The 71,724-nt window shown below is 43.6% G+C and overlaps 2 protein-coding genes and 1 non-coding gene across 4 annotated transcripts; 2 read left to right on the top strand and 1 right to left on the bottom strand.

Annotated features, from left to right (window-relative positions):
- Positions 1-3,123: 3,123 nt before the first annotated feature.
- Positions 3,124-21,605, top strand: Was (WASP actin nucleation promoting factor). Its single transcript, XM_004672809.2, has 13 exons — positions 3,124-3,160; positions 12,918-13,083; positions 13,418-13,558; positions 14,483-14,569; positions 14,672-14,774; positions 14,881-14,922; positions 15,267-15,320; positions 16,636-16,810; positions 17,914-17,956; positions 18,154-18,307; positions 18,508-18,917; positions 19,164-19,278; positions 21,369-21,605. Exons 2-13 carry the CDS (start codon positions 12,952-12,954, stop codon positions 21,422-21,424), a joined length of 1,512 nt encoding a protein of 503 aa, XP_004672866.1. The 5' UTR covers positions 3,124-3,160; positions 12,918-12,951; the 3' UTR covers positions 21,425-21,605.
- On the bottom strand, positions 20,523-20,627 carry LOC123456888. The gene has a single exon (XR_006634759.1). It is a non-coding gene; the product is annotated as a U6 spliceosomal RNA (small nuclear RNA).
- An 11,446-nt stretch (positions 21,606-33,051) lies between the features above and the next one.
- On the top strand, positions 33,052-48,022 carry Suv39h1 (SUV39H1 histone lysine methyltransferase). Of its 2 annotated transcripts, none has more exons than XM_004672808.3 (6): positions 33,052-33,104; positions 35,193-35,338; positions 37,236-37,898; positions 45,151-45,297; positions 45,382-45,511; positions 46,383-48,022. In XM_004672808.3, exons 1-6 carry the CDS (start codon positions 33,086-33,088, stop codon positions 46,514-46,516), a joined length of 1,239 nt encoding a protein of 412 aa, XP_004672865.1. In that variant the 5' UTR covers positions 33,052-33,085; the 3' UTR covers positions 46,517-48,022. The 2 variants fall into 2 exon arrangements, with proteins under 2 accessions (XP_004672865.1, XP_044996979.1); XM_045141044.1 differs by lacking the exon at positions 33,052-33,104 and adding an exon at positions 33,396-33,587.
- Positions 48,023-71,724: the final 23,702 nt, after the last annotated feature.

The raw sequence follows: 71,724 nt of genomic DNA on the forward strand, positions 1-71,724 counted from the left end.
GGTCAAGCCACTGCTTTTTAGAGAGGGTTTCATATGAGGGGGATTTATGTAAACACTACATAGCTTCCTGACTGCAGATGCAATGTGTCCTGCTGCGTCACACTGCTGTCACCATACCTTCCTTTCCAAGATGGCTTGTATCCCTCACATTGTGAGCCAAAATGAATCGAAATCTTTTCTCCCTTAAGTGGCGTTTTGTCTCACAACAATGAGATTGGGACTGGAAAGATGTTTCAGTTGTTAAAGGAGCTTTCTTGTAAAGCCTGACAAGTAGGGTCCCAGTTCCCACATGAAGTCCAGAAGCACAAAGTGGTGTATATGTCTAGAGTTCATTTACAAGAGGCACTGGCGTATCCACAGTGTCTCTCTCTCTCTTTTTCTCTGCTTACAAATAATAAATTATATATATATATACATATATATATCTTTTGAACTTTTTCATTTATTTACTTTTTTATTTATTTATTTGAAAGAGGCAGATAGAGATCAAAAAAGAGAAAGAGAAAGAATAGGCGTACCAAGGCCTCCAACTGGAGTTTGCAAACAAACTCCAGATGCATGTCACCTTGTGCATCTGCATCTGGCTTATGTGGGTCCTGGGGAATCATACCTGGGTCCTTTGGCTTTCAAGGAAGTGCCTTAACTGCTAAGCCATCTCTCCAGCCCATATACCTTTATTAATTATTTTTTTTTATTTTTGGAGGTAGTGTCAGTCTAGCTCAGGCTGACCTGGAATTCACTATGTAGTCTCAGGGTGGCCTCAAACTCACGGCAATCCTCCTACCTCTGTCTCCCAGAGTGCTAGGATTAAAGGTGTGCGCCACCACGCCCGGCTCATATACCTCTTTTTTTTTTTTTTTTTTAGACGGGACCTCCCTGTGCAACACAATGTGTTATTGTTCTCAAGAACCTCTTACCTTTGCCACTGGAGCCTCTGTGTCAAGCTACAACACACATTTGTTTATCTCATGCTTCCTGTGATTTTAGATCCTGACCCCTGGTTGCATAAGTTTGCCACCCATGGTGCCAGCTGGGGTTGTGGCCTCCTCTGAACATTCAACTGGTAAAGAATCCAGTTGTGAGCTGGCCCAGGTTGATCTGGAATTCACTAAGTAGTCTCAGGATGATCTCAAACTCACAGTGATCCTCCTACCTCAGCCTCCCAAGTGAGTGCTGGGATTAAACGCGTGCGCCACCACGCCTAGCAAATTTAGACATTTTTATTCGAGGTAGGGTCTTGCTTTAACCCAGGCTGACCTGGAATTCACAGTATGGTCTCAGGCTGGCCTAAACTCATGGTGATCCTCCTATCTTGGCCTCCTGAGTGCTGGGATTAAAGGTGTATGCCACCACACTCAACAACAACAACAACAACAACAAAAAAAAAAATATATATATATATGTATATATATATATATATATATATGTATGTATGTATATGTATGTATGTGTATGTATGTATGTATATGTATATGCATATGCATATGTATATGTATATGTATGTATATATATATATGGAGAGAGAGTTCTATTTTAATTTACAAAAAATGTAAAAATTGTAAACAATATAGGCAACAGCTACATCATTCACTATGTGTAGTAGTACATGTCAATCACAGCAATCCTGTCCCATCTGACCAAGCCTTATGCTCCAAAACTATTATGTTCTGAAAAGTTTGGAATTGTTTATTTTTCCAAAGGCATTCTGTAAAACATAGACAGGGTCTCATTCCTGTAACTAACTCTGTAGCTCAGTCTAGCCTCAAACTCAGAGATCCCCTTACTCCAACCGTTCAAATGCTGGGATTGAAGGTGTGCTGTGTAAACTCAGGAGGTTTGCCTTTAATCCCCTGGCCTAATATTGACAGAGACTACAGAACGAAGGAATTTAATAACAGGTGGATGATGGGCCTGGTGGCCAGGTATGTAATCCCAGCTATGGTGAAGGCTGAGGCAAGAGGATTCTAACTTCAAGGTTAGTCTGTGCATCTTTTTTTAAATTTTTATTTATTTATTTGTAAGCAGAGAGAGAAAAGAGAGACAGAGAGAATGCATGCTCTAGGGCCTCTAGCTGCTGCAAATGAACTCCAGATGCATGCACTACTTTGTGCATCTGGCTTTATGTAGGTACTGGGAAATCCAACCCAGATTGTTCAGCCCTTAGCCTGGGCATCTTAATAAGAACCTCAAAAATAAAAAGAGGGATGGTTGGGGCTGGAGAGATGGCTAAGCAGTTTAAAGGCACTTGCTTGCAAAGCCTGATGGCATGGGGTTTAATTTACCAGTACCTACATAAAGCCAGATGCACATAGTGGAGCATGTGCCTGAAGTTCATCTGCAGTGGCAGGAGGTGCTGTAGTGTCCCTCCCTCCCTCCCTCGCTTCCTCCCTTCCTCCCTCCCTTCCTTCCTTCCTTTCTCTCTCTATCTCTCTTTCTCTCGCTCTTCCTCTTTCCTTCCCTCCCTCCCTCTGATAAAGGAGGGAGAATGGGGGTTGGAGGGATGGCTTAGTGGTTAAGGCGTTTGCCTGTGAAGCCAAAGGACCCAGGTTCGGTTCCCCAGGACCCATTTGAGCCAGACACACAAGAAGGCGCACTCATCTGGAGTTCGTTTGCAGTGGCTGGAGGCTCTGGCGCGCCCATTCTCTGTCTCTCCCCCTCTTTCTCTGTCAAATAAAATAAATAAAATATATTTTTTAAAAGGAGGGAGAAAAGGAGGGAGGGAGAGATGTTGCTCAGTGGTATTATTTGCCTACTATGTGTGATGTGAAGGTTCAATCCCCAGCACCACCAAATAATATAAATAGACAAACAATAGCTGGGAGCAGGCAGAAACGCTACCGGATTGGGATTGGAGAGATGATTTAGCGATTAAAGCACTTGCCTGCAAATCCTGAGGACCCAGGTTCGATTCCCCAGGACCCACATAAAACCCAGATGCACAGGGAGAAGCATGTGTCTGGAGTTCCGTTTGCAATCGCTAGAGGTCATGCATGCAAGGCTGACGCGCCTATTCTCTCTCTCTGTCTGTCTCAAAATAATGACAAGAATCTGATCATTGACCAATCAGAGCCCACCGGGGCCTGCTCGTGAGCCAATTGTGCGCTAGAGTGCCTAAGAGCTGGTTCAAATTTGAGCGATTAGAGGGGCAGAGTGAAAACAGGTACCTTGGTGGGTGGGAGAGCCGCCGGAATGCGCTGGGGGCGCGTGGGAATAGGAAGGATCCCGCGGGGTCTTGAGAGAGCAGGTGGTCCCTTTTCTGGAACATCTCATCACCGTTCTCCGCACCTCTCCCTCCCGCAGGATAAAAATGGTTCGCTCCTAGATGGCCGCCTTTGGTCCGGAAGCGGCTGTGCGCGCTTTTCCGGGCTTTCCCACATCCGTGTGCCTTCTTTTCCGGGCTGTAGCGTTCTGCAGCTGCAGAGGCGGAGAGTGATCACTCTCGGGTCGTACACACAGGGCTTGGGACCCTGCGTGCGCCCCATGCTTGAGTGCGGACGCTGCTGTGAGCACACATTCTGAGGGGTGGGTAGTCCTGTGGCTACGGAGATTGAGGGACAGCGAGAATTGGCGGTGGGACTTGAGGGCTTCTTTGACACTAGTCTCACTCAGTATCCTTAGCTGACCTGGAACTCATCATGGCCCAGGCTGGTCTTGAACTCACAGCGATCCTCCTGCCGCAGCGCCTGAATTCTGGAATTACAGGTGTCAGCCATTACGCCCACCAAGCAAAGGGATCTGATAGTCTGATGGAATTGAGTGGGAAGAGGCTTAGAGAGAGAATACTGAACAGAAGTGTAATACTATACTGTTCAGATTTTTCATAGACACAGTAAATAATTATAACCCATTCAGACGCAGTGTTACACATATGCCTGGCAATTTCAGCACTTGGGAGGTGGAGCAGGAGGATCAAAAGTTCAAGGTCATCCTCAGCTATATAGAGAATTTGGGGTCAGTATGGATTATGTTGAAACCCTTTCTCAAAACAAAACTACTAATAAAATAGTTATAACCTGCCAAGCTTAGTCCTAATCACTTTACACAGTTGGCCTCAGTCATCTCAACGACATTAATAATTATCATTATCTTCCCTGTAAACGAAGGCGCTAAGGCACTAGAAGCCTGCCAGAAGAGACAGCTCTTCTTGACAGCGATTGGCAACTGGCTCTATCACTGAGCAACACCTCTAGCCCATCACCAAGCAATTCTTATCTGAACAGAAGTCCCTGCTTTTCTGTACTTATCCAGTCCTCACCCTCCCCGCCACAGGACTCCGGGCTCTTAACAACACCCATTTGCCTGTGGCCTTGGGGGAAGACTTCAGTAGACAATTCTATTGGAGGGGGTTGGCACTTTCCTGGGATGAAGAGTTCATCCCCTTCCCCCAGGTAGGGGAGTGAATAGAAGGCAGGAAACCTTTGTGAGAAGAGGACATTGATATCTGGAAGGACAGACATATTATTGATTTGCATGCTGGGTCTTACTAGGCAATGAGAATACTTCAGCGAACAAAACAAAGGTCCAGTCAGGCATGGTGGCACACACTTTTAATCCCAGCACTCCAGGGGCAGAGGTAGGAGGATTGCCTTGAGTTCAAGGCCACCCTGAGACTACACAGTGAATTCCAGGTCAGCCTGGGCTAGAGCAAGACATTATCTCCAATATACCCCCCCAAAAGGGGGGGATCCTGTTCCTGTCTGCTCTAGTTGGTGTTTGGGGGCTCCCTGTAGACAGATTTTGATGCTTCTGTATTGAATGAACGGCATCTGAAGCTGATGCTGGAGAGCAGCGTGATCACCTTGTGACTTCCATGAACATCACTTCAGGATGGGAAAAAGATCTCACAAAATGTTGCGTTTTAAAAGTATTTATGGGCTGGAAACATGGCTTAGCAGTTAAGGCGCTTGCCTGCAAATCCCAAGGACCCAGGTTGAATTCCCCAGTACTCACATAAGCCCGATGCCCAAGGTGACACATACATCTGGAGTTCGTTTGCAGTAGCTAGAGGCCTTGGTACAGCCATTCTCTCTCTATCTCAAAATAAGTAAGTAAATAAATAAAAGTATGAGGAACCAGGTGTGGTGGTGGTGCACGCCTTTAATCCCAGCATTTGGAAGACAGAGGTAGGAGGATCACCATGAGTTCAAGGCTATCCTGAGACTATATAGTGAATTCCAGGTCAGCCTGAGCTAAACTGAAACCCTACCTCGGGAAAAAACAAAAAAGTATGGGGAGAAAGAGAATGGGTACATTAGGGCTCCTCACCACTGCAAACTCAAACTCCTGATGCATGCTCCACTTTGTGCATCTGGACGGTACTGGAGAATTGAACCCAAGCTGCCAGGCTTTGCAGCCAAGCGCCTTTAACTGCTTAACCATCTCTCTCGCCCTTTGCTATATTTTATTTATCTTTCACATATTTTTAAATCCTTGATTGGTTGAATTGATAGGTCTAGAAAGCAAAATAAACAGGAAGCAAGCTAGGCATGGTGGCATACATTTGTAATCCCATCATTCAGAGGTCAAGACAGGAAAGTTACCATGAGTTTGAAGCCAGCCTGAGCTGTATAGCAAGTCTCTCTCTCTCTCTCTCTCTCTCTCTCTCTCTCTCTCTCTCTCTCTCTCTCTGTCTCTGTCTGTCTGTCTGTCTCTCTCTCTCCATCTATCTATCTATCTATCTATCTATCTATCTATCTATCTATCTATCTATATATTTAGCACCTGGGAAGATGGGTCAGTGGTTAAAGGCACTTGCTTATAAGGCCTACTGATCTGGATTTGATTCCCCAGTACCCACATAAAACCAGATGCACAAAGTGGCACATATGTCTGCAGTTCATATTGCAGTACCAAGAGACCCTGCCAAGGCCTCTTGCTGCAAAAAAAGAAAAAGAAAAAGAAAAAAAAAAAAACAACTTCCAAATACATAGATCGCTTTGTACATCTGGCTTTATGTGGGTACTGGGGAATAAATCTGGGCTGCAGGCTGTGTAAATGAGGGCTTTTAGCTACTGAATCATCTCTCCCACTCCCCAAACAGTAGATAATTCTTTTTCTGGTGACCCCGAGAGCTGGGAGAGGTAGGTGATAAGGGAGCACTGTGTTTTAAATTATTGGTATATCTTGTTCTTGAGGGTTCTCAGTGTTCACAGTATTACTAAGAAGCAAATTGGAAATTCTTCTCTCTTAGACTAATTGGCATTACACCAGCTGTCCGGCTGAAAACAGCTAGAAAAGCTAAATTCAGTTTTCAGTTATTTTCCTCATCAAAGTGCTGAGAAGTGACATTGGCGTGTTCAGCACTAAATGAGACATCTCTATCACACCCTCCAAGGCTCAGGAATCATTGCTGAAGAGGTGGTGGAAAGAATGTAATGGTCAGCTGAGCATGGTGGCACACACTTTTAATCCCAGCACTCGGGAGGCAGAGGTAGGAGGATTGCTGTGAGTTTGAGGCCACCCTGAGACTACATAATGAATTCCAGGTCAACCTGGACCAGAATGAGGAGACCCTACCTCAAAAACAAACAAACAAACAAAAAGAATGTAATGGTCAAAGGATATGGAAGAGTACTTTGGAATGCTGTCTTCTGGATATAACTTGGTTGTTGCATTCATGATCTCATAGCATTGTTGTTACCTGCACAAGCCTTCACGATATTGGGCCCATCAACATATCATCATGGATGATGAAGGAGGACAAAAAAAAAGACATCAAAGTCTGGTTGGAAAGGAGAAGGGATTCAGTGAAAGGAAGATGGGGAAGGTAGACAAAAGAAAGTAATGGGAAGGTTGGAGAGATGGCTTAGCGGTTAAGGCACTTGCCTGCGGAACCAAAGTACCTACGTTCAATTCCCCAGGACCCACGTAAGCCAGATGCACAAGGTGGCACATGCGTCTGGAGTTCGTTTGCTGTGGCTGCAGGCCCTGCCGTACTCATTCTTTCTATCTGTCTCTGCCTGTTTCTCTCTCTCAAATAAATAAATAAATAAAGATATTTAAAAATAAATTAAGAAAGGAAAGTAATGGGAGGGGATTATCATCAAAATGCATGTGTATGAAAATTATCAACAAAAAAGTTTATTTAGCAAAGAGCCACATGTAAAATTGCAAGTTAAGAATGCTAAAATATAATGTGAAGAAATGCTACTAAAGTGACCAGATTTTCTTTTTTCTTCTTTTGGTTTTTGTAAAGTAGGGTCTCACTCTATCCCAGACTGACCTGGAATGCACTCTGTAGTCTCAGGCTGGCCTGGAACTCACAACGATCCTCCTACCTCTGCCTCTCGAATGCTGGAATTAAAGGTGTGTGCCACCATGCCCAGCTAATTTTCATATTTTAACTCATCCAAAAAAATAAAGAAAGAAAGAAAAAAGGTGCTGGAGCTTAGTGGTTAAGGCACTTGCCTGTGAAGCCTAAGGACCCAGGTTTGATTACCCAGAACCCATGTAAGCCAGATGCACATGGTATGCATGTGTCTGGAGTTCATTTGCAATGGCTAGAGACCATGATGTGGTCATTCTCGCTCTTTCTTTCCCACTTTAATAATAAATAAATAAATAGATTTAAAAAAGATTTCTGTTGTTTTTTTTTAATATGTTTTTTTTTGTTCATTTATTTATTTGAGAGCAACAGACACAGAGAGAAAGACAGATAGAGGGAGAGAGAGAGAATGGGCGCGCCAGGGACTCCAGCCACTGCAAACAAACTCCAGACGCGTGCACCCCCTTGTGCATCTGGCTAACGTGGGTCCTGGGGAATCGAGCCTCGAACTGGGGTCCTTAGGCTTCACAGGCAAGCGCTTAACCGCTAAGCCATCTCTCCAGCCCAGATTTCTGTTGTTTTGAAGTCCAAAGGCCAAAAGAGCAACTTGACTTTGAGGCCATCTCCTTATTGAGTTCTAACAGCCAGTGTAGAAGCGCAAGGACTGGTAGGGACCAGAGATTAAAATAAACCAGCTCCAAAGTATTGATTCAGGTCAAAATAGGAACATAACAATACAGACAGTAGGATGAATGATATGAAAGTGATCAATAAATCACTATGTTCCAGAATGGGAAAAACATTCAATTGGGAACTGAAAATAAACATATACTGCAGGGGTTCTTTTTATTCAGAGAAAGTATACACATTTTAAGTCTGTTTTTTACTTAGAAATAAAAAGAGGAGAGACAATCTTTCAGTTAAAAAAGTAGCCAGCAAATGTGGCAGAAGTTTAACCTTCCATGATATAAAGGGGCAGAGAAAGAAGGAATAAGATGAAGAACAAAATTCAGAAAAGAAGCAGGAGAATTTTATCTTGGTTTGTGTGTTTGCCTATGAATATCAAATAGGTTAATACACTTAGAGTTCTTAGATAAAAATATCAGAAAACACTAAATAAATTAAACCTTAATTCTCCACAGATCCCTTCAAAACACACACACACAACTTGGTTTTTCAAAGTTGGGTCTCACCCTAGCCTAGGCTGACCTCAAATTTACCATATAGACTTAGAGTGGCCTCAAACTCAATGATCCTCCTACTTCTGTCTCCCAAATGCTGGGATTAGAGGCATGCGCCACCATGCCTGGCTACATTTTCTTTTTTAATTTTCTTTATTTCATCTTTTTTTGACTACAGATTTAAAAAAAAATACTTTTTATCTATTTACTGGAGAGAAGGAGGGAGAGAGAGAAATGGGTGTGCCAGGCCCTCTAGCCACTGTAAACAAACTTGCCATCATGTGCATCTGGTTTACGTAGGTATTGGGGAATTCAACCTGGGTCCTTAAGCTTCACAGGAAAGGGCCTTAATTACTAAGCCATCTCTCTAGCACCACACACTTTTTTGTTTGTTTGTTTTTCAAGGTAGGGTCTCGCTCTAGCCCAGGCTGCCCTGGAATTCACTATGCAGTCTCAGGGTGGCCTTGAATGTTTTTGTTTTCTTTTTAAAAATTTATTTATTTATGTATTTAATTTATTTATTTGAGAGAAATGATAGATTAGATAGATGATAGGTAGATAAGATAGATAGATAGAGATAGATAGAGAGAGAGAGAGAGAGAAAGAGAGAGAATGGGTATGCCAGGGCCTTCAGCCACTGGCAAAATATAAGGCTTACAGTGTCCACTGTTGAGTATCTTCACTGGTGATTTCTTTTTCTCCCATTGAACTGCATGCAGATGGCTTCTTTCAGCTTTCTGTCAGCTGGTCTACATGGAGGAGGTGATCAGCTCAGTTCCAGCAGGATTTCTCAGTGGCCTTGCAGCCCAAGTATGTGGGGTCTTCAGTAATAGGGTCTTACCATCTATTCCTGGTGGGAAACCAAGGGCCTTGGCAATGGTCTACAATGTTTTGGGGGCATCAGGGACCTCCCTAGCCAACAACTCACTGGAAGTTATACCATCCCTAGCACTGCAAATTTTCCAGCAACAATCTATGACTCCTGAGTGTTCCATTGTCCAAAAAAGGTAGGTTTCCATATGATTTATTTATATCTTCTTAGATTTTTTTTAAAAAATATTTTTTCATTTTTTATTTATTTATTTGAGAGCGACAGACACAGAGAGAAACACAGATAGAGGGAGAGGGAGAGAATGGGTGCGCCAGGGCTTCCAGCCACTGCAAACGAACTCCAGACACGTGCGCCCCCTTGTACATCTGGCTAATGTGGGACCTGGACCGAGCCTCGAACCGGGGTCCTTAGGCTTCACAGGCAAGCGCTTAACCGCTAAGCCATCTCTCCAGCCCTCCTCTTAGATTTTGATTAGTACTCCCTCCACCTTTCCTTTACTCAATGTCTTCCCTTGTCCTCACATGGGCCTTTTCACCACCATTAATCCTTCTATAGACAGGTATACAATACCATCCTATTAAGTACCCCCTCCCTTCCTTTCTCTTCCCTTTATATCTCTTTTCTAGCTTACTGGGCTTTGCTACTGAGTTTCCTTCTTACTCACACAGAAGCCCAATCATCTGTAGCTAGGATCCACATATGAGAGAGAACATGTGATGCTTGGCTTTCGGGGCCTAGGTTACTTCACTTAGTATAATCCTTTCTTTTCCTGCAAATTTCATAACTTCATTTTTCTTTACCAGTGAGTAGAACTCCATTCCAACATTATATATATATTTTTTCAAGGTAGGGTCTTACTCTGGTCCAGGCTGACCTGGAATTCACTAGGTAGTCTCAGGGTAGCCTCGAACTCATGGTGATCCTCCTACCTCTGCCTCCCAAGTGCTAGGATTAAAGGTGCGCCACCACCCAACAATTATATTTTTTGAGACAAATGTCAAGGAGCTCAGGGTGACTTTAAACTGGCTAAGTAGTTGAGGACGACCTTGAACTCCTCATCTTCCTGCCTGTACCTCCCAAGTGCTGAGATTCCACATGAATGCCACTACACCTAGAAAACCCATTTCTTGAGTATCTAATTTGGCTAGATACTGGAAATATACTTACTAGAGAGGAGATGCTTAATGAGTAGGATTAAAGTGGAAGAGTTTAATATCTATGTATATATGCATATATTATATATATATTTATAAACATATGCATGCAGTACTGGGAGTGGAACCTGGAGCTAAAGCATACAGGGCATGTACTCTACCCTCCACCACACTCCCCAGCCTGCAATGGATTTTTAGGGCCAGGTAAGGGCTTGCCCTCATGAACAAGTTGGAAAGACCAGGCATGGTGATGCATGCTTATAATCCTAGCAACTGGGAGGTACAAAAGGATCAGAAGCACAAAGTCATCCTTGCCTACATAGTGAGTTTGAGGCTATCCTACTTTACAGGGACCTAATCCTCTGCCTTTAACACCCCCCCCCCCAAAAAAAGGAAAAGGAAGGCAGGAGAAAGAAGAGAAAGGAAGGAAATGAGAAAGAGGGGAGGGAGGGAAGAAGGAAGGAAGGAAAAGGAAGAAAGACTAGGGGCTAGGGAGATGGCTCAGGTGGTAAAGTGTTTGCCAAGCAAGGATGAGGACCTGAGTTTAGATTCCCAGCACCTACTAGAAAGCCTGACATGATAGTGCATGCCTGTACTTCCAGGACTAGGAAGTGGAGACCGGAGGATCACTGAGGCTGGCTGGCTAGCTAGTCTAGCTGAGTACATGTGCTCCAGGTTCAGCAGGAGACAGTGCCTCAGAAAAGGTGGAGAGTAATTGAAGAAGACACCTAATGTTGAAATGTTGACTGCTGGCCTCTACATGCATTAGAATGCACACACCAAAAAAGAAAGAAAGCAGACTGGAAAGTTCTCTGAGCCAGATGTGTTGAGGCTACCATAAACTGATTTGAGAATAGGGGAGAGAATAGGAAGATGTTGGAGTTGCCACCCCAAAGGCACCTGGAGACTAGGCTCAGGAGAAAGGCCTCGAACCTGCCAGCATGGGGAGCCAACAGATTTTCAGGAACTTGTGAGGGTCAACCCCCCCCACACTTTCAGATGTCTAAGAACCTTGGCCACAACTGACATCTGTTCAGTTTCCTAAAATCCTGTCCCTATGCCTAGACTTTCATATCCCCAAGTGGCCCAATGCATGGGTGGGGAAACTGAGTCCTGGGGAGGTGAGGACTGAGCTAGCATTCACTTGGGTAAGCAATCTGACATTATCTGGAAAAGTTAAAGATAGGCAAACCCAACAATCCAAACGATGACTGTGGGCAAGTTACCTAAGCTTCTCCAGGCCTTAACCTACAGTTGGCCTCAATCCACCGGTTACTCTCCTGAGAGCATTTGTGCCTGTGTGTGGACTAGGAGATGTGCTCAGGAGCCAAAACTGCAGCACTGTTCCCATCAACAGGAATGGAAACAGCCCCCAATCTATTAGCAGGAGACTGTGGATAAACCAATTGCACATCCATACCCACAGAATACCCACAGCAGTGATTGATGAACTGCTGCTGTGGGGCAATGAAGATCGTGGACAGGAGAGAAGTCACGTGGCCGAGGGATGAAAGTATGCACTTCACAGCCCACCTCCCAGACTTGCAACCAGACTCTCCACTTGCTTTCTGGATGCTACTGAGAACATCGTTTAGCCACGCCGAGCCTCATACAAAGTGGACAGACTGTTAGGAAGATTTCAAGGAGTTTCAATGTACAAGGAACAGAACAGAGTCTGGCATACCATACGTGTTAAGTATTGCATTAATGCGGAGCTAGAATTAGAGGGCATGGGGTTTGGCTCAGTGGAACAGCGTGTGCTTGGTATGCACAAGGCCCTGGATTCAAACCCCAGAACCAAAAATGGGGGGGGGGGGATAAAAGTAGAATGTCAAATGGGGAAAAAAGTCTCTAAAGATCACTTTCAAAAAGTTCAAGAATAATGAAAAGGAATTATGATGCTGCTTTAGTATTTATGCTATGAAGTGCCTTCCTTCTAGAAGGGGGATGATTAAGGAGCTACAGGGAGACAAGGGTAGGGGACAGGAAAGTAAGTCACGAACTTATTATGCATTATTGGCAAAGTCCAGGATCTCAGGGATGGGATAGGGATGGGATCAGTGGGGCAAACTATATCATTAAAAGGAAAAGTTGTCCTGTGGTGACCATTCAAATTTAGGGGTCTTGGACTTCGACCACAGTCTAATTTGGTACTTTGGGGAGGAAGGAGGCTGCCCAGCCCCATTTCTACTCCTTGGCCCAGCCAGCCTGGAGAGGTGCTGAAGATGGGCTCAGTTCTAGCTATCAGTTGTAGGAAGGCAGGTCTGAGAAAGAGAGGTGGATCCCAAAGAGTAAGAAAGAAAGGATGAAGACCTGAGCTGGTCACAGAGATGGATCTAGTCAGCCAAATGGAGAAGGGCCCAAGCTGGTCCTGTGGAGGAGGACATGCCCACTGGGGGCCCCTGGAGGGCTTGTTTCCCTTGTGGTTTTTGCACTTCCTGTTCCCTTGCTCACTGCGGAAGTTCCTCTTCTTACCCTGCACCCAGAGCCTGGTTGGAGAGGACAAGGGCAGAAGGCACCATGAGTGGGGGACCTATGGGAGGCAGGCCTGCGGGAAGAGGAGAACCAGCTGTTCAGCAGAACATTCCTTCCACCCTCCTCCAAGACCATGAGAACCAGCGACTATTTGAGATGCTTGGCCGAAAATGCTGGGTGAGCTGGGGACCTCCTGGTCCTCCCAGTCTCCCTCCCTTCCCTCCTCTTTTTCTTTACCTCCTCACCCTGCCTGTCTCCTCCTCTTCCCCACACTGTCCTGCGCCTCCTTTCTACCCACTCTTCCCATCTTCCCCCCCCCACCCCATCTTTCAGGATCCACTCACCATGTTTCACCCATCCCAGGAAGCTCTTGCTATCTACTTACCTTTCCTCTGGTTATATCACTTCCTCCAAGCCCATCACCGCCTTGGGCAAGGAAGGATCAGGCCTGGTTCCATAGCTTTCTGGCTACTCCAAACAGACCCCACTGACCCCTGCTTTCTCTTCCCAGACCCTGGCCACCGCAGTTGTTCAGCTGTACCTGGCGCTTCCCCCTAGAGCCGAGAACTGGACCATGAAACACCGTGGAGCTGTGTGCTTTGTGAAGGATAACCCTCAGAAGTCTTACTTCATCCGCCTTTATAGCCTTCAGGTAATCCTATGCCCCACTGAACACACAAGCCAATTCTCACACTGCAAAACTAGTTTTGTCCATAGCCCTGAGCCCTTGGCCACATCAGCGAACTCATGAGCTCCAGAATCAAAAATTCATACAGATCCCAAACTGGTTTGCCTTTCTGAATCTGAGATGACTGACCTTAGAATCAAGATCTCTAAGTCCCCAAATATTATATGCACCCTTAAGCCTAATCTGTTTCACAAATTCCAAAAAAAGAGCACTATATTTATAGTGGAATTTCAGTTGTTTTTATTGACAACTTCCATAATTGTAAACAAAATCCCATAGTAATTCCTTCCCTCCCCTCACTTTCCACTTTGATACTCCACCCTCCATCATATACCCCTCAATCACTTTCTCTTTTATTTTGATGCCATGATCTTTTGAATTTCAGTTTTGTTTTCAATTCAACATGTTAATGTTTCTAGGAATAGAATTTAAAAAAATTTTTGGAGTTTTTTGAATTAGAGACAGAAAGAGAGGGAGAGAGAGACAGAGAGAATAGGTGTGCCAGGGCCTCCAGCCATTGCAGATGAACTCCAGACACATGCAACATCATGTGCATTTGGCTTACATGGGACCTGAAGAATCGAACCTGGGTCCTTAGGCTTCTCAGTCATGCGCCTTAACCACCAAGCCATCTCTCCAGCCCTAAGAATAGAATTTTAAATTCACAAAGCTGAATCTTCACATCCCACATCTCAATCTTTCACAGCAGGTCTGATTCTTGGATTGTATCTCAATTCTCCACATCTAAACTCTGAGGCTGAGCTGAACATCTCTAAATTATATTCTGTGTCCCTAAATCTATATGCTTTGCTCTCTGGCCAAATAAAAAAAGGGCCTGCCGCCCAGGGTGCCTCAGTGCGCATGTGTCTCCATCCTGTCCCTCTCCAGGCTGGTCAGCTGCTCTGGGAACAGGAGCTGTACTCACAGCTGGTCTACTTCACTCCAACCCCTTTCTTCCACACCTTTGCTGGAGATGTAAGTGGCCAGCTTATGCTTGGACCTCAGCTGGGATGTGGGGAAGAAATGGGAAAAGTTGGGGGAGGTTCTTGAAGCCTGCTAACCCTGAGGCATGCGTAGGACTGCCAAGTAGGATTGAACTTTGCAGACGAGGGTGAGGCCCAGGCCTTCCGGGCCCTGGTACAGGAGAAGATACAAAAAAGGAATCAGAGGCAAAGTGGAGGTAAGAAGGCCTTGGGGATGGGGATGGGCAGAGATTAGTGCTTGTGTGTGGGGCTAGAAAAGCTCCTCTCTTGGTTCTGACTCTCAATCTGCCTATTTAACCACAGATAGACACAAGCTACCACCACCACCAGCACCAGCCAATGATGGTGAGTCATCTAGTTCAAAAAGTGGGTGGGGGTTCCTGGAGAGATTGCTTAGTGGTTAAGACACTTACCTGTGAAGCCTTGGAACCCAGGTTTGATTCCCCAGTATCCACATAAGCCAGATGCACAAGGTGGCCCATGTGTCTGGAGTTCATTTGAACTTGCTAGAAGCCCTGGCGCACCAGTTCTCACTCTCTCCCTCTATGTATATATATATATTTTTTTCCTCTCTCTCAAATAAATAAATAAATAAATAATTTTTTTTAAAGGAAGGAATAGTAAGGAGGGGATAATCTAGAAACCTGTGGGAGGATTGTGACAGCATTCAATCTATTCCATTTTCTCAGAGAGAAGAGGAGGGCTTCCACCTTTGCCTCCACAACCAGGTGTAGACCAAGAGGGTAAGCAGTGATTCCTGTCTTTCTAAATGGATGGGTAGGTGGGAAAACGGATGAGGAGTTGATTAGACACATAAATAGTGGAGAGATGGGCATATGGATGGTGGCAGATAGATGGCTAAGTAGGGTGATGAACTGATGGAAATTTAAAAGTGTAAATAGGTATAGATATGGGCTATAGAAAAGTGAATGGGGGGCTGGAGGGATGGCTTAGTGGTTAAAGTTTTTGTCTGTAAAGCCAAAGGATTCAGGTTTGATTCCCCAGGACCCATGTAAGCCAGATGCACAAGGTGGCACATGTATCTGGAGTGCGCCCATTCTCTCTCTCTGTCTCTCTCTCTCTTTGTCCTCTTTTATTCTCTCTCAAATGAATAAATAAGTAAAAATATAAAAACTAATTGAAAAAAAGAAAAGCGAATGAGTATGTAGATTACTAGGCTGGTTGATTCAATTAATGACTGGGTGAGTGAATGAATGAACAGTGAGTAAAGGAATAAGAACATAATATTCTACACAGTGAAGAAAGCAATGATTGAATTATTAATCTTTTATTTTATTTTATTTATTATTTATTTATTTGAGAAAGAGGGGGGAAGGGAGGGAGGGAGAAAGAGAGAGCGAGCAAGAGAGCGAGCATGCCAGGGCATCTAACCACTGCAAACAAACTCCAGGTGCATGCACCACCTTGTGTATCTGGCTCACGTGGGTCCTGGGGAATCAAACCTGGGTCTTTTGGCTTTGTAGGCAAGCACTTTAGCTACTAAGCTGTTTCTCCAGCCCTAATTTTTTATTTTATTATTTTAAAGAGGCAGAGAGAAAAGAGACAGAAATGATTATTTTTAAAAGTAGTTTCACATGTACACCTGTGTGTGTGTGCATGTAGGCATGTGCATGCATGTATGGGTATGCCAGGATCTCCAAATACTGCAAATTAATGCCTTTCTGGCTTTTTGTGAGTGGCTGTGTAATTGAGCTTGGGTTGCCAGGCTTTGCAAGGAAGCAACTTTAACTGCTGTGCCATCTTCCCAGTCCCTAAATGATTAAGTGAATAGTTTAACAAACCAATGAGCCAACCAGCCAGAGAATGAACGAGTCAATACCTGAGTGATAAGCACACATGAATGTATGTGTAAATTGGTATGAATGTTTTGGGGGGATCTACCCACCTCTGCATAGATCTTGCTTGGACTCTCTCATCCACTTCCTCTATGGCCATCAAACATATGCATGGACTTTCCCCAAATCTTCCCATTTCTTGTTCCTGTGCTTTGGTTGGTAGATAAATAGGTCAAGGTCCACTCACACTATTTTCCCACAGGCCCACCAGCTGGTCCACTGTCCCTAGGGCTGGTGACAGTGGACATTCAGAACCCTGACATCACAAGCTCACGATACCGTGGGTTGCCAGCACCTGGCCCTGGTCCAGTGGATAAGAAACGTTCAGGGAAGAAGAAGATCAGCAAGGCTGATATTGGCGCACCCAGTGGATTCAAGTGAGCATTTCTCCTCTGTGATCCCACAGATCCCTGGGCAAGGAAGTGTAGGAACAGATGGACAGCTGAAGAAATAGAAGGATAGGTGGGTGGGTAAATGGGCAGGTGAATTTATGAATTAATTAATGGGTAGGTGATTGAATGGATGGGCAGATGATCCAGTGGAAAGTGGGTAGGTAGGTAGATAGATGAATGGATAAGTATGTAGACAGATTGATATGTAGACTGATTAGTTCACAGACAAGGTGAATGGGAATGGACACGTAGATAAATATGTAGGTGAATGGACAGGTTGATGGATAAGTGAACAGAAGTGGATGGATGATTATATAGAAAAATGAGTAGATTGCTGGCCATAGTAGAGCATGCCTGCAATCTCAGCACTTGGGAGGTGGGTGAGGAATTCATGGCCAGCCTCAGGTACATAGAAAATCCAAGGCCAGCTTGGGCTACATGAGACCCTGTCTCAAACACACAAAACACAAACAAGGAAGGAAGGAAGGTAGAAAGGAAGGAAGGGAGGAAGTGAAAGGGAAAGAAAGGAAGGAAGAAGAAAAGCAGATGAATAAAAAGGTGAGCACATGGGTAGGTGGATAGGTTGTTGGACACATATCAGCAAGGAGAGATTGCTAGACAAATGAGTAAACAGGTATGTGTAAGCAGTGGGTGGAGGGACAGATATTTTGGGCAGATCAATAAGTCAACAAATGAATGTGAATAAATAGGTGGGCAGACACATAAAGGGGTGGATGGATGGTGGAAAGAGGAACAAAGTCAAATTGGTACCACAAACTGTGGACCCTTTCTATTTCATAACTCTGTTTTTTCTTTTTCTTTTTGAGGCAGGGTCTCACTCTCACTCTAGCCCAGGCTGACCTGGAATTCACTCTGCATTCTTAGGGTGGCTTCGAACTCCTACCTCTGCCTCCCAAGTGCTAGGATTAAAGGCATGCGCCACTACACCCAGCTTATTTCATAACTCTTGCTCATATTCATTTATTCATTTTGGCCCCTCAGAGACTCTCTGGGCAGGAGAGGGCAAGGGGGCTTCAATATGAAGGGAGGGCAATGGGGCTTCACTGGAGTCTCCTTATTTCCCCCAGACATGTCAGCCATGTAGGCTGGGACCCTCAGAATGGATTTGATGTGAGTAACAAAGTCCCTTGGACCCCACTCCACTTCCATCCACCATCCCATAGACCACTACTCAAATCCCACCTCCTTACTCTGCCTTTCCTCCCTCCCTCTCAGATCTCTTGTTTGGGTAGGTATATTGATAACCTGTGTCCCTCCCCTCCTCACCTTATTTTCAACTCTGCCTTGCCCATTTTCTGCTGGGGCAGGTGAACAACCTAGACCCAGATCTGCGGAGCCTTTTCTCCAGGGCTGGAATCAGTGAGGCCCAGCTGACAGATGCCGAGACCTCCAAGCTTATTTATGACTTCATTGAGGACCAGGGCGGGCTGGAGGCTGTGCGGCAGGAGATGAGGCGCCAGGGTGAGCCCCCCCTTCTCCACTCCTCTTGAAGTAGCAACTAACTGTTAAGCTCAGAGATACTCAGAAGTCACTCATATTTCATGGAAAGGTGTACACAGTTTGAATCTTGAGTTCCTCAGTAGGTGTCTATTTTACAAATAAGGCAAAATGAAGTTCAGAAGAAAACAATCACATCTGTGTTTGATTTTTCCCCTGTGCAGAGCCACTTCCACCACCCCCACCACCATGTCGAGGAGGGAACCAGCCACCCCGGCCCCCTATTGTGGGGGGTACCAAGGGCCGTTCTGGTCCACTGCCCCCTGTACCTTCAGGGGGTGCCCCACCACCTCCAACACCCCGTGGACCACCACCCCCTGGCCGAGGGGGCCTTCCACCACCCCCCCCTCCAGCCACTGGACGTTCTGGGCCACCACCCCCTCCACCCCCTGGAGCTGGGGGGCCGCCAATGCCACCCCCACCGCCTCCCCTGCCACCACCACTCAGCGCTGGGGGCGGTGGGCCAGTCCCTCCTCCACTCCCTCCTACTCCGGTGCCTGGGGGGGGCCTGGCACCTGGTGGGGGCCGGGGGGCTCTTTTGGATCAAATCCGGCAGGGAATTCAACTGAACAAGGTAAGGATGAGCAAGATGGTTAATTGGGGGTCTGGGACTACAAGGTATTTTGTGCAAATCAGGATATTGGGGCCAAGGCCAAGACTGATAGGGGTTCCAAGGATTTGGGCTTCAGTGATAAGTTGGACATTGGTAGGAAACAAAATGTTGATGAGAATTGGAATATACGAGGACAAGTGAAGAAAGGCCAGGAGAAATGGTCTTATCACAAGCCTGAACCCTCTGTGCCCATATCTATTGCTATAGACTCCTGGCGCCATAGAGAACTCAGTGCAGCAGCCACTGCCTCAGAGTTCAGAGGGCCTGGTGGGTGCCCTGATGCACGTGATGCAGAAGAGGAGCAGAGTCATTCACTCCTCAGGTGAGCCTCCTCTGCCAGGACTATGAACCTGATTTCCACAGACCCAGATGTCACCGTCAATAAAGACATTAGAGGGACACGTGGTGGCACATGCTGTGGTCCCAGCACTTGCTATGTTGAGGTAGGAGGATCTTGAATTCAAAGACCAACCTGTATAAAAAGAATAGTGACAGAATAGAAGAGTCCTAGCCCAAGTCTGCCTAAGGCTCTGGGTGCCATCCTAGACACTGAAAGAAAAAAAAAAAAAAAAAAAGAAGAAGAAGAAGAAGATGTGCCATCCCATCTGTTGATGACAGTATTAAATGAATCTTTCATTTTCTTCTTCTTTTTTTAAATTTTTGCTTTTTTCGAGGTAGGGTCACTCTAGTCCAGGCTGACCTGGAATTCACTATGGAGTCTCAGGGTGGCCTCGAACTCACAGCAATCCTCCTCCCTCTGCTTCCCGAGTGCTGGAATTAGAGGCAGGCGCCACCACGCCTGGCTCTGAATCTTTCTTTTAAATGCTGGAGGATGGTAGTTTTCTCCTCAGCATGTTAACATCAAGTCATCATGTAACTGTAATATAATAAAGTTTATCTTTGACAATAATATTAACATTGATGTTAGGAATGTACACAGCATTATGTGTTCAATACTATTTTGAGGGTGTGTGTGTGTGTGTGTGTGTGTGTGTGTGTTTCAAGGCAGGGTTTCACTCTAGCCCAGGCTCACCTGGAACTCACTGTGTGGTTCCTGGCTGTTTTCAGTACTATTACCATTAGCCTACTATGTGGTGATAATGTTATAAAGAACCCATCTTTGGCCATAATTTTAACTTTTAAGTATTGACAATTTTACATCAACTCATTGTGTGATAATAATATCATAACTAACCCAGTCTTTTTTTTTTTGTTTTTGTTTTTACGAGGTAGGGTCTTGTCTAGTCCAGGCTGACCTGCTATGCACTATACAATTTCAGGGTGGCCTTGAACTCACAGCTATCTACCTACCTCTGCCTCCCAAGCACTGAGATTAAAGGTGTGCAGCACCATGCCTGGCCCCAGTCTTTTGTTTTTATAATACTGTTAACATTAATCTAATGTGACCAAATATTGTCATTAACTCATTATATGAAGGTACTACTAATCTCAACCCATTATTTGACAATAATTAACTGTAACTTGACAATATTAACATTAACCTAGAGTATTCTACAAGTCTAATGTGAATTCATTATGTGACAATATTTTAACAAATCTCATCTTTTTTTAATGGAACACTTCACGAAGTTGCATGTCGTCCTTGCTCAGGGGCCATGCTAATTTTTTATGTATTGTTCCAGTGTTAGTATATTGCTGCAGAAGTGAGCACTCATCTTTTGACAATATTATCATTAGCCTCATCAAGTGTCAAATATTTTGGGGGGATTTTTTTGAGGTAGGGTCTCACTCTAGCCTATGCTGACCTGGTACTCTTACCCTGTAGTCCCAGGACTCACAGTGATTCTCCTACCTCTGCTTCCTGAGTGCTGGGAGTGCCACCATGCCTGGCTTTTATTTATTTATTTATTTTGAGACAGGGTCTCCCTATGCAGCTGGCCTAGAATTCACTATGTAGTTCAGGTTGATCTTAAACTCATGATCCTCCTGCCTCAGCCTCCTGTGTGCTAGAATTATATATGTACACATGCATGTGCAGCTGCGCTAACATTATTATTTTTATTTATATTTATTTATTTATTTATGTTTGGTTTTTCAAGGTAGGGTCTCACTCTGGTCCAGGCTGACCTGGAGTTAACTCTGTAGTCTCAGGGTGGCCTTGAACTCATAGCGATCCTCCTACCTCTGCCTCCCGAGTGCTGGGATTAAAGGCGTGTGCCACCACGCCCGGCTGGCTAACATTATTTTTACGATACTAATTTGACTTAAACTCCAACTTGATCATAGACCATCAACTGTAAATCCCTATTTTGCCCAAGTTATATGTGTAGCAGAAAACTTTCGTCCCCTAAAGCTAAGCCCTCATCTTCCAGGCTAGGCTGTAGGAACCCTTCCAGAACGTTTGAACCCTCTTGCCATTGTGACTTGCACTCCATATCTTTCTCCCTGCAGATGAAGGCGAAGACCAGGCTGGTGATGAGGATGAGGATGACGAATGGGATGACTGAGCCCTTGCTTCTTCCTGCAGGCCAGTGGCTCCCATTCTACCTGCTCTGCATCTGCCCTGCTTCTCAGACCCCCTGCGGTCAGTTTCTAGGCCCCCAACCTTCAATGAGGCCATCCGTGACAGGCACTTATCTCATTCTAGCAAGATTCCGGACCTTTTATACAAAATTTCTCAGTTCTCTTCATTCCAGAATTTTTAAATAAAAATAAGATAATTATCTTTGTCTACATCTTAGTATATTTACATCCCAAATGTGTGGGGATCTTGAGTCCTTTCCCCCTAAAGCTCCTTGTGTTCATTTATCCCATTTTATTCATTTAGCTTTACATGTACATAGTTATTTACTTCTTACACACTCACTCAGCTTGTTTTTGTTTCTTAATTTTTACTTACTTTCTTTCTTTTTTTTTTTGCTGTGAATAGGTTTCTTCATTTTTTTTTTTCTGAAGTAGAATCTCACTCTAGCCCAGGCTGACCTAGAATTCACTATCTTGTCTCATGGTGGACTTGAATTCATGGTGCTCCTCCTACCTCGGCCTCCCAAGTGCTGGGGTTAAAGGTTTACACCACGCCCAGCCAATTTTTTTTTTTTTTTTTTTTGGTTTATGTAGTCTCAGGGTGGCCTCGAACTCACGGTGATCCTCCTATCTCTACCTCCCGAGCACTGGGATTAAAGGTGTGTGCCACCACGCCCGGCTCCAATTTTTATTATTACAATTATTACTATTTTGGGGAATTGAGACAGAGTCTCATGTATTTCCCAGATTGCTGTAGACCTCCTAAGCTCAAGTAACTTTCATACCTCCATGTCTTGGGTAGCTGAGACTCCAGACACCACCATGTCTGGTTTTAGCCTGTGTTTATTTTCCTCTTCTGTCTTTGCACAAATATTATCTTTAAGGCCTTATTTTAGGGGCTAAGGTGATTTAGGGGGTGAGAGAGAATGAGAAAGATACTTACTGGTCATAGTCAGTGCTATGGAGTGCTGAGGCAGATATAAAAAGCAAACATTTCAAAGGAACAATCAGGGAAGTCCAGTTTTGAAGAGGTGCAACTGTGCTGTATCTGAAGAGGGGGGGGAGGAGAGAGAGAGAGAAAGTCCAGGTGAGTACCTAGGGCTGGCATTCCAGGTAGGAGTAATCAGTGCAGGAGAGAACAGGCTTGGCATGAGGCTGTATATGGTTAAAGAGTAGGAGAGCCACCTGAGGCAGAGCCACAAACCTTTCATCCCAGCACTCGAGAAAACAGAGGTAGGGGGGTGTCTGTGGGTTCAAGGACATCCAAAGACTATAGTGAACTCCAGGTCAGCCTGGGTTAGAATGAGACCCTACATCAAAAATACAAAAACAAGCCAGGCATGGTGGTGCACACCTTTAATCCTAGTACTTAGGAAGCAGAGGTAGAAGGATTGCCGTGAGTTTGGGGCCACCCTGTGACTACATAGTGAATTCCAGGTCAGCCTTGGCTAGGGTGAGACCCTACCTTGAAAAAACAAAACAAAAAATCCCCACAAAAACAAAACAGAGGAATAAAAGAACTATTCGTTCTATTTATTTATTTGTAAGGAGAGAGAGAGAGAGAGAGAGAGAGAGAGAGAGAGAGAGAGAGAGAGATAGGCAGACCAAGGCCTTCTGCCACTGCAACTGAACTCCAGATGAATGAACCATTCTGTGAAATTGGCTTTATGTGGGTACTGGGGAACTGAATCTGGGCCATCAGGCCTTGCAAGGAAGCACCCTTAACCTCTGAGCCATCTCCTCAGGCTGAGAGTAATTTATTTACACACTTAATCTCTCTCCTTCTCATTTGTTTTTTTTTTTTTTGCAATATATATATATATATATATATATATATATATACATACACACACATACACATACAGAGAGAGAGAGAGAGAGAGAATGAATAATGGGTGACCAGGATGCATGTGCCACTGTGAATTGGGCTTTACATGGGTACTGGGGAATCAAACCTGTGGTGTCTTTAGGCTTTGCAGCCAGGCTCCTGAACTAAGCCATCTCTTCATCATGTGTGTGTGTGTGTGTGCATGCGCGCACGTGTGTGTGTGTTTGAGACAGGGTCTCATGTACCTATGTGGCCTTGAGTTTACTATGTAGCTGATCCCAGCCTTGAACTCCTAATCCTCCTGCCTCTGTCTCTCAAGTGCTGGAATTACAGTCATGCACCACCATGTAGGACTTTAATTATTTATTTATGTTCAAGGAGAGGGAGAGAGCGAGAGAAAGAGAGAATGGACATAACAGGGCCTTTTGCCAATGTACATGAATGAACTCCAGATGCATGTGCCACTGTGCATCTGGATTTATGTGGGTACTGAGGAATCGAATCTGGGCCATTAGGCTTTGTAGGCAAGTACTTTAACTGCTGAGCTATCTCTCCAGCCCGACTTTAATTTTTTTAATCATCACTAGATGAGGCTTCACCCTCGCCCCTGTCTACCTGTGTACATGTACCAATATTGTCAGGATTCCTCTCTCAAGTGTGCAGTTTGCGTCTGTCCAGTAGCTGTTTAGTATTGTTGTATTCTTATGGTTAGTATTGGATTTTATTAACTCCAAATTGCCATTGACTATAAAATGTGCCATTATTTTATACATCACTAAGAAAAAGAGAAAGAAAATCTTATTTAAATTATGACTCACTAGGATTTGTAGGACACAGGCTGATTTCAAAGATACTAAAAATTAAGTGTTACCAGTTGTGGTGGCACACACCTTTAATCCTAGCACTTGGGCAGCTGAGGTAGGAGGATCACTGTGATTCAATGCCAGCCTGAGATTTCTTAAGTGAATTTCAGTTTAGCCTGGGCTAGAGTGAGACTCTACCTTAAAAAAAAAACAAAACCCAACCCCCCAAAAAACAACAAGGGCTGGAGAGATGGCTTAGAGGTTAAGGCACTTGCATATGAAGCCTAAGGACCCAGGTTCCATCCCCCTGTACCCACGTAAGCCAGATGCACAAGGTGGCACACGCATCTGGAGTTGGTTTGCAGTGGCTAGAGGCCCTGGAGCACTCATTCTCTCTCTCTCTTTCTCTCTCTCTCTGTGTATGTGTTTGTGTGTCTGCCTCTTTTACTTTATCTCTGTCTCAAATAAATAAAGTAAATAAATAAAATATTGTTTAAAAATAAAACAAATAAATGCTTATTACATGGACATGGTAGCACATGCCTGTAATCTCAGCACTTGAGAGGTGGAGGTAGGTGGATCTTGACTACTATTCTCAAGCTCACAGTTTTCCTCCTACCTCTGCCTCCCAAATTCTGGTATTAGAGGTGTGCACCACCATATCCAGCTGAAGTAATACCTTTTAAAAATATATTTTGTTTATTTATTTGAGAGAAAGAGGGATGGAAATGGGCACACTAGGGTCTCTAGCCACTGCAAACTGACTCCAGACATATGTACTACCTAGTGCATTTGGCTTTATGTGGGTACTAGGGAATCAAACCTTGGAACTTAGGTCTTGCAGGCAAGTGCCTTAACCACTGATCCATTGCTCCAGCCCTGAAGTCATATCTTTTTTTGAGGGGGGAGGTGGGGGTTGAGGTAGAGTCTCACTCAAGTCCAGGCTGACCTGGAATTCACTATGTAGTCTCAGGGTGACCTCAAACTCCTGGTGATCCTCCTAACTCTGCCTCCTAAATGCTGGGATTAAAGGTGTGTGCCACCACCTCCAGTTTGAAGCCATATCTTTTGGTTTTTCGAGGTAGGGTCTCACTCTGGCCCAGACTGACCTGGAATTCATTATGGGGTCTCAGGGTGGCCTCGAACTCATGGCAATCCTCCTACCTCTGCCTCCCGAGTGCTGGGATTAAAGGCATGCTCTACCACCCCTGGTTTTGAAGTCATATCTTTTAAAAATATTTATTTATTTGAGAGAGAGAGCGAGCGAGCAAGCCAGGGCTTCCTACCACTGCAAATGAGCTCCACATATGCCCCACGCTTTGCATGGATACTGGGGAATCAAATCCTGGCCATCAAGTGCCTTTGCAAACAAGTGCCTTTAACTGCTGAGCCATCTCTCCAGCCTAGAAGTCATATCTTTAATAACTTTAGTGGGTTGGACATGTTACCTGAGAGTGAAAGGGTCCTGCTTGTCAGGGAAATGGAAAGCATGTGAGAATCAGCATCTTATTGTTCAGGAAGGAATAAGAGAGGGAAAAGATTACATGGTGGGATTTAACACTATTTAATGTTCTACTTATGACCACCAGGGATTAATGAAACCTCAGACAGACCATCTCACAGCTGGACTGACAGGCAGACAGAATACCCTATCATACTGTGTGGACCCTATGGATGAGTGTATAACTCATGGATTGACAGGGATAGAACAGCTTGAGGAACTGACAGCGCAATTTCCTGATGCTAAAGGGCACTGAACATATCCAACAGAATGACAGTCTGCCTTGTGCAGGCTGGGAGTTGACAGTGAAGGCAGGAGGCCTCCTGAGGGCCTTACAGGCTGGTTGACTGATGACACTGCCAGATAGGGTGAATGGCTAATGATTCCCAGTAATCACACTGGCCCGAGAGAATGTTTAGATATGATACTGTCTGATCCTATGTAAGAGAAAACTAAGTGAAAATCAAACTAAACCCTCTAGCTTCATTTGCTTTTGGTTGACTTTACAATTAATAATTTTGGAGGTCATGCAGCTGAGTAGTATATGAGTCTCCAACTAGCTTTGTTACTGTAGATAACACCTGGGAGTGAAAGCTTCTAAACGGCTACAATTATTCTCTATCAAAAGTTGCTTTGTGCTCTCCTTTCCTGCTCGGTATCTTAAATTGCAGAGCTAAGTAACAATTCTTGGAGGAAAGAAAAGAAACTCAAAAGATATGAGTCATAAAGCTGATTAGTAAGTTTTCTGTAGATCTTCAGAACCCAGAACATCATGACCTTCAGACAATAACAGCGGATGTGTCAGAAAAGCAGACCACTGTGTAATTTATGACTGTTCCAACCCCTCTCAGACAAAACAGACTTTCCTCAAATCTTCAGATTGCCTTATACTTGCAATCCATAAACAAGATGGTCTCTGTTGGCAATATCTTCCAGTTTCCTTCAGTTTGCTGGCTTTCCAAATACACCATTTCCCTTGCTCTCAACGTGTCCTGGAGTCACTGCTGAGTCAATGGTCTTGGGTTCACTAACAGGAGGGCTAACCTTAGGGAATTTCAAGCTGACTAATTAGCAAGTCTGTGCCCACCTGATACACAGCTATATTTGGTGACTTGTTGTTCACCTTGACTGAATCATACAATACATTGGGCTCTGAGTGACCCACCACCCCATAGGTAGTGTGGTCAGTGGGATTCTGAGAATGACTACATGGTGAGAAGTGGATTGAATGAGTCACAGGCCATCTGATCAACAAGATCAATGAGGCTACTTGACCCTATATGATTACAGACTGTGTGCCATGATTGAATTGGAATCTTAGGGCTGGAGAGATACTCAGTGGTTAAGGCCTTTGCTTGCAAAGCCTAAGTACTACAGTTTGACTCCCAAGTACCCACATACAGCTAGATACACTAAGTAGAATATGCATCTGGAGTTTGTTGACAGTGGCAAGCCTGCCTTTCTCACAAGTAAATAAATAAGTAAATTTAAAAAGTGGAGGGCTGGAGAGATAGCTTAGAGATTAAGGTGCTTGCTGGCAAAGCCTAAGGACTCAGGTTTGATTCGTAGTACCCACGTAAAGCCAGATGGAGAAGGTGGCACATGGGTCTGGAGTTTCTTTGTAGTGTCTAGAGGTCCTGGTACAGCCATTCTCCCTCTCTCATGAATAAATAATAAATAAATAAATACAGTTTAAATTATTTATCTATTTATTTGACAGAGAAAGAGGGAGAGAGAGAGAATGAGTGCACCAGGGCCTCCAGCCACTGCAAATGAACTCCAGACGTGTGCACCCCTTTGTGCAGCTACTAACGTGGGTCCTGGAGAACTGAACCTGGGTCCTTTGGCTTTGCACGCAAATGCATTAACCACTAAGCAATCCCTCCAACCTTTTTATTTTAAGTTGGAATCTCTGAGGGACCAAATGTATCAGAAGATACTGACTGGCTGACCTGTGGTAGGGATGAGCTGCCTGAGAAATGATAAACTTGTAGGAATCCAGCTTGACATGATTACAGCCATCTTAGTGGCAACCATCATCTTGCTGACCAGGTGACCAGGCATGTCTTCCAAACCCTATAAGATAAACAAAGGCATTAAGATAAATGAGTAAAAATTTCATAGTATCTACTGATGCCCAGACTTTTTTTTAACTAACATTTAAAATTATTTATTTATTTAAGAGAGAGGAAATGGGTACACCATGGCCTCCTCCTGCTGCAAATGGATTGCAGGCACATGTACCTTTTGTGTGTGTGTGTGTGTGTGTGTGTGTGTGTGTGTGTGTGTCTAGTGTTACATGAATACTAGAGAATCACACCAAGCTGCCAGCATTTCAAGCAAGCACGTTTAAGTGCTAAGCCATCTCTCTAGCCCTTAACTAACATTTATCAAAATATTAATTTCAAATTCTATTTGTTTGTGCATGCTAAAGTCTTTTGCCACTATAAATGAATGCCAGGCCCATGCGCCATTTTGTGTCTGGCTTTACATGGGTGCTAGGGACTTGAATCTGGATCCAAGGGCTTTATAAGCAAGTGTCTTTAATTGCTGAACCATCTCCCGTGCTCTGCACAATAGTAATTTTCTTCTCTGTATTTATTTATTTTATTTTAAAAAACATTTTATGGGCTGGAGAGATGGCTTAGCGGTTAAGCACTTGCCTGTGAAACCTAAGGACCCTGGTTCAAGGCTTGATTCTCCAGGACCCACGTACACAAAGGGGTGCACACATCTGGAGTTCATTTGCAGTGGCTGGAGGCCCTGGCGCGCCCATTCTCTCTCCCTCTCTATCTGCCTCTTTTTCTCTCTGTCACTCTCAAATAAATAAATAAAAATGAACAACAAAAAACCTTAAAAAACATTTTATTATTCATTTATTTGAAAGAGAGAAAGACACGGGGGGAGGTGGGGAGAGAGATAGAGAGAGAGTGAATGGGCATGCCAGGGTCTTCAGCCACTGCAAACAAACTCCAGATGCATGAGCCCCCTTGTGCATCTGGCTGATGTGGGTCCTGAGGTATCGAACCCAGGTCCTTTGGCTTTGTAGGCAAATGCCTTGACCACTAAGCCATCCCTCCAACCCTTATTTATTTATTTACATTCCAAGGTAGGATCTCTCTGTAGCCCAGGCTAACTTGGAATTCACTTCACTATGTAGTCTCAGGCTGGACTCGAAATCACAGTGATCCACCTACCTAGACTTCCCAAGTGCTGTTATTAATGGTGTGTGCCACCATTCCCAGCTTTTAAAATATTTTTATTATTTTTTTATTTATTTGAGAGATAAATAGACAGGGAGAAAAGAGAGAGAGAGAGAGAGAGAGAGAGAGAGAGAGAGAGAGAGAATGGGCACGCCAGGGTCTCCAGCCACTGCAGTCGAACTCCAAATGCATGTGCCCCCTTGTACATCTGACTTACGTGGGTCCTGGGGAATTGAACCTGGGTCCTTTGGTTTTGCAGGCAAGCGCTTTAACTGCTAAGCCATTTCTTCAGCCCTTTCTCTCTCTCTCTCTTTTTCTAGGTAGGATTTCACTTTAGCCCAGGCTGACCTGGAATTCACTTTGAGGGTGGCCTCAAACTCATGGCGATGCTCCTACCCTGCCTCCTGAGTACTGGGATTAAAGGCATGCACCACCACACCTGGCACTTTTTGTCTCTTTTTATAAAAAATATTTTATTTATTTATTAATTTGACAGATAAAGAAGGAGAGAGACAGAGAGAGAGAATGGGCGTGCCATGGCATCCAGCCACTGTAAATGAACTCTAAACACATGTGCCCCCTTGTGCATCTGGCTAATGTGGGTCCTGGGGAATTAAACCTGGGTCCTTTGGCTTTGCAGGCAAATGCTTAACTGCTAAGCCATCCCTCCAGCCCTTTTAAAAAAATTTTTTTTTGTTGTTTATTTTTTTTTTATTTATTTGAAAGTGACAGACAGAGAAAGAGGCAGATAGAAAGAGAAAGAATGGGTGCATCACGGCCTCCAGCCACTGCAAACAAACTCCAGACGCATGTGCCCCCTTGTGCATCTGGCTAACGTGGGACCTGGGGAATCGAGCCTTGAACCTGAGTCCTTAGGCTTCATAGGCAAGCACTTAACCGCGAAGCCATCTCTCCAGCCCCAGCCCTTTTATATGTCTTTTTTTTTTTTTAATAATCTTGCTGGACGTGGTGGCGCACGCCTTTAATCCCAGCACTTGGGAGGTAGACGTAGGAGGATCATCATGAGTTCGAAGCCACCCTGAGGCTACATAGTGAATTCCAAATCTGCCTGAGCTAGAGTGAAACCCAACTTGAAAAACCAAAAAGAAAAAAAAAATATTTTTTTTATTTATTTATGAGAACAAAGAATCTATGGGTACACCAGGGCCTCTTGCTGCTGCACACGAAGCCCAGATGCATGTGCTACTTTGTGTATTTGGCTTTACAAGGGTACTAGGGAATTGAACCTAGCTCTGCAGGCTTTGTGAGCAAGTGCCTTTAACTACTTACCCATCTCTCTAGTCCCACAATAGTTTTTTGTTGTCATTGTTGTATTTTGGGTTTTTAAGGTAGGATCTTACTCTATCCCAGGCTGTTCTGGAATTCACTATGTCTCAGGCTGGCCTTGAACTCATGGGGATCCTCCTAGCTCAGTCTCCTGAGTGCTGGGATTAAAGGCATGCACCACCATGCCCATTTTAAAACATTTTAATTATTATTTTTAAGAAAAAAATTGATGGACCACATCTAATTCTGTGTAGCATGTAATCATCCTTCTGCTTTGGGGTGTAGAGATTCTCTTGTTTTGCTGACACTCAAGACATGGGTTCAGTCTGCAAATCCTTATTAAATTGTACTTTGTGTAATCCTGGATTTGTCTGACTCTTTCTTTGGTCTTTGAGCACCTTCTGGCAACCAGTTCTCATACATTGAGTTCTTCCTACACAGCAGGTGACTCACTGACAAGTGACCCCAAAGCTTCATTGACCCCCGGTTTGTACTGAGTGGCTAGCTAGGTGTTCTGACTGATGCTTGATTATGGTATTAGTGTCCTGAGGAACTGAAGTGACCATTTGACAATGTGACTAGTCAGATAGAGCTATACAATTTCTAATTTCTTTTCTGTTTTTAAATTTTTAATTTTTTTTTATTAGAAAGAGGCACAATGGAGAGAGAGAGAATGGGCATGCCAGGATATTCAGCCCCTGCAAACTAACTCCAGATGCAAGGGGCACGTTGTGCATCTGGCTTACGTGGGTCCTGGGGAATCGAACCTTTGGCTTTGCAGGCAACCATCTTAACTGCTAACCCATCTCTCCAGCCTTCTATTTATTTTTATTTATTTATTTTTTTGAGGTAGGCTCTCACTCTAGCCCAGGCTGGCCTGGAATTCACTATGTAGTCTCAGTGTGGCCATGAACTCACAGCACTCCTCCTACCTCAGCCTCCTGAGTACATAGGTGTGCACCACCACGTTTGGCTCTATTTTTTTTTTTTGTTTGTTTTAGTTTTTCGAGGTAGGGTCTCACTCTGGTCCAGGCTGACCTGGAATTCACTATGTAGTCTCAAGGGTAGCCTCAAACTCACCGTGATCCTCCTACCTCTGCCTCTGGAGTGTTGGGATTAAAAACGTGCGCCACCCACGGCTCTATTTTTTTTTTTTAATGAGGCAAGGTCTGTAACTCACTCTATAGCCCATTCTGGCCTCAAACTCATAGCAATCCTCCTTCCTCAACTTCCTGAGTACTAGTATTATAGTCGTGAGCCACCAAACCCAGCTATATTTAGTTTAATTTTAATTTTTTATATATTTTTACTTATTTGCAATCTGAGAGATAGAAGAGACACAGACAGAGAGAATTGGCATGCCAGGGTCTCCAGTCACTGCAAAGGGACTCCAGATGCATGTGCTACGTTGTGCATCTGCCTTCTTATGTGGGTACTGGGGAATCAAGCCCAGGTCATTAGGCTTTGTATGCAAGTGCCTTAACTGTTGAGCCATATCTCTCCAGCCTCTGGCTATATTTTACTTTTTGAGACATCACCTCATGTGCTCCAAGCTGGCATTGAACAATCTTAGTAGCCAAGGATGGCCCTAAACTTCTGATATTCCTGCCTTTACCATACAAGATCTGGGAATACAAGCATGAACCACTCTGATTGACCTTTTTTGTTGTTACTTATTTAGTTTTGAGGTAGGGTCTCACTCTAGCAGCCCAGGCTGACCTGGAACTCACTCTGCAGTTCCAGGCTGGCTTTGAACTCACAGTGATCCTCCTACCTCTACCTCCTGAGTGCTGGGATAAAAGGCATGGACCACCACATCTGGCCTTTTCTTTTTTTTGAGACAGGGTCTCACTCTAGCTCAGGCTGGCCTAGAATTCACTCTGTAGGCTCAGGGTGGCCTCGAACTCATGGTGATCCTCCTACCTCTGCCTCCCAAGTGCTGGGATTAAAGGCGTGCACCACCACACCCGGCTTGGCCTCTTATTTTTAATTTTAATTTTATTTATTTACTTGAGAGAGACAGACAGACAGGGAGAGAAAGAGGCAGAGAGAGAGAGAGAGAGAGAGAATGGGCACACTAGGGCCTCCAGCCACTGCAAATGAACCCCAGATGCATGTGCCACCTTGTGCATCTGGCTTATGTGGGTACTAGAGAATTGAGCCTCGAACCCGGGTCCTTAGGCTTCACAGACAAGCACTTAACAGCTAAGCCATCTCTCGAGACCCCTGGCCTCGTATTTATTTTTAATGCACTGGTGGGACCTGAACACAGGGCCAACTGTGCTACATCCCTAACCCCAGATAAAGGCTTTAGACTGAAGTTGACAGTGACTGCTTGTTCTGACCCAATCCCAACCTGCCTGAACACATGGCTGGATGCTGTGTTCTATTAGCAGTTTCCTTCAGGGATAATCTCAGCTGGTTCTATGTGAAAGGTAGATGGAAAATTGGGCTGACAATGTGATAGGGATGGTTTGAGGGAATGGCTGACTTGGTATACAGTGGTTCTGTTTCAAACAAGGTAAAAATGGACGCTACAGTTGCTAGAAACTGTAAATGAGGAGGTGGAGCTCTGAGTGGACACCTGACTGCGGTGACTGCTCATTATTTCTTTTGAATCAGGTGACCGACTGAGCTGCTATATATGGTGCTAGTCCACCCGGGGAGCCAAGGCCTGCTTGAAGATATGACGGACGTAATTGGGGGATCTAACAGAATGGATATTCCTCTTCATGATTGACTTGCGAAATGATTGGCTATTACTGTGATGGACGGGCAGGGCCTTGAGCAACACTGACTGCCTTCGCTGCCGCCCAGACGCACCCTGGGAAACCGCAGCAAGTACCAGGCCTCGGGAAGGATCGAGTGGCGGGGAGGGGTCTGGTCACGGCTCACTGGTTGGTCCGCGCTTGCGTAGCCGGCGGCGAGGTACTGCCAATAGGCTACGCGTCCTCGGCCACGCCCGCGCGCGCTCTCTTCTCGCGAGGCCGGCTAGGCCCGAATGTCGTTAGCCGTGGAGAAAGATGGCGGAAAATTTAAAAGGTGAAGCAGTGGCGGTAGAGGTGCAGGCCGGCTGCTTGTGCCGGGTGGGCTGGAGGGATGGTGTCACGGGCTGTGGGCACCGGCCTCCGGAGTCCGGGAGCTGGGAGCTGGAAGCTTGGCGCAGAAAGGATGGAGCTGCGGGAGCGCGGGCCTGGCGCGCGGGGTTGGGCGGGGCTGAGGGGAGGGGGCGCGTGCTTCTGGACGCCGGGGGCTCCGGGTAAGTAGGATGCGGGAGGGGGTCCTGCGCTGCAGCTTGCCGCCCGAGCGACGCACCCACGCACGGGGGCTTGTCGTGAAGGCCGCGTCTGAGCGCGGGAAAGTCCTCCCCCCGGGCCCGTTACCCTTTCGGTTTCCACGCGAGACGCCAGAAGAGGAGAGAAAAGGGACCAGCCCCTATTAGATTGGAAGGACAGGCGATTCTGGAATGGAGGTTGGCGTCCTGGTCTCCCCCTAAAGAGGGGAATGGGGCCTCCCTGATAATGGGTGAGCTGGACTCCTCCATATGCAGGGAAAGAGGGGTGACTATGTTGGGGGAGCTCCTCTTGCATTGAGGAAAGCGGTAAGGGAGAATATATTCCACAAGTGTGAGGGGACCTGTGAGCTCTCGTCTCAGCCAAGCAAGCCTCTCAAGATCTTGGGGCCACTTCAGTAAGGTTTCAAAGCAAGTTAAAGGTTTGGGAAGAGAGAGGCCTTGGAGAAAAAAAATTGGCACTGGCTCTGTCTCCACTGGGCTTTAGCTAAAGGGCATACGGAATAATTTTGAAAAGCGTGTTTATGTTTTTGTGCTGACATCTACAGAGTATTTTCTTTAGGATTTTTTTTTTTAACGTTTGATTTGTGTAGTGGGAAGTAGGAAATGTTAAATGTTTAAATGAAACAGGATGTCAACTGGATACACTTATAATCAAGTGTTTTGTCATATGATTGTATAAAATGGCTTCTAAAGCACCTTAATGAAGGATGTTCCTTGAATCAGAGATGTGTGTATTTTACGGCTGTGTGTCCTGAAAATTTTTGGTGGCCCCAGGATTAATCTAGTTCTATTTAAAAGAGCCATTGTCACTAATTTACCATGTATACTGTTTGCATATTCGTAAATTTATTTGTTTGGTTTTTTGAGGTAGGGTCTCACCCTAGCCCAGGCTGACCTGGAATTCACTATGTAGTCTCAGGGTGGTCTCAAACTCACTGAGGTCCTCCTACCTTTGCCTCTCAAGTGCTGGGATTAAAGGTGTGCGCCACCACGCCTGGCTTTTTTTTTTCTATTTTTATTTTATTTTTCTTGGTATGTTCCTAAATATATGACAGAACCCTTTGGATTGAGACCTACCTTTCACAGAAATATGGATGAAAGTGCAAGTAAAAATGCAACCTGGAAAAATATACCTTATTGGTATAAGGTGCCCACACTAATTCAAGGACGTTTCCTGTAATGTAACATCTTTCCACAGTCTCATAATTTCAAAATCTAGCAAATCCTGGAAACAAATCTTTTTGCTTAAATTTGGCACCATTCATGGTAAAAAATTTGTTTGAGTGGGACTATTCAGGAGGTATTTAACGTGGAAAATTCATACTTTTATTATAATCTGTTAATGCATTTTTAAATGTTTTTTATTAATGTATTTAATTGTGGCTTGATGCCATAGGCCATGGTGGGAATGTGAGCCTAATACATGGGATATACTTAGAACTACATTTGTAAAATTCCTCAATGTTGAATTCCAGAACATATCTGGCCCAAGAATTTCAGATAAAGGATAGAAGACCAGTCTTTTCAGTTAACACCTTTGTTTGGTGTCCTGTAGATTTTAATCCCATCTCCATCCCCCCGGCCTTGTACCCTACTGAGATGGGAGGTTTTCTCTTTCTTTTGCTAAGTGGGATATTGTTGAATAGATACTGGGAATATTGTAGGGGCCTATGATGCTCTGGGAGTAGATTCCTTTAGGACAATACATGCAGCAAACTCCACTGCCTTGAACATTGAGGTTCAATAAGTTGTCATGTTCCTTGTTTCAGAAGCCTTAGCTTTGGAGAAGGTTGGTGAATTCAATTTTCTCTGACTCTTAGGTCCTTTCATTCCAGGCTGTAGTGTGTGTTGCAAGTCCTCCTGGAATCAGTTACAAGACCTGTGCCGACTGGCCAAGCTTTCCTGTCCTGCCCTTGGTGTTTCTAAGAGGAACCTCTATGACTTTGAAGTGGAGTACCTGTGTGATTATAAGAAGATCAGGGTAAGTGTGGTAACTACATTGGGAGAGGGGCTGTTCTCAAGGAAGTTAGGCTCCTGCCCTTTGCCCCCTCCTCACAGCCTACATCTGTTTATAAAGGGGATTTTCTGCTGACCTTTCTGGAAAAAAAAGGGTAACTCTGTTATTCCCAATTTGTAGGTGGGGAAACTAAGTACCATGGGTAAAAGCCAGAATGAATCCCCAAATAAATGTCTTTTCCACCTGGAAATATGAACCGGTTGCAGATGTTGAGATGCTGAGTTCAGGAGTGGAGGTTGCAGTAGGTAACAGTTTCTTTTAGTATGCCCATCAGAAACTCATTTAATTCCCACACTGCAGGATGAAGTGGCAGCAGTTATCACTACTAGAAGACACAACAACTGACATAGTTTCAGTTACAAGAACACACTGAAACCGCCATGCTTAGGTTGAAATCCAGGTTTCAACTTCCTGATTTATAAAATAGGGTGGGCTGATAATAACTACCTCATATAGAGTTGTGAGAAGTGATTACTAAAGCATTTCAAAAGCCAGGCATGGTGGCACACGCCTTTAATCCCAGCACTCGGGAGCTAGGAAGATTGCCGGGAATTCAAGGCCACCCTGAGACTCCACTAGTGAATTCCAGGTCAGCCTGGGCTAGAGTGAGACCCTACTTCGAAAAACCAAAAAAATAAAAAAATAAAAATAAATAAAGCATTTCAATTGCTAAGACAGTACCTGCTCCCTAATGGATGTTACAAAAACAATAGCCATGTTGTCTCCCTTCTTCCCCTCCCCCCAGTCTTTCTTGATTTTGAGGAACTCACTATGTAGTCCAGACTGGCCTCAACTTCAGGATCCTACTGTCTCCTTTTGGCCTCTTGAGTGCCTGTACAGGTGTGTGCTACCCCTTCCCAACTTTTGCCTCCCAGCAAAGTTAAATAACTTGTCTAAACAACATAGCCAGGGAGCTAAAATTTGTACCCATATGTATAGCTTTTGCATCCTGACCCTTTATCTCTGTCCTATACCTGGTTGCTAGCTCCCCTCTGGCTACCTATAGGGGTGAAGGTGGAAGCAGAGGTGGTCCAGTGAGGAAGCTCCTGCCAGGGGCCAGCCTAGCCATAATGGTGGTGTTAGTGGCAATGGTTTGATGGTTGGTTAAGGGGTTAGATTGTGAACTTTTTTTTTTGAGGAGGTGGAGTTTTTTGTGGTAGGGTCTTGCTCTAGCCCAGGCTGACTCGGAATTCACTATCTATTCTCAGGCTGGCCTCAAACTCATGGTGATCCTCCTAGCTTAGCCCCCCTGAGTGCTGGGATTAAAGGAAGGCATGCACCACTACACCCATTTGAAAATATTTTATTTATTTGAGAGAGAGAGAGGGAGAGAGGCAGGCAGATAGAGAGAATGGGTATGCCAGGGCCTCTAGCCACTGCAGATGAACTCCAGACGCATGTACCACCTTGTACACCTGGCTTATGTGGGTATTGGAGAATCGAACCTGGGTCCTTTGGCTTCACAGGCATGTACCTTATCTTCTGAGCCATCTCTTCAGCCCTCCTGAATATATTTTGGAAGCACACTTTCAAAATATGTTCAGGATAGCATAGAGTATGCTAAGAGTAGATGTGGAGAATATAGGAGAAAGAGGAAACAAGGATGACTCCAGGAGCTTGGACCTGAACAGCTAGAAAGAAAGCAATTCATGGGAAACACAGGAGAGAGTTGTTTGGGGAGGTGAGATTAAATGACAGACTAATTGGAAAAGTGGGAGTAATCTTCACTCCAGAGATCTTTTCTGCCTGCTAACCACTGCATGGAGCCATTACAGCAAAAAAGAGTGGTGTGGAATGGATATTTTCCATTGGCCCACGTGTCTCAGTACTTATGGTACCGTGTGCCATTGTCCTCCAACAGGAACAGGAGTATTACCTGGTAAAGTGGCGTGGGTACCCCGACTCAGAGAGCACCTGGGAGCCACGGCAGAATCTCAAGTGTGTACGCATTCTCAAGCAGTTCCACAAGGACTTAGAAAGGGAGCTGCTCCGGAGGCACCACAGGTCAAAGGCACCCCGGCATTTGGACCCAAACTTGGCTAACTACCTGGTGCAGAAAGCCAAGCAGAGGCGGGCACTTCAGCGCTGGGAGCAAGAGCTCAATGCCAAGCGCAGCCACCTGGGACGCATCACAGTGGAGAATGAGGTGGACCTGGATGGCCCCCCAAGGGCCTTTGTATATATCAATGAGTACCGTGTTGGCGAAGGCATCACCCTGAACCAGGTGGCTGTTGGCTGTGAGTGCCAGGACTGTCTGTTTGCACCCACTGAAGGCTGCTGCCCTGGGGCATCCCTGCACAAGTTTGCCTACAATGACCAAGGTCAGGTACGGCTGAGAGCTGGGCAGCCCATCTACGAGTGCAACTCCCGCTGTCGCTGTGGCTACGACTGCCCGAACCGTGTAGTCCAGAAAGGCATCCGCTATGACCTCTGCATCTTCCGCACAGATGATGGGCGTGGCTGGGGTGTCCGCACACTGGAAAAGATCCGCAAGAATAGCTTTGTTATGGAGTATGTAGGAGAGGTGAGGAGATGGGACTAGGTGTGTACGCAGCTTTTTCCACTGTGCTTGCAGTGTGTGTACTAACCTTGCTTTCCTTGTGAGAAAGGCCTGGGTGGGGGTTGGTCTGAGTGTTAGATGGACATTGTAGCAGGGGTTAGGATTCTAAGCTGGCACACTACCAGCAGGAACATGCTGGTAGTTAAAAGTACACTGAAGTACTTCTGGCTAGGGCTGACTTCATAAGAGTATGTAGCAAGAAGAAAAGTGAAAACTAAGCACCAGGTAGCAATCCTTTCAGGGGCTATGTGGTCTGAGAGCACAGGGTTGTGTCACCTGAAAAGGCACATCCTCTTTTCATATTGTGTTAAGGGTCCATCTTATCACAATAATTGAAACTACAGTAGCATGTAGGCATGCTTCTGATGGAGAGTAACTACCTCCTCTAGACTTTCAGGTTACTCTGGAGAAAGTCTGGGTTGGTACCTGAGAAAAGCTGGCTAGCATAGGTAATTAACAATCCCTAGGCCATTTATTTTATTTTTTTATTAGCATTTTCCATGATTATAAAAAAAATCCCATGGTAACTCCCCCCCCCCACTTTCCACTTTGAAATTCCATTCTCCATCATATTACCTCCCCATCTCAATCATTGTACTTACATATATACAATACCAACCTAATAAGTACTCTCCTCCCTTCCTTTCTCTTCCCTTTATGTATCCTTTTTAGCTTACTGGCCTCTGCTACTAAGTATTTTCATTCTCATGCAGAAGCCCAATCATCCATAGCTAGGATCCACATATGAGAGAGAACATGTGGCGCTTGGCTTTCTGGGCCTGGCATTTTTTTTTTTTTCTGAGACAGGGTCTCACTGTAGTTCAGGCAGGCCTTGAATTCACAGGATCCTCCTACCTTAGTTTGCTGAGTACTGTGATTAAAGACGTGCACCACTACACCCGGATTCCCCTTGAGCTTAATGGTTTCATGTGTTAGGGGCTTGCTTGTTTGTTCTGAGACAGGGTCTCAGTAAGTAGCCTCAAAGTCATCCTCCTGCACCCTCTCAAGTACTGGGATTACAGACAGGTATGCACCACCATGCTGGCCTAGGAGTTTGTTTCATCAGCAGACTAATGTGGGTCTTCAATGGGTATCTTTTTACATAGTGACTTGGGTACCTAGTTTTTTTCTCTGTTATGCCTTTCTTGTGCCTTAGTGCCTTCAGGTTACCGCCGGATACACGGCATTTCCTGGAAGGTGGGTTTAGTACAGGACTGAAGGGGAGGATTCTAATGGGTCAGGCTTCAAAGCAGCACATGTCACTTCTGCCCATTCTGTTGGCTGGAATGGAATCATTAACCTTACCTCAGTGCCAGGGAGATGAGAGTGCTTTAGCTGTGTGCCCAGTTGTAAAACAGAAGGGGTCTGGGTGAGAACCTGGCAGGTATCTGCAAAAGAAAGTATCACATCCTAAGGTAAGAAATGGTGGGTATTTGGGGCTGGGCACATATTTTTTTTTCCAGTTCTTTTTTTTTTTATTGACAGTTTCATGCCTTAAGAGGCATCAGCATGCTGGAACCTTGACCATCCAATACAACTCTTCAAGTGTGCTTTGTCATAATGACAACCTGTATTTCCATAGGTCCCTCAGGGGTATTAAATGGTTGGAAAATGACAGTAACTGGTCTGAAGACTCACCTCTGATGGTGTTCACCTATAGCAATGATACTGATGATGAGGAGAGGCTTCAATTCTGAGAAACTAGAGGGTCAGACCCCAGAGGGACAGAGATGGCCTACAACCCACAGAGTACCTTAACAGTCTGGACAAGGGGATGGCCATACCCCATATGGTCTGCTGAAGGAAATGTTCATTTGCTGGAGGGCCAGACAGTCTGGAGGAAGGAGGAGTTGTCCACACCCAGGAGATTCCTGACAACAGCAGGAAGAGGTGTCTACATCTCAGAGTGACCTGATGACCTGGAGTAGGAGTTTGAGCTCTCTGTACTCCAGAGAGCTCATACCCATGCTGTTCTGAGAGTCAGGAAAAAGAAGTGTCTTCACCCCATAGGGATTTGGATAGTCTGGAGATCAGGCTTATATCCACGAGCACACTGACAGGCCAGAAGAGGTGTTCACACCTCAGAGGGACCATAACCATCTGGAGGAGAATGTGTCCTTATCCTAGGGCCTCTGACAGTCGGGGATGGGAACCCTATAGGATCCCAGCATTCCTAGAGGCAAAACAGGAAGCAAGTCAGCCTAATTCTACTGATGGTGGAGGAAAGACTGTTTACACAGGATCCTGCAGGAGGAAGAGCCCAGCTCACAGGCCTGTCTGCCTGCCTACCTGCCCAACCAAGGTTGTACCTCAGCCCCACTACTCCTACCCATCTGCAGTCACTTCGCTTCTCTGTCTCAGTGTCCTAATCTGGAAAACGAGTGATAACAGCACCTGCTTCACATGCTTGTATAAACATTTAGCTAGTTCATCCATGTGAAGCACTTGGAAGAAGTGTTTGAACAGCACCCATTACAGTCTCAGGTAACTGTTAATGGTATAGTTTAAAACTCAAAATCCAAAATGTTTCAAGTTAAAAGGGTTTTTTTGGTAATCCACTTAACTATAAAGAACCTAACCTAGCCATGTGTGGTGGTGCACACCTTTAATCCCAGCACTTTGGAGGCAGAAGTAGGAGGATCATTGTGAGTTTGAGACCACCCTGAGACTACATAATGAATTTCAGGTTAGCCTGGGCTAGAGTGAAACCCTATCTCAAAAAAATATAACCTGATAGGGGCTTATAGTTTTTGTCATATTCATATATTCAATCAGAAACAATCAATGTGGTGCTGTCTCAGATGCTTCCAAGGTACTATTGTAAACAGAATTAATATTTATTCTCTCTTCCTCTCCTTCCCCTTCCCATCCTCCATTGGGGATGAAACTCACAGCTTCCCACACACTAGACAAGAGCCCTGCCACTGACCATATCTCAGTCTTCAAAGCACTCTATAATTAAGAACATAACTCCCAACCCTGGATGCTGTGCTGTTCTTTCACTTTGAGGACACTGACAATTTGTAGCAATAGTGCCTGCTATGCTAGTCCTCTCTTGCTCCTTTGTACCCTTCTATGTTTGGTCCAGACTTTCACATTTCTGCAGATTATTTCTACCCTCACCCAGCTCACAGAATGCTACATTCATTGTGAAGCATGTATTCGCTCCATCTTTTATCATATCTGTAATGACAGTTAATTTATTTAACTAAATAATAGCATAACATTTCATTCACAGCTTTCCCTGTTGTTATAAAGGGCACATAAAATAAGAATGCATCTTAGATTTTGACAAGATAATGGTATTTCACCACTCATTACAAAACCAACACAAAATACTTTTCACATCTATGCTCTTGTGTCATCTGTAAGATAGACCCTGTCGGGTTGGGATTTTATTGTTCCCATTGTACACATGAGAAAATGAAGGCCCCAAGAGGAGCAGTAAGTTGCTCGGAGTTAGTCACAAAGCTAGTGAAGTAGAAGTGGGTGAAAAAGAAAAAGGTGTTCTGGCAGGCCTACTTTTTTTGTTTTATTTTGGCTGAGGAAGCACACAGAACATTCAAGATTTCATAACCAGGAGAGGGCAGAGTGGCAGCTGATTCAGTCTTCTACTTCCCATGTATTCAGCAGCCTTTCTAAGCTGCCAGCTCCTAGGTGCTCTGTCTTCCTTGACTGTCTGGAGAGCTGCTAGGGAATAGTGATGGATTTTTCCCCCCTGGTTTTCATGATTGAATACTCATTACAGAGACTGGAAAAGGGGCAAGAGAAAAGGAGGGAATGAGGGAAGACTGTTTGTGCCCTAGAGGGCTTGAGGTATGACTCACAACTAGTGAAACTGGGGAACAGGTAGGAACAGAATTTGGAGCTAGGGAGGATGTGGGCATTCCTTTTGGCTTGGGGAGGGGCTACAATCATAAAGACAGCTAATGAACTGGAGAAGTGGCCCTTTGGCCCCAGAATTTAATGAGCAGTAGCTGACTTCTGAGGGGCTAGAAAGCTGGAGGCTCCAACTAGTCACATGTCCAAAGTAGGTAGAGGAAGACTCACCTCAGCATATTATGCCTTTCAATAATGCTACTGTGGCTCTTGTTGAATCCTTCAGGATAGAGACCTTACTTTTCAGTCAGCTGGCAATGTCCTGTTACACCTGCAGCTTCCTTTAGAGGATGTATATTTTGCATTCCCCCTTTTCACTGTAGGTGTCTGATTCCATCTTTGTGGCCCCTGAGGATCAAGGATAAGCCTGTCCTCTGTTTTCTACTACTAGACTGACTCCTGTGAGCAGGGACTAGGCACAGGGTAGGACTCAATCCCCAATGAAAATCCCCTAAATGGGCTTGGGGTATAGTTAAGTGTTAGAGTGGTGCTTACCAGTACAAGGCCTTGAGTTCCAGCCACAGCATCCAAAAAAAAAAAAAAATCTTCTGAATGAATGAGTAAATAAAGAAACAGATTGTTAGTGGGAGAGATAAGTTCCTCTAAAAATGGAGCTAAAGCAGGGAACACTAAGCAGTGTGGTCTGGAGATAAATCTGGAATTTGTAGAGGCATTGTTGATCTGGACTTGGCACAGGGCATAACCTAGAGATGTGGCACAAGAGTTGGGTAGCAAATACTGACATCATTGTAGCCTTCCTGGCTAGAAAACATGGGGTGGTCATACCCAGAAGAGAACAGGTTTCAAAGTCAGAAAAGTATAGTCACCTGGCTATATGAGATTGGATTGGGAAGATTTGCATTCAGTGTGATCAGGGAAGTGGGCAGTGAGTGGGTCTTTGAGGAAGGGAGCAAAAGAAATTTGGGGGTGGGGAGGTATTAAAGCTACCTAGAACACTGCCACTTGGACAGAAGACAAGTTGCTGAGCTAGAAAACAGAAGAAAAACGAGCAAATATCACTGTCTGCTTGTCCATAAAGAGTGGGTTATCAGAAGCTAGTTGCTAGACCCATAGGGAAGAGCAGATGTGGGGCCTCAGAGATCTCTTGAGCAAGGGTGAGGTGGGATCCAGAGGTAGCATTTGGACAGATCAGGACTGGGATACTGGAGCTGCTTCATGTTTGGAGGATGGCTGGGGTGATGTGGAAGGAGGTACCTACATCTCCAGCATCAGGTGTGGATTCCACCAGTGTCAGGGCTGAGGCTGAGAGGGTCTTCTCTCATTTCTACTTCGCTTTCCTTTCTTTCATATTCTCTCCTTCTCTCTCACCCTTTATCTCTAAGGATTTTGATATCACCTCCTTCTGGCCATATCAAGACTCAGAGATTATGGCCTTGGACTTTTCTCCGAGGGCCCTGATCTTTCATACTAAGATTCTGTCTGTTTTTATCTTTGCCTCTAGTTCTCTTGTCTTGATCACTTTCCTGTTCATTCAGGTCCTTGTCCCCATTGTCACATATCTTTTTATTTCCCTGTTCTCCATGTCTATCTTGGCACCTGACCTGCATTAGCTCTCACTGCCTTATGTTCCCTTGTGCCAGGTATTGCAGTTGCTTTAGCCCTCTTGTCTTTTGTTTTTTGTGTTTTTTTTAATTGACAAGTTTCATAATTATATACAATAAACCATGATAATTCCCTCCCTCCTCACTTTGCACTTCACAACTCCACTCTCCATTGTATTCCCCCTCATTTAGTCTCTTTTATTGTGATGTCATGATCTTTTCCTTCTATTATGAAGGTCTTATGTAGGTATTGCCAAGCACTATGAGGTCATGGATAGCCAGGCCATTTTGTGTCTGGAAAAGTACATTGTAAGGAGTCCTATTCTTTCTTTGGCTCTTACATTTTTTTCTGCCACCTCTTCTGCAATGGAGCCTTTGAAGGTCTGATAGAGATGTTTCAGTGCTGAGCACTCCTCCAACACTTCTTATCAGAACTATGGTACTTTTTGAGTCATCTCAGAGGACACTGCCATCTGAAAAGAGAAGCTTCTCTAGCCAAAAGTGAGAGTAGCATTAGTATAAGGGGATGAATGTTAAGAGAAGTACTTACTGGGCACTTTAGTGAGCATATTATATGCATTTAGCCAGAAACCAGCAGGCATTACACCCCTAGGGTTCATGACCTCCCCTATCATAGGTTTTCAGTATCAGGCATGTATTCCCTCCAGTGGAGTGGGCCCCCAGTCCAATTAGAGAGTGGTTGGTTGGTTTCCCCCATAACAGACACGTGACTACTGCACCTGTTGGCTCATGTAGCCTGGTTGGCCCAACTTAAGGCTTGCAGTGTCCACTGTTGTTTATCTCCGCTGGTGAGTTCTCTCTCTCCCATTGAACTGCATGCAGCATAGCTTTTTTCCAGTTTTCTGTCAGCTGGTCTACAGGGAAGAGGTTTTCAGCTTAGCTCTAGCAAGATGTCTCAGTGACCCTGCAGCCCAAGCATGTGGATTCTTCAGCAATAGGGTCTTACCATCTATTCCTGGTGGGAAACCAATAGCCTTGACAATGGCCTGTAATGTTTTGGGGGTATTAGGGACCTCCCTGGCCAACACCTTACTGGAAGACATCCCATCCCTGGCACTGAATTTTTTTTAGTAACAATCTATGGCTTCTGGGTATGCCATTGTCCAAAAAAGTAGGTTTCCATACCCTCTTAGATTTTCATTAACCCTCCCCCACCCTTCCTTTACTCAGTCTCTTCCTCTGACCTCACTTAGTGCCCCCCCCTGTAATCAGTTCATCTACTTACACATTTACAATACCATCATCTTAGGTCCTCCTCCCTCCCTTATAGCCCTTTTCTAAGGTTACTGGCCTCTGCTACCGAATTTTATTCCAACTCACATACAAGTCAGACAGTCCTCTTGTCTTGAATTGGTCAGTCTCTCTTGGTCTCCTTGTATCCTGGCTCTCATTCTTCCTGCCCTTGTTCTGTCTTTATGTGCATGTGTCTCTGTCCCATCTTGCGCTGCCCCAAGGGCATATGAGGCTCTGAGACATCTTACCAGGCAGCATAAGGTGGAGTTCCTTCCTTTCACTGTAACTGCACCTTGTAATTAGCCCCACACTGTTGTAAGATGTCTCCTTCCATTTAGAAGCCTGCAGAGGGGTGGGTGATGGGCAGCTCTCTGAGAAGGGCTGGAAAACCCTCTGCATTTCTGCCCTCATGTGTCTATGGCCATTGTGCCTCCTGATCACTGTTCTCTTCCTAAGGGTCAGGGCAGGGATGGCTTTCCTGAGCCTTCATGACCAGTCTCCCCCCTTCCCACCCTCCCCAGATCATTACCTCAGAGGAGGCAGAGCGGAGGGGCCAGATCTACGACCGCCAGGGTGCTACCTACCTCTTTGACCTGGACTACGTGGAGGACGTATATACCGTGGATGCCGCCTATTATGGCAACATCTCCCACTTTGTCAACCATAGTGTGGGTTTCCCCGTAGGTGGGCAGGGGATTGGGAGGGGCAGGCTGGGGCCCCTCCTCATCCTCACACTGTTCTTTCTTGCCCAGTGTGATCCCAACCTGCAGGTGTACAACGTATTCATAGACAACCTTGATGAGAGGCTACCCCGCATCGCTTTCTTTGCCACAAGAACCATCTGGGCAGGCGAGGAGCTCACGTTTGATTACAACATGCAAGGTGGGGGTGGCAAGGGCCCCAGGGGCAGGGACACAGTAACAGGATGTGAGGCCCCCCCACCCCACTGCACATGGGTCATTCAGAAGACCAAAGGCAAGGGATTTTTTTTTTTTTCAAGATAGGGTCTCACTTTAACCCAGGCTGATCTGGAACTCACTGTGTAGTCCCAGGCTGGCCTTGAACTTACAGTGATCCTACTACCTCTGCCTCCCAAGTGCTGGGATTAAAGGTGTGTGCCACCACACCTGGCCTCCAAAGGGACTTTTTTTTTTTTTTTTGCTGGAACTCTTAAGATGTTTTTCCTGACTCCCAGCTCCCCCCTGGATCCCTCCTAACTTCGGGGGTCCACATATCCCTATCCCCAGAACCTCAACTCTGAGACACTTGTGCCAACTTCTCAAAAGACTTGTGGGGGAGGATTGTATGGCTGGAGAGTTTTCAGGTACTCCTGTTTTCCATTTTTATTGAGGTTCCCCCTGCCCGTCTCCACTATAATTTTCTTTTGACTTCCCCCTCCTGTGCCCCAGAATAATTCTTGTGGCCTTAAGCAGATCTTGATAAACTAGCCACCTCTGAGGCATGGGCCAATACATGGGTAGGAGAGTGCTGGTGCTTTTCTGGATGCCCAAGTGACCCTCCATTTCTAAACCCTGCCTGTAATGACCTTCCTGGTTCTCTGAGAGCCTCCTTCCCCCAGCAGACCTCAACTCCTGTCCTGAAGACCCCTGTAGTACTGTGCTGGACCCTATCCCCAAGATCCCCTCCTAAGTCAAAATCCAAGACTTGCTTCCAACCCTCAAGATCTCAGGTCTTCTGTATAAAGGGTAGCAGGTTTTCTAACAATTCCCCTCCCCTGGCTGTGACTCCACAGTGGACCCCGTGGACATGGAGAGTACCCGCATGGACTCCAACTTTGGCCTGGCTGGACTCCCTGGCTCCCCCAAGAAACGGGTCCGTATTGAATGCAAATGTGGGACAGCATCCTGCCGAAAATACCTCTTCTAGCCCTGAGAAGGCCAGACTGACCAAAGGGGCCTGAAGCACCTGCCTCTCCCCTAATGAAGTCCTCTTGTCGGGAATGACCATCAGATCCTTGCCTGCCTCCACCTGCTCCCACCTGGTCCACCTGCTCCAGGGTCAGGGCTGTGGTGAGGACTAACTCCAGGTCTCCTTTGTCTGTTTTTTCCCCTGTCACAGCCCCATCTGTGGGTTGCACTTACAACCCCCACCCCCATTTTCATAAGTACATTTTTCATATCAGGATTTTCTGGAGTTAGGATTCATGGCATATCATGGAAGTTCAAGGGGTGAGTTTGAATCCTGGAACAGGTTTGGACAGGGTCTCTATGTAGCCCATGCTGGTATGGAACTCTCACTGCTCCTGCCTTAGCCTCCTGTGTGCTGAGAGTATAGGTGTATACCCAGCTAAGGTGTTCGTTCTTGTATCTACTTCTGCTTGGAGCCCATGTGGTCTGTTGCAGGCTTTTCCCCTACTAACCCACCTAAGCATATGAAGAAGCAACCACCAGGCAGGGAAACATCAGAGCTCAGAGCTACCAAACCAACATGAAGCTGGATGTACAACCATAGAACCTTTATGCTCATGAAAGAAAAGGGGGTCTCCAAGTTGGGGTCTAAGGCTGGTTTCTGCTCATTGTGCTTATGATGCCAGTTAGTATTAACCATAAGACCTATAGGGTCTCTCAGAGTTGTACATCTGAGAAGTAGATGCCCAAGTGCCCTGGAATGGGGATGTAACGGATGCTTATGACCCACTAGCCAGACCCATAGGGCTGAGACTTGAATTTTGCCATCATGGACTAAAGAACATAACTCAGGTTCTCTGGAGTGCTGAGCGTGCTTTAAACCCTGCCCTGGGATGTGATGACTGCTGGAACTACTCAAAGCTGGAATAAAGACCTAGGTAGTCTGTAGATAGCACTTAGGACAATAATGTGTGCTGATTAGAAGCTGATGAGGTGCCAGACCTTGGGTAGAGCACCTGGTCCATGTGGATTGTCTCAGGGAAGCCTTGAAAATCACAGAGGTGGAGCCCAGGAAAAGGTCCATGTGGCAGAAGGCAACGTACAGGCCAAATGGCTGGGGAGAGGTTACCCACTAGCATATGATGAAGTGAGAGGGAAGCCCTGGCTGCCTGTCAGTCCCAAACCCTTTGCATTCACCCTGGGTCCACTGGTTTCTAAAGTTAACTGCCTAGAAATGTACAAAAAGTGAATATTTTGGTGGCTGCCTCACCCCCTCCTGCTACCCCCACTCCTGTGAGGTTGTCTCTAGGAAGCCTTTCCTGACTACCTGTGCCCAAGTGCCCCTATGTGAGACAGTGTACCCTGCTACCAGATGTCAGATTGTGTGTGTGTGTATATGTGTGTGTGTGTGTGTCCTGCCTGTACTTGCCAGGCTGATCTTCATGGACTGAATCTGGTTTTCTTGTGTACCCTTCAGCCCTACCCAGTCTGGAGTGGATATCAATAAACTGCATTGTTGACCGAATAACTGAGGTGTGGGGGATTGAGGACTGGGAAATGAAAATCTTGGAGCTGGGGTTGCCCTAGAACATGATCTAAATAGCCTCAACCATCTGACTCGAGTATTTCTACATTGGGGCCCTACAACTTACCACTTGAACCATCTACAGAATGAGCTAAAATGCACTTTAAAAAGCACACAGTTTAGTCATGTCTAAATGGATAAACTATTCTTACTTTCCATAAACATAAATAGCCAAAGAAGTAAGTGTAGTGGAGATAAATAAGTGTGCTAAAATTCAAACTGGATTCTTCCTGTTTTTAGAGGCTTTAAACTTAAAGCCTGCCAGCTGCATTCAAAAAGAAAACATGCCAGCACTCGGGAGGCAGAGGTAGGAGGATCGCCGTGAGTTCTAGGCCACCCTGAGACTACATAGTGAATTCCAGGTCAGCCTGAGCCAGAGTGAGACCCTGCCTCGAAAAACAAAAAAACAAAAAAAAAAAACACAAACAAACAAAAAAAGAAAACATGCAAGGTTGGACAGATGGCTTAGCCATTAAGGTGTTTTCCTGCACGGCCAAAGGACCCAGGTTCAACTCCCCAGGACCCACGTAAGCCAGATGCACAAGGGGGGGTTGCATGCATCTAGAGTTCATTTGCAGTGGCTGGAGGCCCTGAGTGCCATTCTCTATCTGCCTCTTTCTCTTTCCTCCTCTCTCTCTCTCAAATAAATAAAAATAATTTTAAAGAAAAATAAACCTGAAGAGCTGGGTGTGGTGGCACATGCCTTTAATCCCAGCACATGGGAGGCAGAGGTAGGATCGGTGTGATTTCAAGGCCACCCTGAGATGACACAGTGAGCTCCAGGTCAGCCTGGACTAGAGTAAAACCCTACCTCAAAAAAAAATCAACAATAAACGTGCATCCCAGGGAAGCATTTTTAGCAAATTGAGCACCATATGTGCCAGCTCAGTGCTCACCTTAACTATGAACACTAGAGAGCTCTGAAGTCACATACTGGAACAATGGGCCTAAACCAACTTTAACATCTGGGCCCTGGGCAACAGTTTCTGCTTGGAAACAACATATGGCAGACATTTTTTTTTAATGATAGCTTTTAGGTTTACAGGCCTCCTTAGTTTACAAAAGAGATCAGACTTGAAAATCGGACACCACATAGCATTGACACCACCCTGTAATACTGCCCCATATAACTGTGAGGTCAGGCAACTTGGAGACAGACTCCAAACAGCATCTTCCTACTCTTACTTCAGATCTCCAGTGATTCCAAAATACCATACCCTGAACTCAGACTTCCAAACCATCCTTGGAAGTTCATTCATCCAGAAGGATTTCAGATCCCTGGCAGCCAAACACTTCTAAAACCATACATGCCCAAAGTTGGCCACAAATAGTACTCTCACAAGTAGGACATAGACCCAAAACAGCTTCAAGGACCTCAGAGCATGGACACAGGCTCCCAAGCAGCTCAGAGAACTTTTAACTTAGGAGACACATTTCCAAGATATCACATCTTGGCTACATATGCCTACATGACAACCTATCACCTCTTGTGATGGGGCACAAACTGTCAAAAAGTCACCCTCAGCCTGTACAGTAGATCCTTACACAGCACACATACTGTGTCAGAACAGCCAAGTGGCAAATTACACAACCCATGAAACAGCCCTCCATTTGGGCTTTTTGTCCAGAGACACCAGAAATATAACCTCAAACTACTTATAGACATGCTCAAACCATGAATCCCCCAATAAGAAGGAAATGCCTCACCCTTGGAAACAACACAACTTTGAGGGATCTCAACACCAAGGGCTATAGAGGTTTATGCACTGTGTACAGAGACAACTCAGAATCTTGAAAGTAAAAATACATCAGATGCCAAGAAATACTGAAGCTGTTAGAAATGTCAACCCTAGAACAGATCCCACAATTTCACAGAGGATTAGTTCATTGTGACATTGAGTAACAGTTCAGATGGGCAACATCCTGGGCTCCTGACACCCAATTGCAAAGAATCTTCATGTGAGGGTCACAGATACCTCACACCTGAAAAGAACATGTTTGCTTGGGTCCATCAAACCCAACACAGACCACCAGTTAAGACATTTCACATTTTAAAAAATCCATTTTGAGAGAGAGAGAGAGAGAGGGTGGGCTTGCCAAGGCATCCAGCCATGCAAATGAACTCCAGTTGCATGTGTTCCTTTATGCATCTGGCTTATGTGGGTACTGGGGAATCAAACCTGGGTCCTTAGGCACTTCTTAGGCTTTGCAGGCAAGTGCCTTAATTGCAAAGCCATCCCTCCAGCCCTCAAACTCAATATAGACCTACATCAACCTAGAAAACTCACCCAGTTTGGCCCTTACACCCATTAAAAATTTGGAAGACTTTAGCCTTATTAGAAACCCCCAATGAGTAAGATACATCATACTTTGTGAGAGATTTCTCAAAAGATACAGAGACATTGCTGAAGACTCCACGTGCTTGGCCTGCAAGGTCACTGAGAAATCAAGCTGGAGCTGAGCTGCAAACCTCTGTATACCAGCTGGTAGAAAGCTGGAGAACCAGGCATGCTGCCCAGGATGTTGCCCAGCCCTTGGAAGGCAGAGGTAGGAAGATTACCATGAGTTTGAGGCCACCCTGAGACTACATAGTGAATTACAGGTCAGCCTGGGCTAGAGTGAGACCCTACCTCAAAAAAAAAAAAAAAAAAAAAGGAAAAAAGCTATACTATATGCAGCTCTATGGGAGAGAGAGAAGTTATCACTGAGGATAAACAACAGTGGATACTGCAAGCCTTATTTTGGGCCATCCAGCCAAATGAGCCAATTGGTGCAATAGTGGCACGTGTGTTATGGGGGGGGGGGGACCAATCGCTCTGTAACTGGACTGGAGGCCTGTTCCACTGGAGGGAATATATGCCTGATACTGGAAACCTATGATGGGAGAGCTCACAAGCCCTAGAGGTGTAACACCTGCTGATATCTGGCTAAATGCATATAATATGCTCACCAAACTGCCCAGTAAGCACTTCTCTTAACATTCATACCATATATTAATGCTACTCTCACTTTTGGCTAGAGAAGCTTCTCTTTTTCAGATGGCAGTGACTTCTGGGATGACTCAAAAGGCATCATAGTTCTGAGAAGAAGTGACAGAGGAGTGCTCAGCACTGAAACATCTCTATCACACCTTCCAAGGCTCAGGGTCCATTGTGGAAGAGGTGGTGGAAAAAATATAAGAGCCAAAGGAAGGGTAGGACTCCTTACAATGTATTCTTCCAGATGCAGAATGGCCTGGATATCCATAACCTCTCAGGTGCCTGGCACTACTTACACAAGACTCTCATAGTAGGAAGAAAAGATGATGACATCAAAACAAACGAGACTAGAGAGGGGGAGGGGATATGATGGAGAATGGAGTTGTGGAGGGGAAAGTGAGGAGGGGGAGGGAATTATCATGGTTTATTGTCTATAATTATATAAGTTGCCAATTTAAAAAAAACAGTAAAAAAGTTATTCAATGGAAGGGGATTGAGAAGAGGAAAATGGAAGATTATAAGAGGCAATTATGATCTATATTTATGGAAGTTGTCAACAAAAAGTTAAAAAGAAAGAAAAAGGTACAGAGGTTTCCCACCTGAAAATATCCTGAACAGGTCAAGGAACTCTGGAACCAACAAGTTCAGGTACCACATATCCTAGGAAACTGGTAGTCAAACAGCTCTGAGACTTCATGATGTAAACATATTCACTCCAATAGTTTCGCAAATTCACCCAGGGAATTCAGACCAAAAAAATGCTCAGAACCTTTCAATTCAGGATTCATAAATCCTTCTGAGACTTAAGGTACAGATGTAGAAATAGAATTTAGAGAATTAACATGCTGAATGCACATTAATTAAACATAATGCACACTAAACATTGTGAGACATGTATAACCAAACAGGTCAGAGACCTCACCCCCTGTGAAGTCACACACACAAACAGCTCAGAGAATTCAAGTTCTGGGAAACACAACCCAAAATAATAGAGGCCTGACATCCTGTGATATACACATGATCAAAAACCTTTCAAGCTTAGATACACACTTGCACACATTTCAGAGAAATAACATCCAGGGCCCTGTACCAACAAACAGATCAATCACTATAGCATAAACACAAAAAAAGTATCCAATACTTAATTTTCTGGGACAAATACCCAATCGCACTCTGAAAAATAATAGATCAGAGACTTCACATATTGATTCACATGCCCACAAAGAGGATGGTATTATCTTCCAAAACAAGTCATACACCTGACAATTGTGATGGGCACATACAAGTGATGCCAATACTAACAACCTGAAAATGTACTCATAAAAAGCAGAATCAAACACAAAAACAACAACAAGAACTAGCCAGGCATAGTGACACATGACTATAATCCCAGCACTTGGAAGGTTGAGGCAGGAGGACTGCAATTTTGGGGTCATCCTGAGCTACACTTGTCTCATGTAAAAAAAAAAAAAAAAGAGTAGAGCCCTCAAATCCTACAATATTTTCACTCATAGACATTTAAGTCCTTTGGTTTATTTTTCAGAATGTGAGTAGGTATCCTAGCATGTGAGGAATCTGATTACACATATATATAATCTTTGTGGTTTTCAAGGTAGGGTCTCATTCTAGCCCAGGCTGACTTGGAATTGCTTAATGGTTAAGGCTCTTGTCTGTGAAGCTTAAGAATCCAGGTTTGATTATGTATGATACTATGTAGTCTCAAGGTAGCCTCGAACTCCTGGCAGTCTTCCTATTTCTGCCTCCAAGTGCTGGCACTAAAAGTATGTAGCACCATGCCCAGCAGACTCTGCTAATTTTATATGCATATGTTCCAGAGATTGAAGTCGACGATCTGTTTGTGGGTATATGTCACTTAATGTTATTTCACAACCATGTGAGATAGTGACATGCTGAAAAACACCCCCAGAACCAGACTATACACCTCACTACTATGTCATGCCCAGAAACACCAAAGAACACCCCTCCTGGGATACACATCATCACACAGACCAGGATGCTCAGACACACCCATCCACAAGCAGGTCAGAGATCAAATCTTGCAACATACAAGTCAGACATCCCAGATCAGTAACAGCAGAACCAGATCCTAGGCCTGATATCCTGTAACAGAGACCTACAACAAGATCAGAGAGTTATGTGTCACATCATAATCCAGCAGAGAGATGAGAAACCTCCACACACACATCATGGCTTCCTAACCTGGGATATATACCAATACCAAGATAGTCATAAGATAACCTCAGATAGTCATACTACTGTTATGTTGTTGCAGAAACAATCTACCACAATCTTTTTGTTTGTTTTTGTTTTTCGAGGTAGGGTCTCACTGTAGTCCAAGTTGGCCTGGAGTTCACTATGAAGTCTCATGGTGGCCTTGAACTCATAGTGATCCTCCTACCTCTGCCTCCTGAGTGCTGGTATTAAAGGTATGTACCACAATCTTTTTATTGAAAAAAAAAACTCACTGAACATTTTTTGCAGGTGAGAAGAGTGGTGAATTTCATAGTGTTAAAGTGAAGGTGTAGACGGAACTTGTGTTACACACTTGTAGTTAGCTACTCAGGAGGCTAAGGCAGCAGGATCACTTAGCCCAGTTCAAGGTCAGCCTTAGCAAACATAGCAAGACCCTGTCCCGTGTGCATCACAGAACAAAGTCTGATAACAGAGTATGTTGTAGGCTTTTGTTTATGTGCAAATAACCCTATGTAAGTATGAAAACCCCCTTTTTTTTTTTAAGGTAGGGTCTCACTCTAGCCCAGGGTGGCATGGCACTCACTCTGCAGTCTCAGGCTGGCCTCAAACTCACAGCAGTCCTCCTACCTCATGAGTGCTGGAATTAAAGCTATGCACCACTATGCCCAGCTACAACATTGGTTTTGCTTGTTAATTTTTTTGAGGTTGGTTCTTGCTCTAGCCCAGGCTAACCTAGATTTCACTATGTAGTCTTAGGTTGGTCTCTAACTCACAGCAATCCTTCTATCTCTGTCTCCTGCATGCTGGGATTAAATACATGTGCTACCACACCTGGCTCAATTTTAAGAATACTTATTAATTTATTTGTTTATTTGCAGAGAGAGAGAGAGTGAGAGAATTGGTGTACTAGGGCCTTTAGCCACTGCAAACGAACTACAGACACATGCACTACCTTGTGCCTCTGAATTTACATGGGTACTGGGAAAATTGAACACTGATTGTTAGCCTTTGCAGGCAAATGTTTTAACCACTGAACCATCTCTCCTGCCCTTAAGTTTGTTTTTATTTATTTGCTTATTTGAGAGAGAAAGAGAGAGAGCCAGAAAGAGAGAGTTGGGCATCCCAGGGTCTCCAGCCACTACAAATGAACTCCAGGTGCATATGCCACCTTGTGCATCTGGCTAACATGGGTACTTGGGAATCAAACCTGGATTCTTAAGCTTCACAGGCAAGAGCCTTAACCATTAAGCAATCTTTCCAGCCCTCAATTAAAAAAAAAACAAACTTTTATTTACTTATTTAAGTTAGATAAAGGAAGAAAGAAAGAATGGGCATGCCAGGACCTCTAGCCACTGAAAACAAACTCCAGATGCATGTGCCACTTTGTGCATCTAGCTTTATGTGGGGACTGGGGAATTGAACGTACGTCCTTAGGCTTCACGAGCAAGCTGCTAAGCCATCTCTCCAGCCCCAATTTTGCTTTTTAAAGTCAGGTTGGCTGTCTTCCTGCTGGAATTCCTGTGGGATAATCTATTTTGCAGAATGCTCACACATGCCCAACCTCAGTGTCCTTACTACATCTTCAAAGCCAGTAGCATTTCACTGTCAAATATTTCTCTTCCAGTTTTCCTCCCTTTGTTTCTCTCTCTCTGCCCCCCCCCACACGCATGCACGCACTCTTTCTGCTTATGTTACAGTATCTTTTTTCTTACTCTGCTTCTATCACTACATCAATTTTGAGCCTCACCTTTTCATTTCTCCCTAATGTAACAACATGTGATCATGTTGGAGAATCCAGATAATCTAGGATAGTTTCCCCATCTCCGGATGCTTAGCTTAATCATACTTGCAAAGTCCCCCTTTCCAGGTCAAGTAGCATAATCACAGGTTCCAGGGATTAGGAAGTGAGCAGCTTTGGAGTATTGTCTGACCACAAGAGACATACAGACACAAACAGAAGTAATAATTTCCAAATCAGATACCTCTTACTCTCACAGCCATCAAAAAAGAGCAGAGAAACACATGTTCCATGACATATACCAAATCCTCATAGACTTCAATCACTTGCCATTAGATTCACTAACACATAAAAGAACCTATCTTCTGTAAGATACATACTAAAAAAGAACAGAGACCTGACATGTTAGGGTATAAACCCACAAGGAGATCAGGGTTGCTGCATACCAGAAAATATGTCTTCAAATAGATCAGTCCTCCAAACCTGAGACACACAAAATAATTCTCAAAGTGAAACACATTTTTAGTCATAAACCCACAAGTAAATAAGGTACCCTACAAATGGACATGTGCCAACTGAGTAGACCTCACATCCTTGATGAAAATAAAGAGATCAGATACTCACAAACTGACTAGTGAGTACAAGCAGACTAGAAACCTTTGGGAAGAAAAAAGAGATCAGAGACACAAATCCTACATTATGAAGACAGACAGGTCAGAGACTTTACATGTATTTTACAAACACCCAGAATAAATACAGACAGCCTGAGATACCCAGAAATAAATCCGAGATTTCAAATCCTATAGTAAATGCCCAGGTCAAAGACTCACATGGTAAGAAAAAGATCCAGAAACAGGTGGTGGATCTGAGCTCTTAAGATAGATTATAGGATTTGTATTCTGAGACATATTCCAAAACTGGTTAGAGGTTTTCAAACCAAGGCAAGTAAACAACAAACAGCCCTGTGTCTTCAGAGCCTAGACACATACACACCTCCATCAGATATAAATACATCACTAAAATATGTATACTTAGAGATACACCCTTAAACCTCAGAAATCTGACATCATGGAATATACATGTCCCTACATTTCAGAGAACTCACATCCTGAGGCTTACATCTATGCAAAGCTCAGAGACCAGATTGGATAGAGCACTTTCTTGGCATTTGTGAGGCCTTGGATTCAATTCCCAGCACTGCAAGAGAAAAAAAAGTGAGGTCAGAGATCAAATATGTCCTAGGGCAAGCTTTCACAAATAGATTAGAAAACTCACATGCTGGGAGAATACTCTCAACACAGGTAAGAGACATCACACTTGTCCCTTCACCAATGAACATATCAGATATCTCACACCATCAAATACTACTTACAAAAAGATAGGAATTCACATATTGGGATATGTATCAAAAGACAGATGAGAGGACTTCTGGTAAAGATGGCCACATAAGAACCACGCCAAATCAGCCTAGGGGAGAAAAAGCAAAAACAAACAAACAACAACAACAACAACAAAAAACCCCAGCAAGTTCTACTAAAAAGTGAGGTGTTTAAGAAATTATCAATTGCGGCAGAGAAGTAGGAGAGATTCAGAGCATCTAGAGTCCATAGAAGCAGGCAGAAGCGGCTTCAGCAGCAGTGGCACCAGGTCTGCATGGGCCACAGCCATAAGGCTAGGCCTGAGCCACAGGAAGAGCCAGGTAAGGGGATTCTCCACTGACACCAGCCTGTTTACAAACTCAAGAAACGTGAAGGGAGGACAGCAGGGACCAACGGAGGAGTGGCTCATGAGGAAGAGGATTGTGGGAGAACTTCAGCTACCATCCACAGTCTCCCCTCCCCCACTGACAGTGTAAGTGCCAGCAAGCAACAGAGACCCGGGGAAGGGAGCTCACCTACACAACACCCAGCACAGGTGATCAGAGCAGTGATGCAACCAGCTTACCTGAGTTCACAGCGCAGCAAAGAGGGACCCAAGTGGACGTGCAGCATAATTGAGACCAAAGCCATCCCAAAAGGTAACTGGGATTACAACAGGTCAGTACCCTCCAAATAAACCTGGTATATAGGCTTGAATCAGAAGTGGCACCTTCCATGTCAGGGTAAATTATTTGTTAAATGTGATGGATGGTTGGATTGGCCATTCTTTTCTGCTGGTTTTTTTTTATTATTATTATTCTTTTGTTTGTTTTTTAACAGTGCCTAAATCTTTATTTATCATAACCTACATTTTTTTTCACATTAGAGTTTTAAACTGAATGAAACAAAAGGAAACTTAAATTACCAATAGTTTACATGTAAGCTTGATTCCAGTCTTTTTTTATTTATTTATTTGAGAGTGCTAGAGAGAGAAAGAGGCAGAGAGAGAGAGAAAGAAAGAGAGAGAGAGAGAGAGAGAGAGAGAGAGAGAGAGAGAGAGAGAGAGAGAATGGCCATGTCAGGGTCTCCAGCCAATGCAAATGAAGTCCAGATGCATGTGCCCCCTTGTGCATCTGGCTTACGTGGGTCCTGGGGAATCGAGCCTTGAACCAGGGTCCTTAGGCTTCATAGGCAAGTGCTTAACCACTAAGCCATCTCTCCAGTCCTTGATTCCAGAAAAGAAGTAGAACAACAAACAAAAGCCCTCAAGAAAGCTTCCACATTACACTCCCATTCTGCGACTCCCACCGTTAGTGCTCCTGGAATCCTTGATTGCCTGCTGCTTTCTGCAAACCAGGGCACAAAGCACATAAACCCACAACTACAGCTCACTGAAGGAAACACAAAGACACATATGCACCATCAGTTGCTTGATGTGATACACTGCACGAATTGGCATTCTTAAATAAGCTATATTTTGGGCTTGTCATTTGTTGCTTCCTGATTTATAGTTCCTTTGTTTCCTCTTTTGTCCTTCATTGTGGAAGGGTCTCACTTGGTCATAAGCTAACTTGAAACCCGCTACAGACCAGAAATCTTGGCCTCTTAGTTGACAGGATTAATGGTGTGGGACAACATAATCCTTAGGGTCTGTAACTTTGTTAGAAGATCTCATTGACATAATACCTACTTTTACATAAATATTCTGTGCTATTTTTCATTGAATGTGTACATTGTTTAGTTAAATTTTAGAATTTGCCTATATTTTGTTCCATTGAGCCTACTTGAATATTCTCATAGCAGGCAAACCCAACACCTAGGGGCACTTTTGTGGTAACTCTGAGAGTCTTAAGAGCCACTTAGCACCTTAAGCTCCTACCCTGAAGATATATCACATCAGATTGATTGATACATCCAATAATACTGCAGATAATTAAAAATTCCAAGCCTTAAATTAATCCAAGATGCACAAATCTCTACATACAAGAAACACAAAATATCAAGACAACATAAATCCACCAAAAGTATTAATGCATCAAAAGTGACCTCTGGTGAGACTGATTTAGGGGAAATGCCTGAGAAAGATGTCAAAAAAATGATTATAAATATGGTTAAAGAAATCAAAGGAATCAAAGAAGACACAGGAAAACAATTTACTGAAATAAGGAGGTCAATGCACGACATAAGTAAGAAATAATAAAGGAAAACAAATCAGAAATACTAGTAATGAAGAACATGGTCAATGAAATAAAAATCTCTATACAAAATCTCACCAGTAGAATGGATGAAGGAGAGGACAGAATATCTAAACTAGGAGACCAGGTGGCAGATCTAATACAGTCCAACAAAGAGAAAGACAAATTAATAGCAAAGTATAAACGGGAATTTCAAAATATTAGGGACAGTATGAAAGGATCAAACATAAGAATGCAGGGTATAGTAGAAGGAAAAGAATTTCACTCCAAAGGAATAGTACGAGTTTCACACAAAATCACAGAAGAAAACTTCCCGCAAATTGGGAAAAAGATGCCAATGCAGATATAGGAAGCCACTTAAGAACACCAAACAGAAAAACCTGGAAAGAACCTCTTCTTGCCATATTGTAATTAAACTACCAAACATACAAACCAAAGAAAATATATTGAAAGGGGTTAGAGAGAAAAATCAAGTCACATACAAAGTCAAGCCCATCAGGATCATAGCAGATTATTCAAACTTTCAAAGCCAGAGGGGCTTGGAATGATGTATTCCAAATTCTGAAATATAACAACTGTCAAACAAGGTTATTTTATCCTGCACAGCTATCCACTCAAATAGATGGAGAAATAAGGACATTCCACAACAAAAGCACGCTAAATGAATATTTGAAGACAAAACCTGATCTACAGAAAATACTTGAAAGGATCCTACATGCTGAAGAAAAAGAAAAGCACACATATAAGGAACATGGTAAAATAAAATAAAAACACCACACTCAAATACTAGGCACTACAAGAGAGCAAAGGTAAAACCAGAAGAACTAAAAAACAAGAAAAATGGCAAAAATAAACAAACACCTTTCAATAATATCTCTTAATATCAACGGCCTCAATGCCCCAACCAAAAGATATTTTTCTTAAAAAAAAAAGAACATTTTTTTAGATGCTTATATGTCATTCGTATTTCTTTCTTTGAGAACGCTCTATTTAGCTCCATAGCCCATTTTTTGACTGGGTTGTTTGATTCCTTATTATTTAACTTTTTGAGTTCTTTGTATATCCTAGATATTAATCCTCTATCAGATATATAGCTGGCAAAGATTTTTTCCCATTCTGTAGGTTGCCTCTTTGCTTTTTTCACTGTGTCCTATGCAGTGGAAAATCTTTGTAATTTCATGAGGTCCCAGTGATTAATCTGTGGTTTTATTGCCTGAGCAATTGGGGTTGTATTCTGAAAGTCTTTGCCAAGACCAATATGTTGAATGGTTTCCCCTACTTTTTCCTCTAGCAGTTTCATATTTTCAGGTCTGATGTTAAGGTCTTTAATCCATTTGGACTTAATTTTTGTGCATGGCGAGAGAGAAGAATCTACTTTCATCCTTCTGCAGATATATATCCAGTTTTCCCAACACCATTTGCTGAAGAGGCTGTCTTTTCTCCAATGAGTATTTTTGGCATTTTTATTGAATATCAGGTGGCTATAGCTACTTGGGCTTACATCTGGTCCTCTATTCTGTTCCACTGATCTACATGTCTGTTTTTGTGCCAGTACCATGCTGTTTTTGTTACTATGGTTCTGTAGTACAGGTTAAAATCAAGTATGGTGATACCACCAGCCCTATTTTTGTTGCTCAGTATTATTTTAGATATTTGAGGATTTTTTTTTAATTTTTATTAACATTTTCCATGATTATAAAATATATCCCATGGTAATTCCCTCCCTCCCCACCCCCACACTTTCCCATTTGAAATTCCATTCTCAATCATATTACCTCCCCATTACAATCATTGTAATTACATATATACAATATCAACCTATTAAGTATCCTCCTCCCTTCCTTTCTCCACCCTTTATGTCTCCTTTTCAACTTACTGGCCTCTGCTACTAAGTATTTTCATTCTCACACAGAAGCCCAGTCATCTGTAGCTAGGATCCCCATATGAGGGAGAACATGTGGCGCTTGGCTTTCTGGGCCTGGGTTACCTGACTTAGTATAATACTTTCCAGGTCCATCCATTTTTCTGCAAATTTCATAACTTCATTTTTCTTTACCGCTGAGTAGAACTCCATTGTATAAATGTACCACATCTTCATTATCCACTCATCTGTTGAGGGACATCTAGGCTGGTTCCATTTCCCAGCTATTATAAATTGAGCAGCAATAAACATGGTTGAGCATGTACTTCTAAGGAAATGAGATGAGTCCTTTGGATATATGCCTAGGAGTGCTATAGCTGGGTCATATGGTAGATCAATCTCTAGCTGCTTTAGGAACCTCCACACTGTTTTCCACAATGGCTGGACCAGATTGCATTCCCACCAGCAGTGCAGAAGGGTTCCTTTTTTTCCACATCCCCGCCAACATTTATGATCATTTGTTTTCATGATGGTGGCCAATCTGACAGGAGTGAGATGGAATCTCAATGTAGTTTTAATCTGCATTTCCCTGATGACTAGTGACGTAGAACATTTTTTTAGGTGCTTATATGCCATTCGTATTTCTTCCTTTGAGAACTCTCTATTTAGCTCCTTAGCCCATTTTTTGATTGGCCTGTTTGATTCCTTATTAGTTAACTTTTTGAGTTCTTTGTATATCCTAGATATTAATCCTTTATCAGATATATAGCTGGCGAAGATTTTTTCCCATTCTGTAGGTTGCCTCTTTGCTTTTTTCACTGTGTCCTTTGCGGTGCAAAATCTTTGTAATTTCATTAGGTCCCAGTGGTTAATCTGTGGTTTTATTGCCTGAGCAATTGGGGTTGTATTTAGAAAGTCTTTGCCAAGACCAATATGTTGGAGGGTTTCCCCTACTTTTTCCTCTAGCAGTTTCAAAGTTTCCGGTCTGATGTTAAGGTCTTTAATCCATTTGGACTTAATTCTTGTGCATGGCGAGAGAGAAGAATCTATTTTCATCCTTCTGCAGATATTTATCCAGTTTTCAAAACACCATTTGCTGAAGAGGCTGTCTCTTCTCCAATGAGTATTTTTGGCATTTTTATCGAATATCAGGTGGCTATATCTACTTGGGCTTACATCTGGGTCCTCTATTCTGTTCCACTGATCTACATGTCTGTTTTTGTGCCAGTACCATGCTGTTTTTGTTACTATGGCTCTGTAGTATAGGTTAAAATCAGGTATGGTGATACCACCAGCCTCTTTTTTGTTGCTCAGTATTATTTTAGATATTCGAGGTTTTTTATGATTCCAAATGAATTTTTGGATTGTTTTTTCTATTTCCATGAAGAAAGCCTTTGGAATTTTGATAGGGATTGCATTAAATGTGTAGATTGCTTTAGGTAAGATTGCCATTTTCACAATATTGATTCTTCTAATCCAGGAACAAGGGATGTTTCTCCACTTTCTAGTGTCTTCTGCAATTTCTCGCATGAGTGTTTTAAAGTTCTCATTGTAGAGATTCTTTACTTCCTTGCTTAGGTTTATTCCAAGGTACTTTTATTTTTTTGATGCTATTGTGGATGGGATTCTCTGATTTCATCCTGTGTGTGTTTGTTGTTAGCATATATGAAGGCTACTGATTTCTGTGTATTTATTTTGTATCCTGCTACATGGCTGTAGGTTTTGATCAGCTCTAACAGTTTGCTAGTAGAGTCTTTAGGGTCCTTTATGTATAGAATCATGTCATCTGCAAATAATGATAACTTGATCTCTTCCTTTCCAACTTGTATCCCTTTTATGTGTGTCTCTTGCCTTATTGCTATGGCTAAGACTTCCAAAACTATATTAAATAGAAGTGGAGACAGTGGACACCCTTGTCTTGTTCCTGATTTTAGTGGAAAAGCTTCCAGTTTTTCCCCATTTATTAATATGTTGGCTGTAGGCTTGTCATAAATAGCTTTTATTATATTGAGATATGTTCCTTCTATTCCCAGTCTCTGTAGGACTTTTATCATGAAGGGATGTTGGATTTTTGTCAAATGCTTTCTCTGCGTCCAATGAGATGATCATGTGATTTTTGTCCTTCAACCCGTTTATATAATGTATTACATTTATAGACTTGCTTATATTGAAACATCCCTGCATCTCTGGGATAAAGCCTACTTGGTCAGGGTGAATGATCTGATATACTCTTGTATTCTGTTTGCCAATATTTTGTTGAAATTTTTTGCATCTATGTTCATGAGGGAGATTGGTCAGTAATATTCTTTTTTTGTTCTATCTTTGCCTGGTTTTGGTATCAGGGTGATGCTGACTTCATAGAAGGAGTTTGGTAGAATTCCCTTTTTTTCCCCCTATTTCCTGGAAAAGCTTAAGAAGCAATGGTGTTAGCTCTTCCTTAAAGGTCTGGTAAAATTCAGCAGTGAATCCATCTGGGTTTGGGCTTTTTTTAGTTGGGAGATTATTGATAACTGTTCAGATCTCCATGTTTGTTATAGGTCTATTTAAGTGATTAATCTCATTTTGATTTAATTTAGGTAGGTCATATAAATCAAGGAAAGCATCCATTTCTTTCAGATTTTCATACTTTGTGGAGTATATACTTTTATAGTATGTCCCTATGATTTTTTGAATTTCTCTGGAATCTGTTGTGATGTTACCTCTTTCATCTCTGATTTTATAAATTTGTGTCTCTTCTCTCTTTCTTTTGGTCACATTTGCTAAGGGTTTATCAATCTTGTTTATTGTTTCAAAGAACCAACTCTTTGTTTCATTAATTCTTTGGATTTTTTTTTGTGTTTGTTTCTATTTCATTAATTTCTGCCCTAATCTTTATTATTTCTTCCTGCCTACTGATTTTTTGTTTGCCTTGTTCTTCTTTTTCCAAGGCTTTAAGGTGAAGCATTAGGTCGTTTACTTGCGACCTTTCTAATTTCCTAATATAGGCACTTAAGGCTATAAGTTTACCTCTTAGAACTGCCTTCATTGTATCCCAGAGATTTTGATATGTTGTGTTCTCATTATCATTTGGCTCTATAAATTTTTTGATTTCCTTCTTGATTTCTTCATTTCCCATCCCTCATTTAGCAGTGTATTGTTTAGTTTCCATGATTTTGTGTATGCTCTATAGCCTTTCTTGCTACTGATTTGTAGTTTAATTCCATTGTGGTCAGATAGAATGCAAGGAATTATTTCATTTTTCCTGAATTTGTTAAGATTTGCTTTGTGTCCTAATATATGGTCTATTTTAGAGAATGTTCCATGTGCTGCTGAAAAGAATGTATATTCTGCAGCCTTTGGATGAAATGTCCTGTATATATCTGTTAGGTCCATTCTTTCTATGACCTCATTTAGTCCAGATGCCTGTTTATTTTTTCCCGGGATGACCTGTCAATTGATGAGAGTGGGGTGTTAAAGTCACCCACCACCACTGTGTTTGGTGTTATCTGTGACCTTAGTTCTAATAGTGTTTGTTTGACGAATTTGGGAGCCCCCATGTTAGGTGCATATATGTTTAGGATTGTAATGTCCTCCTGTTGGAGTGTGCCCTTAATCAATATAAAGTGACCTTCCTTAACTTTCTTGACTAACATTGGACTAAAGTCTACCTTGTCAGATATTAGAATAGCAACCCCTGCTTGTTTTCTAGGCCCATTTGCTTGAAACACCGTCTTCCAACCTTTCACCCTAAGATAATGTCTATCCTTTGTAGAAAGGTGAGTTTCTTGGAGACAACAAATTGTAGGATCCTGCTTTTTCACCCAGTCTGCAAACCTATGTCTTTTGGTTGGGGCATTGAGGCCATTAATATTAAGAGATATTATTGAAAGGTGTGTATTTATGTTTGCCAATTTTTTTTTTTTGTGGTTCTGGTTCAACCTGTGCTCTCTTGTGTTAACTAGTATTTGAGTATTGATTGTTTTTTTTCTAGGTTCCTTATATGTGTGATTTTCCTTGTCTTCAGCATGGAGGATTTTATCAAGTATTTTCTGTAGAGCTGGTTTTGTCTTCAAATACTCCTTTAACCTGCTTTTGTTATGGAATGTCCTTATTTCTCCATCTATTTGAATGGATAGCTTTGCAGGATAAAGTATCCTTGGTTGACAGTTGTTATCTTTCTGAACTTAGAATATATCACTCCAAGCCCTTCTGGCTTTAAAAGTTTGTGTTGAGGGGGACGGAGGGAATTACCATGGGATTTTTTTTTTTTATAATCATGGAAAATGCTAATAAAATATTTTTTAAAAAAGTTTGTGTTGAATAATCTGCTGTAATCCTGATGGGCTTCCTTTTGTAGGTAACTTGATTTTTCTCTCTAACTGCTTTCAATATTTTTTTTTGGTTTGTGTGTTTGGAACTTTGATTATAATATGGCAAGGAGAGGTTCTTACCAGGTTTTGTCTGGCTGGGGTTCTAAAGGCTTCCTGTATCTGCATTGGCACCTCTTTCCCAATTTTGGGGAAATTTTCTTCTATGATTTTATTGAACATGCCTACTATGCCTTTGGAGTGGAATTCTTCTCCTACTATGCCCTGAATTCTTATATTTGATCTTTTCGTAGTGTCCCGAATATCTTGAAATTCCCACTCATACTTTTCTATGTTTGTCTTTCTCTTTGTTGGACTGTATTAGATCTTCCACCTGGTCTTCTAGTTTAGATATTCTGTCCTCTCCTTCATCCATTCTACTGGTGAGATTTTCTATAGAGTTTTTTTTTTTATTATTTCATTAACTGTGTTCTTCATTGCTAGTAATTCTGACTGGTTTTTCTTTATTATTTCTATTTTCTTATTTATGTCTTGTATTGCCTTCTTTATTTCATGAAATTGGTGTCCTGCATCTTCTTTGATTCCTTTGATTTCCTCTTTGAGTTCCTCTTTGACTCCTTTGATTTGTTCTCTGACTTCTTTGAACATATTTACAATCATTCTTTTGAAATCTTTCTCAGGTATTTCCTCTAACTCGTTCTCACTGGAGGTCATTTCTGATGCATTAATACTTTTAGGTGGATTTGTATCGTCTTGTTTTTTAGTGTTTCTTGTGTTATAATGTATATATTTTTGCATCTTGGATTAAGTTAATGCTTGGATTTTCTAGCTAGCTGGGTATTCTTAGCTGTATCAATTGATTTGATGTTATATATTTTCAGGGTAGGAGCTTAAGGTGTTAGGTGTGGCTCTTAAGACTCTCAGGGTATCTACAAAGGTGCTCCTACGGGTTGAGTTTCCCTGGTATGGGAGTATTCAAGTAGGCTTAGTGGAATAAAATACAGGTAGATTCTAAAAGCTAACTAAACACTGTACCCATTCAATCAAAAACAGCCCCAAGTATGTATGCAAGAGTAGTTATTATAACAACCAGATCCTCTATCCACATAGAGGTTAAGATTTCTGGTCTGTTGAACGATCCAAGTCAGCTTGTGACCAAGTGAGACCCTTCCCTGGTGCAATCTCAGTTACTTTGGATGATTTTGTTCTCAGTCAAGTTGCTGCCTGGGTCGTCGGGCTGCTATTCTGATTTCTGGAGCTGGGCACTGGCTTTTCCTGTGGGGCAAACCGAGCCTGGCAAGTGTGGCCCTGCAGATCAGCACACCCGCTGCTGGAACTGCTGCTGCTAAAGCTGCCTCTGCTGTGTCTGTTGCTGCTGCTGTTGAAGCTGTTGCTGCTGGGCCCCCTGCTGCTGATGCCTCTGCTGCTGCAGCTGGAGCCACTGCTGCTGCTGAAGCTGCTGCTGTTGGGTCCACTGCCGCTGCTGCCACTGAGGCTGCTGCTGCTGGATCTGCTGCTGCTGCCTCTCAAGCTGCTGCTGCTGGGGCCACTATTATTGGTGTCGGAGCCACTGATGTTGCTGCTGGACTCTGCTCCTGCTTGGGTCCTGCTGTTGGCTCAAGTTGGCGTGGCCAGGTCCCGGGACCACTGCTCTGTTCAATGGAGCTGGGCACAGGCGGTGGGGAAGGGGAGGGAACCGCAGCTGCTCTGGCTCACTCGCTGTTCCACGTGTTCTTCTACCTCGTGGTCTGCTCCTCCGTTGCTCACTGCTGCTCTCCCTTCACATTTCCTGAGTTGTGGAGAGCGTGGTGTGAGGGGAAGCTCCCCGCACCTGGCTTTTCCTGCGGCTGGAGCTAAGTCTGGCAGCTTTCTGGTGCGCCCCTGTTGCTGCTTTTGCTGGCCTATGCGGGCTCTGGATGCTCTGGATCTCTTCTACTTCTCTGCTGCTGCTTCAATTTCCTATACACCTCACTTTTTAGTAAAAGTATGTATTTTGCTGAGTTTTTTTGGTCTTTTTTCCCCCTAGGCTGCTTTGGCGTGGTACCTACGCTGCCATCTTAACCAGAAGTCCAGTTGGTTCTTTGAAAGGATAAACAAGATTGATAAACCCTTAGCAAATCTGACCAAAAGAAAGAGAGAGAGACACAAATTAATAAAATTAGAGATGAAAAAGGCACCATCACAACACATACCAGAGAAATTCCAAAAATCATAGGGACATACTATAAAAACATGTACTCCACTAAGTTTGAAAATCTGAAAGAAATGGATGATTTCCTTGATTTATATGACCTATGTAAATTAAATCAGGATGAGATTAACCACTTAAATAAACCTATTACAAGTATGGAGATCCAAGCAGTTATCAAAAATCTTCCAGCTATTCTCATTTTTCATTAGAGAACCTCTTTTCAAATGGCAGTGACCTTGAAATAACTCACAAGGTACCATGGTGCTGAGAAGAAGTAACAGAGGAGTGCTCAGCACTGAAATATCTCTATCATACCTCCAAGGCTCAGGGTTCATTGGAGAAAAGGTGGTGGAATAATGTAAGAGCAGAAGGAAGGGTAGAACTCCTTGCAATGTGCTCCTCTAGACACAAAATTGCCTGGATATCCATGACATCATAGTGACTGACAATACCTACACAAGACCATCATAATAGGAGGAAAAGATCACATTGCAGTCAGGTTCTCATTGCTGGTAGAAATCACCCAACCAAGAGCAGCTTAGGGGAAAAAGAGGTTTATTTTGGCTTACTGGCTCAAGGGGGAAGCTACATGATGGCAGGGAAAACAATGGCATGAGCAGAGGGTGTACATCACCCCCTGGCCCACTTAAAGTAGATAACAGCAACAAGAGAGTGTGCAAGGGGAAACTGGCTTTAATACTCATAAGCCCACCCCAAGAATACACTGCCTTCAGGAGGCTTTAATTTCCAAATACCATCAGCTGGGACTTAGCATCCAGAACACCTAAGTTTATGGAGGACACCTGAACCAAACCACCACATTCTACCCCTGGCCCCCATAAATGGATAACCATACATGATGTAAAATATAATGCATTCATGCAACTTTAAAAGTTCCCATAGTTTTTTATTCATTCCCAAGATGTGCATACATCCCCATCATCCAAGATCTTTTAACTGAGCCATAATACCAAAAAATCCCCCACCCAAAACCCCATAATGGCATCGAATAAACATTCACACTGCAAATGATGGCATTGAGCATAGCAAAGAGATATTCAACCAATACAAGACCAGGGCAAACATCAAACTGTAGCTTCAAGTCCCACAACTCTAGCCAGTAACAAGTCTCCAAGTCCAATAATTCTAGCCAGCAATATATCTCTGTAGTTTCAATCTCACCCCTACAACTAGGCTACTCCCAGTCCTAGAAAACTTCATCGGTGCCAGCAACTTTCCTTGGCAGCCATCTTGTGGTCCTGACATCTCCAACTGGGTCTCCACTGCAATCCACAGTTCATGCTCATGGTTCTATGGTGTCTCCATGCAGGCATCCAGCAAACCTTTTTCACACTGCCCATGGCCATTTCTAAAATACAAGACCTTATTGCAAATTCAATGACCCTCTCTTTCTTGCATTTCTTATGCTCAATAATATCAGGTAGGGTGCCAATTTGTTAATACAGGGGCAAATAAAGCAGACTTTGAAGAACAGGACACTTCTTCAGCACTCAGATATCTTCAAAAGAGTCTATATTCTTCCTGTTGCCCCAATGCAGTTCAGTTGGTCCAATCTCAAATGTTGCAATCTCTCAATTGCAGCTGAACAGGCAGTTTTGGCCAAAACATTTCTTTCTGTGCCATATCTCTCTGCTTACACCATTCATTTCTATTCAAAGCAACCCTGCACAATTTCTCAGGACATGGGCATAACAGCAAGCTTCTCATACAAACTGCTAGCCCAGACCAAGCAAAGCTTTTTCTCACCCTCATCAGACAAACCTCACAGCCCATGGTACTTACTGCATTCAGGTCTTTCAACTCTGACCAGAATAGTCCATCAAGCTGTACTTACAGCACTGCAAGACATCTCTTAGGCCAAGGTTTCAAATCCTCCCAAATTCCTCTTGAAAATAAGCTTCAAAAGGCCCAAACCACACAGTCAGGTGTCTAGCAGCAATCCCACCCTTCAGTACCACTTTACTGTTGCAGTCAGGTTTGCATTGCTGGTAGAAATCACCCAACCAAAAGCAGCTTATGGGAAAAAGAGGTTTATTTTGGCTTACTGGCTCAAGGGGGAAGCTACATGATGGCAGAGAAACCAATGGCATGAGCATAGGGTGGACATCACCTCCTCACCAACGTAAGGTGGACAACAGCAACAGGAGAGTCTGACAAACACTTGCATGGGGAAACTTGGCTATAATACCCATAAGCTCGCCCCAAGAATACACTGCCTCCAGGAGACTTTAATTAACATTTGCCATCATCTGGGGACTTAGCATCCAGAACACCTAAGTTTATGGGGGGACACCTGAATCAAACCAGCACAGACCATGACATCAAAATACAAGAGAGACTTGTTGAGAGGGGGAGAGGATACAATAGAGAGTGCAGTTTCAAAGGGGAAAGTGGGGGGAGGGAGGGAATTACCATGGGATATTGTTTACAATCATGGCAGTTGTCAATAAAAATGAATGAATTTTATTTTTTTTGTTTTGTTTTTATTTATTTGAGAGCTACAGACAGACAGAGAGAAAGAGGCAAATAGATAGAGAATGGGCTTGCCAGGGCCCCCAGCCACTGCAAATAAATTCCAGACGCGTGCACCACCTTGTACATCTGGCTTATGTGGGACCTGGGGAATCGAGCCTTGAACCGGGGTCCTTAGGCTTCACAGGCAAGCGCTTAACCGCTAAGCCATCTCTTCAGCCACGAATGAATTAATTTTAAAAAGTCCAGGCCCAGATGGATTCACTGGTGCATTTTACCAGACCTTCATGAAAGAACTAACACCCATGATTCCCAAACCTTCCATAAAATAGAAAAAGAAGGGGTTCTACCAAACTCCTTCTACGAAGCCAGCATCACCCTGATAATAAAACCAGGCAAAGATAGAACAAAAAAAAAAGAAAGGAAAAGAAAAGAAAAGAAAGAAAGAAAGAAAAGAAAACTACAGAGCAATCTCCCTCATGAACATAGATGCAAAAATTCTCAACAAAATATTGGCAAACAGAATACAAGCATATACCAGAAAGATCTTTCACCCCAACCAAGTAGGCTTTATCCCAGAGATGCAGGGATGGTTCAACATATGAAAATAGATAAATATAATACATTATGTAAATGGACTGAAGGACAACAATCACATGATCATCTCATTAGATGCAGAGAAAGCATTCGACAAAACCTAACATCCCTTCATGATAAAAGTCCTACAGAGACTGGGAATAGAAAGAACATATCTCAACATAATAAAGGCTATTTATGACAAGTCTACAGCCTAAATAGAGAAAAACTGGAAGCTTTTCCACTAAAATCAGGAGCAAGACAAGGGTGTCCACTGTCCCCACTTTTAGTTAATATAGTACTGGAAGTCTTTGTCATAGCAATAAGGCAAGAGACACACATAAAAGGGATACAAATTGCAAAGGAAGAGATCAAGTTATCATTATTTACAGATGACATGATTCTATACAGGAAAGACCCAAAAGACTCTGCCAGGAAACTGTTAGAGCTGATAAACACCTATAGCCATGTAACAGGATACAAAATAAACATGCAGAAACCAGTAGCCTCCCCATATACTAACAACAAACACACAGAGGATGAAATCAGAGAATCACTCCAATTTATAACTACACCATTAAAAATAAAGTACCTTGGAATAAACCTAACCAAGGAAGTGAAGGATCTCTACAATGAAAACTTTAAAACACTCAAGCGAGAAATTGTAGAAGATACTAGGAAATGGAAATACATCCCTTGTTCTTGGATTGGAATAATCAATACTGCAAAAATGGCAATCTTACCAAATGAAATCTACACATTTAATGCAATCCCCATTAAGATTCCAATGGCATTCTTCACAGAAATAGGAAAAAATACAAAAATTCATTTGGAAGCACAAAAAACTTTGAATATCTAAAATAATTTTGAACAAAAATAAGGCTGGTGGTATCACCATACCTGATTGTAATCTATGTTACAGAGCCATAGTAACAAAAACATCATGGCACTGGCACAAAAACAGACATGTAGATCAATGGAACAGAATCGAAGACCCAGATGTCAGTCTGGGTAGCTATAGCCACATGATATTCGACAAAAAAATGCCAAAAATACTCATTGGAGAAAAGACAGCAAATGGTGCTGGGAAAACTGAATATATATAAAGATCCTTATCTCTCTCCATGCATAAGAATTAAGTCCAAATGGATCAAAGACCTTAATATCAGACCTGTAACTGCTGGAGGAAAAATTAGGGGAAACCCTTCAACCTATTGGTCTTTGAAAAGACTTTCTGAATATAAACCCAATTGCTTAGGCAATAAAACCACAGATTAACTACTGGAACCTCATGAAATTACAAAGCTTTTGCACAGCAAAAGACACTATGAATAGAGCAAAGAGGTAACCTACAGAATGGGAGAAACTCTTTGCCAGATATATATCTGATAGAGGATTAATATCTAGGATATACAAAGAACTAAAAAAATTAAGTAATATGAAGTCAAACAACCCAGTTAAAAAATGGGATATGGAAATAGAGAGTTCTCAAAAGAAGAAATATGGATGGCATATAAACATCTAAAATGTGTTCTAGGGTTGGAGAGATGGCTTAGCAGTTAAGGCATTTGCCTGCGAAGCCAAAGGACCGAGGTTCGATTCCCCAGGACCTACATAAGCCAGATGCACAAGGGAGCACATCTTGAGTTCGTTTGCAGTGGCTATAGGCCCCATTCTCCCTCTCTCTGTCTGCCTTTTCTCTCTCTGCTTGCAAATAAATAAATAATCAAA

This window comes from Jaculus jaculus, chromosome X, assembly GCF_020740685.1.
Source record: "Jaculus jaculus isolate mJacJac1 chromosome X, mJacJac1.mat.Y.cur, whole genome shotgun sequence".
Lineage (NCBI taxonomy): Eukaryota > Metazoa > Chordata > Mammalia > Rodentia > Dipodidae > Jaculus > Jaculus jaculus.

What these genes read in the sequence shown, in the direction of transcription:
- Was (XM_004672809.2), top strand. Translation starts at nt 12,952, where the DNA reads ATGAGTGGGGGACCTATGGGAGGCAGGCCTGCGGGAAGAGGAGAACCA. An exon ending in TCCGCCTTTATAGCCTTCAG is followed by an intron (nt 13,559 to 14,482) that starts GTAATCCTATGC and finishes GTCCCTCTCCAG; the next exon opens with GCTGGTCAGCTGCTCTGGGA. An exon ending in GAATCAGAGGCAAAGTGGAG is followed by an intron (nt 14,775 to 14,880) that starts GTAAGAAGGCCT and finishes ATTTAACCACAG; the next exon opens with ATAGACACAAGCTACCACCA.
- Suv39h1 (XM_004672808.3), top strand. An exon ending in GTGATTATAAGAAGATCAGG is followed by an intron (nt 35,339 to 37,235) that starts GTAAGTGTGGTA and finishes GTCCTCCAACAG; the next exon opens with GAACAGGAGTATTACCTGGT. An exon ending in CCCACTTTGTCAACCATAGT is followed by an intron (nt 45,298 to 45,381) that starts GTGGGTTTCCCC and finishes TTTCTTGCCCAG; the next exon opens with TGTGATCCCAACCTGCAGGT.